Raw genomic sequence first — 64,339 nt, forward strand, 5'->3', positions numbered from 1 at the left:
AAGCAATTTTTGTGCAACACCAAAACAGAGTATAGGAAAGCTCTGTTATAACCTGGAATTATTCTATGTTTATTATCATTGAGATATTATTTGTTGGATATATCACAGTTTGTTGATACCAGTTAGCTGACCTTGATTCAATTAAAACTTGGATGTCATAAACGTGGTAGAACTTTCATGACTTTTTCTAAACGAAGAATTGATCATGTACATTGAATATTCAAGAACATGTTAGCATGAGATTCTGTTTTTTCCATTTTTAAAATTTTTTCCTACAATAGAATGCAGTGCTTATGAAAGCCTTTGTGATTTTGTCTTTTGCCTTTTGATCATAAACAATTTTTTTCAGTGGGACATAAAAATAGAAAGAACCTTGCTTAATAATGTAAAAATCCCTTCCCGTTCTACACAAAGGCTGGTTGATGCAGATCTATACTTTATATATGCCTGTAGTTCCATGTATAGGAATTGTGAATAGTCACAGAAGACATAGAAGGAAAAAATAGACTTCTGGCACCCATTGCCCAATTTTTTGAGCAGAAAAATCTTCATCTGTGCAAGGATTAAATAGTTTAGGGACCACTTTCTACTGCAGAAGTCAGCTGGCACAATCTGAACAGATCTATGACATTAAAACAAAGTATTGAAAAATAAAGTCTACACTACTTGATCACCTGTGCTCCAGACCCTTCCCCAGCTCCACTGTCCTTCCCTGGACTCGCTCCAGTCCCTCAACGTCTTTCTTGAATTGAGAGGCCAAGACCAGCCACAGTACTTGAGGTACTCCCTCAGCAGTTGAGTACAGATGGGCATGGTGAAGTGCTTGTCCTGAGTTCCTCTTTGTTTTCCTCTTTGCTCTTATTGAGATCATTGTTAAATTCTCACTGGCTTTGCCAGAGGGAGCACTGGATCTCCCACAGCTGGATCTACCACAGTTGCATCATCTACCATGTACAACACCTTCATTGCTTGAAGAATCTGTGAACCCTCTCTTATGTATAAGAGAAAACACTCATCCAAGTGACCATTCAAGTCTTTTTCTTCCTGATTAAGACCTGAATCACTGAAGTAGTTAACATATACAATAACCTCTGTATTGTAACCTTCTCTGCCCAAGGAACAATGACTGTGATTCATAAGCTCCATTATGTGCTACATTTGGCACTTTGTCAACAGTGTTACCTTTTCAAGAGCTAGGATAAAGGGTAATGGAATGGAAAATTTCCTTTTATCCCATCGCTGGGTCAGTCTGGGTGCATTCCATGCATTAACTTGAAGCCAAGAAGCAGATTGTGTGTCTTCAAATCACATGCTCGTTGGGAATTTCTGAAGGGAATACTACTAGACGCAAAGGAAAAGGAAACAAAGTAATATTCAGTGACTTGAAAGAATTCTTTTATTTTCTTTCCTTTTTCTTTTCAGTTGGCCTTTCCACGTTCTTACTTAAAGCATAATTCAGTAAGAGGCTGTCTTCCTCTGAAATGCTAAATAGGTGGGTTGAAAAGTACATATTGTCTGGAACTTGGGGTTAATGATGAAAACCATTCACCCTCCTTGGACAATGCAATCAATGCCTGGCAATAGAACTTGGGCTGATTTTAGAAGATTGTAAAAATTGTCTTGGAAAAATCCACCAGAACCAAAGAGATTTTTTTAATTCAGTCCTGAATTTTCATTCCATCCAAGCCAGTATTGTCATATTCCAATTATTATCTATTTTCATCTCAGACCTGGCAAACATCTTTCCCCCAAATTGCCTGTCCACCTTGTCACACAAGGCAGTCCAACATCTGTGCCAGCTACAGATTCACACCCGCAGGCTTGGGCTCCATGGTCTGTTGTTGTTTTCCAGGATTCAGCTTAAGACAGAAAACTCAAAACATCTGAGAATGTGAGGTACTGAAAATAAGTACTTTCAGCAATTTAACATCCTATAAAAACTGTATATTTGCCATTGCTGCATCATTAGAAACGGGGCTGAAGGCTGTATGGATATACTGGTTGTTGAACAGTCACACCAACAGGTTAATTTCAAGAATTTTGCACAAAATAAACAGTGATGGACACTGATGATTTATTAAATTCTGTGGCAGAACACAACTGGAAAAAAAAATACCCCAACATTTTGAAGAGTCTCCAACTGTCAATACTTCTATTTGAGGAACCAGATATTACACATCCCAAAAAAATGGCATCCAAGCCATTTTGGTTTTTTTCTAGCCCTTGGTTTTTTTCTTTTACTTTTGCTGCAATTGCTACAGGCAGAAGCAACTTTGCCTTCACTCCTTGAAAAATGCTGTTCCTATGTCTTTCCTTAAGTTTTGTAGTAAATTGTCTGCTTCTCTGTCTTTCTAAAATAATGTGCATGGCCTTAGGAATGTCTTTATCTCATTCCTACTGCATGATAGGCAATATTCCATCCAGCTGGTCTGATCCATATGCATTTTTATTTTCCAGATAATTACATTGTTCTATTTGTATCATTATTTTTATTGTTGCTGTCTCTAAGAGGCTTTTCTTATTTAACTTATTTCCAGGTTTTCTTTTTTGAATTTTTCTGAGATACTGAGTTAGAGGAGAAGGCAGTAAACCTCTTCTGTTCCTAATCATAATTCCCAGCCTCTGAAACCTTGAGGCTTTCTAATTACTGCTCCTAAGCAAAAACATTTAAATGCCATTATTTCCCTTCTTGGTGGTCTCTAGCAAAAAAATGGTTTTCTCAATATAAAAATTCCAGGTTTGAACTAAGGTTATCATGGAATGGGGAATCCTCGCCTTCCCCCCATAATTTGTTTCAACTCATAGTCAAGAGTTGTGCCTAAAGCAGATTATCCTAGTGTTTATTATTTATTAAAGTTATTATTTATGCTATTTGTATACTGCAAAATCAATCTCCTCTGAAACATCTGCCAGACTCCATAACTGGACACAGTATTGTTCTGGGCTGGAGGAAAAGTGCTCACACTCAGCTGCTCCTGGAAAAAATGTTGTTGCCACCCTGTCCTAAAGTTAGGAGCCAGCTGCCTGTTTATCTTGACAGTGGGGTGTTAGTGTCTCCCCGCGCCAGGGCAAAGAGGCAGCTGAGACTGGCTGAGGGTTGGTGTGCCCAGGACATGTGTCCATGGCCTCCTCTAGCTGCAGTGGATCCAGCCCTGGAAGAAGCTGATACACAGCCCCAAAAGCAGAGAAACTTCTCCTGGCTTTGTGGGTATCACAGCAAAACCTCCAATAGCATAGTTCATGGAGACCTTGAAAACATCTTCTGGGGCCTGGTGTCATTTCATTTGGATATTAGTACAAATTTCTAGCTAGCATCCTAAAGGGGCTACTGTCAGTAATCACATGCACATTAAATGTAGGTATTCCATCTCAGCTTTGATCCCACCTAGTTAGCAGTATTTTAATGTCAATGCTTGAATGAACACAGTGTTTCCTGTGGCATTCCTGGAAGTTTATTTATGCTTCCTTTGCTGCTGGCATACACATGGGCCCCATAAATGGGAGAGGAGCAAGGAAATTCAGCTGTGACTAGCAAAAGGGTTTTTCTCTGGACAATAACTTCCCATTCTTAAGCACTTCCATAGACTTGGGAGTCTAGATTTTTCCCTTACAGAAACACTGCTTTGCCAAGTATCTTTCTTTTAGTAACCCAGGTCTTTCAGAGGTGTCACACCATTCCTAACTTGAGCTGAACCTAACCTTGCAGGAAAACAAGGCTTATTTGGTATTTGGAAACAGAACAACACCCTGCCCTTCCCTACTTGCCCCACAACAGCCTTTTCATCCAGTTGCCACCCTTTAAGAAGTAAAGGAACTTAACATGAAGGTAAACAAATATAATAAACCATTCTCTTTGAATATGAGCTGGTTTTTTTCTTCATGTAAATCTTCAAGACTGAAATTCTAATAAACAGATCTTCATAAGATATCTCCTGTCACTTTTTATTTGTCTGAAATATTTTTTTTCCCCATTGGTATATCTTTCAGCATTTACCCAAGCCAGAAAAATGCTACTTACTGACATTAACAGGCTTGCAATATTTAAGTAAAGCATATAAGCTATTTACAAAAAAAAAAAAAAAAAAAGTTGACAGCACCATTTCAAAAATGAGACTATAATGTAATAAAACCATTATCTTGGCTTGTGTCTGATCAAGGAATAAGAAAATGAATGAAATATCACCACAAATGAGAACTGGGAGAATTTTCCAGAGAAGGGAAAAATTAAAGCGGAGCTAGAGAAAAACAAGGCAAAACCTTCTGAAAAGGCCATGTTTGACTACAAGAATTTATGGCTCCTCTTCTTATCTCAATGCACCCTCTGTGAAAGCACTCCCCATAACAAACCTGAATGATTTGTCAGTTGTCCACTAAACCCTTTTTCTTCAAAGGGCTTTACCACAGTTACATGTCCATTGTATTTCCACAGAATGGTGCACCCATGTTTCAAACAGTAGAGTTTAATACACCCCTGAAAGCGCCCCTGCCACTGATGTTAGCAGCAATAAATGTGGCAGGCTGAGGATATATTCCCAGCAGGGCTGGGACAGTGCTTAATATAGGTCCTTATATGCCCACCTGTGTGGAAACAAATCTGTTGCTTGATGATGTCTCTCATCAGCCATTCAGGTGCAAACCTTTCTCTTGCTGTCATTCCTTGGTGAGGTACAGTTTTTCTGCAAATAGCACCACAGGCTGATTTCTTCCTTCTGTTCCTTCAAACCCTGAAGCAAAATCCCTGTAAGCAACAGGCTCTGGCACCAAAAGTGAGTGAAGTTTCTGATACTCAACGTGACATTTATTATGCTGTGCCATGCAGCCCTTTCTGGCATCAGTCCCAGCAGCATCCCGGGAAAGTTGTTTATCTTAACCCAATCTCTTTATACACGTGGAAGAGAAATGAGACAGAGGAATATGCAGTCACCTAACAGCAGAGCCAATGGACTATTGCCCAATCTACCTATATAGACAAGTCAAACTAATACTGGGAGAAACCTTCAGAATAAAGGCAGTTCCCTGAAGCGATGGAGAAAATGGCAGCCAATAAAAAAATTGGAGTGTTGGAATACAGCCAGGATATTTGTGTGCTGTAGATTTTTTTGCTTGCCTGTCTTTGAGAGTCATTGTGACCTTGGAAGAGTTTGCAATGGCAGGAAGTTGTCCCACTCTTCTCTGCACAAGGCAAGAATTAAACAGATGTTAGGCCAGCTTGGTGTGCTCCTATTTTCGCTCAGCAGAGTTCAGCCAGAGCATATCCAGGTTTCTGTTTGTGCAGTGCCCCAGCAGTGGGGCGTCAGGGAAAAGAGTGTGCAGCTCCTGCACATGCACTGACAGACCATGAGGAAGAGCTTGGTTTGACCAGGAGGTAAGCAATTCCATTTTGCTATTTTAAGTCTCAAGTCTAGTACAACACACCGTGGAAGTGGGCATCATCATTTTCTCAGTCTCTTCTCCAATGAGACTTGGCTCACAGTCTGCTCAAAGATGACTGAGATTCATTAGAGCACTAATGCCTACCAATTTCTATGCAAAACTCCACATGACTGAAATCCAGTGCATATTTCACACCTCTGGAAGATTATGAATTAGATGAGAATGAATAGGAATAGAAAAGTTCAAAACTACAAAACTTCAAACTCTCTCATTTAAAGCTGGCAGTTTTATCTCTGTCATTCGTGATGCCTTTAGCCTTTATTCCACTTCCTTTCAATAACCATAAAGACTCTAATTTTTTTTTTCTTTTATCCCTAAATCTACCTCACCGTACATGTGGACAGAGAAGCAGACTACTTGTAAGTAGAGTATAATTTTTGTCGGGTTTTTTTTTTTCTCTTTGTTCTTCTTTCTTTTTCCTGCTCATTTTCTTCTTCTTGTAGCAGTAGTTAATATGGGTTCCTGAGACAGGCACAAAACTACATCCTGTGGCTATTGATTTTTGCAAAACCCTAAACACCTTTCCAGGCACTCCACTAAGGAATTTCAAAACCTACACAATTATTCCGGGAGAAATTTGAAATACTGCAAGATTCATCTCTATTTAAATGAATTAATCCCTTGCTAAAAGACTTTTCTTTCACCATGGTAAGGAAGAAGCGATCTAGGAAATAAGTCCAGCAAAAAATGATCTCATAGTTTAAGATACTGGTCACTAAGAGTGAATTAGGCAAAGACAGCATTCAGAGAAGTAGAAATTGAGCCTCACATCCATACGAAAAAAGTTTGCTTATGGTTTTGGGGTAGAGACTTCAAGTCTAGTTCCTTGGACAAGAGCCCTCCTTGCATAAGAATTTTTATTGGAAAAGTATGGATATGCAAATCAATTTCTCTTTCTCAGTCTCTTCGGGTGGTGAACTCACTTTGTCCAAACAGTTAAATAGCAACTTGGCCAGAGAAAAACAGAGAAACCAATGGTACAGGCATGTGACCAAGGGTTTTTGAAATACAGTAGATCCTGATTAAAATCCCTTTTCCCAATAGGAGTAAAAGGACACCTGGACCTCCATCAACCCCTTGCTCTGTGTGCACCCTACACTACTCAGAATTCTGGGTCCTGAGAAAAGCTTTCAAAGCTCATAATAGAAAATAGGGAAAGTATTGGGGTTTCCAATACCTCTGAGGATCTAGCCCTGTTCAGAGAAATGGCTTAAATCACATAGCGAGACAACTTCTCTGGACATGCTTTGTAAAATAAAAGGTTTAATAAACAAAGAAAATAATAAACATAAACAAACAAAGAAATGTAAGTTGGACACAGTGTAGAGAGCATCCTAACACTGGTAAGGCACTCCAAAAAAGCCCTTGAGTTCTTTTGTGCAGTCCCTTTAGTACTGGATGGTCTAGGTGGGCTGTTTGGCACAGAGCCCAATGAGATAGGCGATAGGCTTTGAGGTACACTCCCAAAGCCCAATAACAGCTCCTGTGCTGGCCCTGAGCCAATACTGACAAAAAGGACACAGAACTTTCTAGTTTGGTTTCCTTATGTTTAAAGTAAGCTGAAACCCTTTTCCTTATACAGAAATGCATGCACAGGGGTGGGGGGAATGCATTGCAACAGGAAATCATCATTGAATTTGGTGTTTAGGTGAGGTGCTTTGACTAAAGTCTGACATTTGACTCCCACTGGATTTGTGCAGCCTTGAAGTCCACCACAGCTTTCCTTCTGACTGTCATATTTTAAGAAGGAAAAAAACCCCTGAAAATATATTTATAACCAGTATATCTGGAATCAAAAGTTGTCCCTATCCATCAGCAGAAAATCAAAATTAGAGAAGTCAAAATATAAAATATACTTATCCAGCAGAACAAGATGAGTGAGTAAACAACCTCAAACTTTGTCCAATTGAGTCATTCCACTTCCTGATTTCATTTTTGGCTGTTAAAACTAAAGAGAAGGAATTGAGGGGGGAAAAAATCTAACACAAAACTTAATTGTTGTTGTCCTAAAAGAGAATTACCTTCCACAAGGTGAATATCCATCTGCTTTAAACATTAGGTCCCTGGGAGAAAATTTGCATTACCACACCACCATCCTTTCTACATGCTAAACACCTGGAAAAATAGCAGTAAAACTAAAGATGAGTTCACAAAAACTTACTTTCTTGTTACCCAATTTTATGAGCCTATTCTTGGCCCAGCCCACAAACCACAGCCCTGCACCATCAGGGGATGCAGCTATAGCCAAACTGGGCTTTTAAAATCTCAGGGTAACCCAAACCACTGACTCTGTGAGACTTAGGGCTGCTCCAGCACCACATCATAGAAATACTCATGGTTCACAGTATTTTGTACCTGAAAATCAGAACTGGATAAAGAACAAGTCTCAGTTTAATACAACAGTAATTCATATTGGTATTCAAAACCCTGTTCAATTTCCAACAGCGACCACTGGTTGTTTTAACATCCACATGTAGGTGTTGGATGCACCAGAACCACTTCTTTTTTTTTCATAATTCTCATTTAATTATTTTATTTTCAGCTTCAACTCCAGAAAAAGCTTACCATGAGCAGAAAGCTTCTTGTTAATCTCCAAATCTCCATGGAGAGTGCATCTGTTATGGTGCTCCCTCTGATCTTATAGTTTTCCTACTAACTAAAAATAAATATTCACTCATAATTTATTTTAAAAAGCCAGTTTCTATTTCAGGATATCAGAGTAATGTCTATGAAAGAGAGGGGGGAAAAATCTGTTCTTTTATTCTGTCTTTGAAGGAAGCTGATAAGAATAACACCTGATTCACTCAGAGAATTATTTTAAAGCCATTTATAAGCATGGCTTTCAAAGAAAGATGAAATGCCTTCTTCAGTGCCTGTCATTGGATCTAAACCTGCCTCGATGAAATCAAAGTGCCCTGTTTTGATGGAACCGTAGGATGTGGGCAGGACCATCCCTTCCTGGGGTCATTAAAACCACTCTGTTTGAGCATCCTTCAACACTTTTTCAGTAACACTCTTTATGTCACCTCTGTGTAACAAGACCCTGTCAGGAAGAACTCCCGTGGCTCCTGCAGAAAAGTCACTTTGTGCCTTTCCCTTTGTGTGATGCACAGTCAGCCAGCGGCCCAAATTCCACTGCTGGATGAATGCTCCCACACCACTTAATGATGTGCTGCCAGGACAAAGCATGTCCTTCCCTTTGCCTCGTGCTTGATGTTTTACACTGGGATGTTTTATTTGGTGCCTTCCAACTCCTGCTTCATGGAAAAAAAGTTGTAAATATGATCCTTTCATCTTCTGCCTGCTGCTTGTGGGCCCCACTATATCCCATCAGATTCCCCCTCTTCCAAGACAAGTCCTTTTAACCTGTCCTTGTACAGAAGCTGTTCCATGGTTTTTTACCTCTTTTTGGTGCCCTTAAGCAGTTCTCTCCCTCTTCTGCCATTTCCTGGGACAGTGTGTTGGGGCTGTGCATGACTGGTGCAGATGTGGTGTGCCAGGACTCCTGGCAGCAGCCTGGCACTCCTTCCCAGCTCAATCCCAGTTCCTCCTATCAAATTTTTTACTGTAGCTGAGCTCGCTGTGTGGGCAGAGTAAAATGGGGTTGAAACACTGCCAAGTCCAGTCAATACCACCCAGCACTCAGGTTTGCACTGATGAAATCTGCAGCTTCTGAGCCTTGGCTGGTCAGATTTACAGGCAGGTTACTGCTGAGGGGGACAGGATGAGTCTGGGAGAAAAAGCCTCCAGGTGCCTGTATCTCTGTACGTGCTGCCAGCACTGTCTGGCAAGGTTTTCCATTGTGCACCTGATGTCAGATGAACAGAGAAAAGAGGATGAATCCTTCATCCCAGTTTCCAACTCTCCTGAGATGTCTCAGAGACAAACAGGACAAAGCTTCTAGTAAAAAGGAGACCATCTCACTTTGATGTTCTCTCAGTTAAGAGCATGTTAACATCCTGTCCAGGTAGCACTACACTGGGTCAGGATGCCCAAACCATGGCAACTCCCAAATCTTGATTTGCAGGATCCCTTTGCCAGAGCTGCCACTGTCTCTTGGGGTTGGGGAGAAAATAGGTGGAGACAGTACTTTTTCCTTTATTTAGAGAATCATTTTAATAAGAGTATGTGGTGGTGCAAGAGTTGTTTTATTAAGTTATTAAGTAATTTTTGTAAGCTTTATAAGAAGTTTTTTGTAATGGTACATTCCACTGTACCCCCGTTTTCTGTAATGGTTCCCCCCCCCCAATGGGTTTGTTATATAACCAGTCATTTTATGTCAATCACCCCACTCCTCCACCTGTCCTTGTCAATCCTCTCTCTCTCCTCTTGGTCGCCCTGTCTGTCACTTCGGGACCCTTCCCTGGATTCTGGAAAGATCCAGGGGAGGCGTTGAGTGATAGGCTGTTGCCTGGGAAATCCCCTTCTCCCGTCTTGTGATTGGTCCGATGTGTAAAAGTTAACACCCCCTGTTACACCCCCGTATTCCCTAATTAGCTGACCTGTTGTCGCCACCCCTTGATCCTCCCCAGTTTATAAGTCGCTGCAAGGCTTTGTTCTAGGCTTTCTCTCTGGGCAGCAAGGGTCAGAGGTGGAGCTCCTTGCTGGACTCCCCTTCAATAAACCACCTTTAACCCTGCTCAAGGGAGAGTCGACCCTTTGTCTGCTGCCGCAGTCGTGACACCATCAGGTCCAGCCGCAGGTGTGAGGAACCAAGACCCACAGGGAGGAGGTTACTCGCCCTGCCTGCAACCCCGACCGATCCGCGTTAGCCGCAGTGCAGGACTGAGCTAGCCTATGGTCAACATCTGCTAGGCGTGAGGGACACTGCGACAAGAGTATCTGCAAATAACTTCTCAAGTGGTGGTTTTTCTTGTTTCTCATTAGGCTGAAATGTTCCTCACACACATTTTGCAGATACTCAAGACACAGAATCATAGAAGGGACCCTAAAGATCACTAACTCCCCTGCCCGGGGCAAGGACACCTTCCACTATCCAGGTTGCTCCAAGCCCCATCCAACCTGAACACTTCCTGTGTCAGGGCCTCACCACCCTCAGGAAGAATTTGTTCCTATTCTCTAAACTAAACCTACCCTCAGTCAGAGTAAAGAATTTTATCACAGACCAGTGCAGATTAAGATTTGCAGTTAAATGGCACCAAAAGCAGCCTTCATGTAAAAACATACAATTTTGTGATCAAAACCCAAAAACTAAACCCCAGGTAACAGCATTGATCCATTCTCTTGCTTTATTTGAAAACACATTCAGATAACAAAGTGCAGAAAATAAAACCTGCCCATGATGTCATCCATCTGGTTGTGTGTTTAGGGGAATAAAAAGGGCAGAGAAAAATTAAAATCACCGCTGTTGTTCCAACACAGTGATGGTAAAGTGTCCCCTGATGTTAAGTGCAGCCAGTAAGTGAAGTTCTTTACCGCTTCATGACACAGTGTTATATATTAATAACATATTAACTCAGCAATACCACTTGAGCACTTACACAGTTATTTACAGGCTCGGCCCATAAATTTTCTCTTACATTGGTGATTGCAGTTCCAGGACGTTGCACTGATACACAATGTGCTGGAAACATTGATGGACACAAACAATTGAATTTTATACCGTGAGTTACAAAATCATAGTAAATGAACTCTCCCACCGCTCTGACCTCTGAGGTTCATTAATCACCATACTCAGATCCTCCATTACACTTTGAGCACCAAAGTGCTGAAAAAATTCAGTAATAAAAATTCTACAAAGTTTTATATTAGTTTATTACAGCTTTGAATGTTGCTTACAACACCAGCATGCTATGACTGACACTTCAGCTGTGTGCTCCAGCAGATCATTGCGGAGGTCAAGTGCATCTTGTACAGATTATAATGAAGCAGAACATGAAGGAAGCCGAAATCACTCAAATCCAGGTGCAAAGTGGCCTTCAGCCTTCCTGACCTTTGTGCTACCAGCCAAGTTAATTTTTCAGTGCAGTCAGTATGTCTCCTTTGCAAAAAGGACCCTCTTAGCACAAGGTCTAGTTGTTTACATCAGAGTTGGAGAACCAGCTCCCAAACAGTGGTCAGTATATCTGGCATTTCTTGGGTCCCATAAAACTGAAAAGATCTTTTTCCTTTTAATTTCTGTCACAGTTTCAGAGCAGTACCCTGATTTTGGTGGGGTTGCTCCTGGTTTATCTCATCTTTAACTGAGAAAGGAGCCCACATTTTCCCGACTTTGCCTTTTCCCTATGGACCCGGACTCCCTGTTGCAGGTTTTGCTATCCAGATGCAACTCCAACAAGGCTGCTGAGGCTGCTGTGGTGGGAGACGAGCAAGGCAAAGGAAACACAAGATCCTTTTTTCACATTAGAAGCTGGAAAGAGATGATTTAGACCATGGACTTCCAAGCAGGTGTGCATATATTTTCAGCAGGGGGGAGTCTGATCCCCTAAACAGAACAGAACCCTATCTAATACATGTCTCTGATTTTTTGCTCTACAGTATTAAGCACAGACCAGTATCAGGACATTAAATGTGAATACAATCCTACTCCCAACAAACTGAAACAATAGATATAGCACATTTGCACAAAAAAATTACACTTGAAATTATTTCTTAATAAGACACACCTTCAGTAGTAGAAATATATTTCTATACAATTAATACATCTAAGCTTTGAGATAACCATCATATTGTAGTTGTTTTGGGTCAGTATCACTAAAAGTCTATTGGTATCTTTGTAAATTTAACTCTATTAGAAATATAATTCCTAAGAATGAAAATGCAATCACAAACCATTAATATATGTTTTTCTGAAGGTAATTTTCTCATGTAGTTTCCCTGTGGTTGTTTGGTGTACTTTAAATTTAATGACTCCAGGATTCCAGATTTATTATCATGTTCTCAAAATCTAAATAGCACAGCTGAATATATTTTATTCCAAAAAATTGTCCATGGCAGTCATTACAGCACATGATTTCAGCTTGAACTGCAAGTGTTGCAGAATGATACCTCTCTGAAAAGCACATTTAATAACTGTGAAAGCAAAGCTACTTCTTTCATAATGAAGTTTAACTCTGCATCACGACACTGCACTGCACCAACTTTGGATTTTGAAATCACTTCATTAGAAGTGAAGTTTCACTGTGTGAGGGGTCTTTTGAAGCCAGTTCCAGTGTAAACGATCCAGCCACCTGTACAGCAAGGTCAGCACTCATTGCTTCAGCAGCACAGACAGCTGCTAAGCTGAGCTCCTACAAGTGTTTAAATTAGGAAAATGTACAGAAATTCAGCTATCAGGACTAAAAATGGCTGTTTAGAAATATTGCCAATTGCTAACAATTTTTGTTAGTAGATTAAATAATCTATTCTTGAGTATCTAGTTAATCTTGTCCCAACTTCTCCCCTTGAGAACTCTATCAAAGCCTGAATGTTCCTGTAGTTCAGAAAGTCCTATTTCAGCTTTTCCTGCCTTAGCTTCCAGCTTTGATTTCTCATTCTATCACCTTCTGAGACTAACTCCCTTCCTTCATTTACATTATTATTTCCTCAAAGTTATTTATAGACTGATATAATTTTCTCTGACCTTTCCTCTTTTAGAATACTTCATTTAACCCTGTCACTCTCTCACCTCTGTTTCTGCTGCTTATACATCATCATTTTCTCCTCCCTTTCTCTAAAGCTTCCCTTAGCTTTGGGGACCAGAACTGCAGACAGGCAGATAGATTCTCCACCCACGGATCAGTCTGAGATAATGGTTTCTAATTCAGGAATGAGGATCTTCAGGTGCTCTAGAGAAACACTTTTTGGTGTTGCAGACTGCCTCCATGATTGCAAAACCCTAAGGTAAGATCCCTTCCTTGACATGTTTTGCAAGCAAGACTTTCATACGATTCATAAAATTTTAGGATCCTGAGGCTCTGTGTAGCCCCTTTTAGAAACCGAAAAGGCCATCTCTATTTTGTACCTATTTTCTACACATACCTATTTCCTAAGTGTTTCATATTTTCACTAATGTAAGATTATGCTTGATGCAATGCAAACATTATTTATAACTTATCCACATCTATACCTGAAATAGTTCTGTACAATGCCTGGCTTTGGTCAGTGCAATGTTTACTTGTTATTTCAAAAATGTATTGGCTATATTCCACAGAGATTAAGAGATCTACTCCCAAAACTTCCTTTAGGTGCTATGTGCAAAATACAGAACAATGACAATCTTACTGATCAGAGAACCTACCAAACCTTTATCAGCAACTCTCATCCATTTGTTGCAGTCACCTTTTTTGATACTGAATGTGTCTCTCAGAATAGGTCTCTAACAAACCAGATGGGCTTTCTTTTCTACACAACTGAGACAGAAACCTGTAGTTAGTATTGGAAAAGGCTCACTATGCATAGCTGATGAAGAACCCTTTAAGTTCTGAACCAACAAAAGCATGAAAATCTGTAACTAAGCCTTGTGTTTCAAAAGCTTTTGCTCTGGCTTACAGGTCCAAGATCCTCTCCCCCAGCTGCAAAGTGAACATTTAACTGGGGAAGTGAAGATCATTCCACAGAGTTACAAAAACAGCCCTCACCATGTGCACCGTGTTCCAACTGAAGGAGAATATGAACCACCCTGAAAAGCAAAGCATGTAGATAAGAAAAAGGTTTTGAGATGCACAAGAGCTCCAGAACATGTGTAAACATGGTACTGAGAATGGTGGTTCTCATCAGCAGCTCTCCAGAGAATCTAGTTTCAGGCTGCTAAATGTTCTTCCTTGAGCCCAGAGACCTGCAAAGGCCAGTGAAGTTTGGGAAAATAAAGATGTAGGGGGAACCAACCAAACCTTCCTTGAGAGGAAGGAAGAAGAGAAATTGGTGTTATGGTGAACATCATTTGTCAAGAGCTTCTTACCCAGGGCGAGACTCATGTGGGGACACCCTGAGCTGGGAAATGGGACTAAAAAGATGCCAAAAGCATCTTTCCTGACGGATGCAGAATGAGGTGTCTGAAAGTTCCCTGGTGGGAAGAAGAGGTAGAAACACAAACGTAAAATGAGTAATGTAGAATTACAAGAGAAATAAGTGCCTGGTCATTTAGCAGTTATTCAGGTTTATTTTCATGACCAAGAACACCCTGCACAGGGGGTGGGACAACCTCTAAAAGACATTGTCAGCCAAGAGAAAAGTTCCATCAAGGAATGCAATTCACTATCATTGTGCCTGTCATTCATTAATCACACTCTCTTTGTATGAAGACACATCAATTTAGTCTTTCACTATTGATGCCACAAAGCCAAAAATCTTCTGATATCAGCAGTCTTGTGCTGTAGGTGATAAATATTTTTAACAAATCACTTGTTGGGTTGGGTTATTTTCATTTTTATTACAGGTCTAGAAATAAAATTTGCTACAGCTGTATTCACCCATGGGCAAATGCTCTCTACCGTCTTCCAAAATTCCACAACCATAACTTACATTTTTACTACTTTTTCTTTTCAGCTTCTACCATAAAAGTTTGTTTAAATCTCCTTTTTCAAGAGCCTCTTCAGGCATTTTAAATCTTGATATTTCTTTACTGTCAACAGATTTCCAAGTCTGCAGAAGAAGGTTTATAGTCATTCTTCATCTGTGACTGAAAATGACAAATAAAAAATTTCCATATCCACATGCTTTGCATAATTTCACTATCACTTCAAAATACGATACTGCTCTCATTACCCTCTTACTCTCAATCTTGCTGTCCAGGTCAGCTCATTATCTAAGTGGAGTCTTTTAGCCTCTGTCAATTACCTCCTTCAAATCATGGACAGGGAATTCAAATAGAATTTTGCTTCTTGACAGCCCGCTCTGAATGTACACAAAGCTTACATATTAAAATATTCTCATTTATAACTATTATCCTTGATGGCACTATCTTCTTTGAAAAAAATTTTATTTTAATGTTTATACATAAAACCAGGAAATTTCTTAATGTAACAAGGAGGATGAAATATTGAAAATGCAATAAAGAAATCTTCCTTCAGAGTCGTATTCCTTACTCATTTATCACACTGATTAGGTTTTATATTGTTGGTGCTTTGACAAAGCCTAGATCACAAAATGGCATAAGTTTGAAATTCGTAAAACATTTAGAAGATTTCTAGGAGAAGAAAGTGAGAGATTCACTGGTTTTTGATGACCTCAGACCAAGCTTACCTATCTCAGTTTTATATAATAATCAATCAGCCTCAACACAGGGAGAGGAAGAAACTCTGTCCTGAGCATCAGTGGCAAAGTATTTTTAGAACCATCTGGCTGAAATCTTCAGATCAGTTCAACACTGACCTTGAAAATCTGAATCCATAAGAAGACCCCTCATTCCTCTACTACTGTGATCCCAAACAGAGCAGAAATTGTGTGAGCTGTTTTATATACAGGGGAACAAAGAGAGTGTTCCAGTTCTCTTTTGTCATTGACTCCAGTGAGATCCATTTGCTCTTAGGTTCAGATTCTGCATTTGAATGAGGCACTGCATGCTGAAATGTGCATGTCCTGCTTGAGTCAGGGGAACATCTTTCACTTAAAGACAAGTTTATGCTGAGCATGTGTTCAACTCCTGCACAAGCTGGAGTCCTTAAGTTTCTTCTAGAGCAAGGTACTGTTCAGTCATGGCAAAACTGAGTTTTCAGACAAGAATGGCTATGGCACTGAATAAAAAAATAAATAAATTTAAATAATAAGAAAATAAATATCTTTAAGTCATATGAAACATCTATATCATTATTCTGAAAGTTTGTATTTAGGGGTTTACTAAACCTCTGAACTCTTTAGATAGCACATGTATCTAGTATATTTGCTATAGTGGAATCCAAAAATATCCTACACTCTTCAATAATAAAAAAAATTCAGCCCTACCACAAGTGTGTATCCACTTCTGGAGTGACCCAGTAACAATTCTGAGGAAAGTACATAATTTTAACAAATTAAGAGAAAAGCTTCCCCAGTTTAAATTAGAGGAAGTATTCATGCACAAACTGTGACTGGATTTTCCCCTAAATCTGGCCAGAGTAGGGAGAACTTCCTACAGTTTTACCAATAGTGTTGCTCCAGCTAATTTCATTTATAGGGCCACAGTACATCTGATCTACATCACACTTTAGTTGTTATAAACACCTATAGATACAAACAAAAGCTTGCCTGGATGACAAAAATAATAAAAGCTGCAGGAAGATGCAAGCAAGATTGTTAATATCTTCATAACTAATCTGCAGATATTGTAAAAGATGCCTTCTGCTCTGGATCAATTTCTGGGCACAGTTTGCAACCACAGTTAAGAAAGAAGTTTGTCTTATGCTAAAAGGTCTGTGGAAATGAAAGAACTCAACTTCTGGGGAAAAATTAGCACAAAGCAACATATAGGTAATATGGCAACTCTACGTGCCTCTTCAAGTTCTCTTCATTTTTATTCAAACTTCTTTTGCTAAAGCATTGAAGAGGATGAAGCAATGCTTTAGGAAAACTCAACAAAATTCTACTTCTGCTACGTGGTTTGAATATCATTTGATAAAATAGCAACTGCAGAATGGGTGTGCTGGGACATACCAACAAACATCAGATTAAAACTTTATGATATTATTGTATAAAGCAATATTAACATCACCATGGATCAGCTCCAGAAGAAGTGCTGTTCAGTGTGGCAGAAAATGCATGTTAAACACAATTCTGAAATAACAGTAGGATAAATTAACATTAATAAGGAAATATTAAACAGGAAAGTAATTGAAACTCTTTCACAAATGTTTTTTGGCATTTGGCATGGGTTCGAATCCCGCTTCCTTCTTCCCTTTTCATCACAAATCAATTAATGCAAAACCAGCACAATTCCTTAAAGGAACAACTCAGAAGAAAACTTTGCCCTTGTAATTTTCTTTAACATGCAGCAGAAATCTGTGCGTGAGACACTTTGATTAACTTATTTTTAATAGAATCATATCTTTCTTGAAGAAATTACATAGAAACATCAAAATCATTATTTTAAGCATTAAAAATCTTTTTTTACTGAAATGCTAATTTTTGATCTGTAGTGATGTTTCCACCTTAAGATAAATCCAAAGGAGAAAAAGGAGATAATAGGAATAATTATGTCTCCTATCCGACAAAACTCTTTTGGCAGTCTTACTCTGCAGGTTGTTTCAAGACACATTGTTTTTCTGTTGATTGCATTAGGAACTTACAGAACTTCATTCTCTCAAATAATTACTCAGCCTCATCCTTCCAGGACTTAGTGCTTAAAAATTACTCTGCAGTTGCACTTTGGAAAGACTCTGTTACCAATGCTGTGACCCTTCTCACAAATACACCAGTTTTGAATCTGGCTTCATGGTTTGGATTGGGGACTGTTTTGCCATTTTATAGCTCATGAATTGATCTCATAAAGAATTGTGATGAGTAAAATATACAGTGAAAAATTAAGTTATCAAATCTTTCTGCTTCTTGCCATCAATACTTCATTGTAATTTTGGCCATAGAATGAAAAAAAGTCTGAAATATTGGTTTGCTCAGTCTGGCTTTGGCTGACTTCATTCCAGTTCTGCTTTTTAATTACAAAGTTATTCATAGATTGTAAGTGAATCTACAGGTTGAGCAAGAGACCTTTCCCCTCTCATTCACAATTGAGTAAGGATTTGTTATCCTGTATCTCGTAAAGTGATCCTGCGTATGAACGTGACACCTCTGACTTCGCTTTGACTAAAATCAAAATATTTCTGAATATTGAAGGACTGAAGTCAAAGTGGGTTTAACACAGCTTATAGCCTCATGATTAGGAGAGATGCTCACCAGGGAATTCCAGTCAGCTATTATTTCCCCACTGTGTAATTCAGAGCCCTGGGAAGTGAAGCTCCAACTCAGATTTGCCCTCTAAGGAATCCTTTCTCTCACGCTCCGGGTCTCCAGTGACTGCAGCAGGAATTTAAGGAGATTAGCTTTGGTAAACTAAAGCTGGCCTTTATGAATACTTTCCTTCCCCTGGGGGAAAATATTGCCCAAACTATCATTTCTGTTTGTGCTAAGAAGAACAAAAAAAAGGGCATTTTAAAGAATCTGAACTGAAGGAAAAATTTTAATATAAACAAATTTTCTTTCTTTTTTCTTCCTCTGGGTACTTATAATATTTGCCCAACTCTAACACACGATTTTAGTCAGGATGAAAAGAACTGTACATTGTGCAAAGGAGTAGGGAGTAAAATAAACCTGTCACCATGTTTAATTCATTTACAGAAAGAAAAACTTGTGCCAGTAGGGTTGTTTTTCACCAGGTTTTCATTTGCTGTATGTGTGATGAGCCCTCATGCTTCCAGCTGGGTTTCATTCACCGCTGTGGAGTCCCTGTGTGCAGATATCGTGTATGTCCTGTGGGGCAGAAAAGGTACAATGGTCATTTTGCTCACACCAAGCTGGAAATTAAGTCCCTAGATTCCTCCAGATCATTTTGTTCACTGCACAGGCCTAAAGAAGCCAGCTTGCATTCAGCTTGAGGGACTGGGTGAGACCTCCTTCAAACGTTAAACACAAATCCAGCTACCAAAAATCTACTGAAGGTTACTTCGAATTTGTGTCCCATTTGAGTAAACTGCAGAAGGGATTTTGGCAAACTATAAATTCAACACCTCAGACATTTACAACATATATAAATTCTGTATGTTTTGCAGATGAAATGAATCTCAGTGCAAGATTATGGAACGATCTGCTACGAGAAGCTGTGGAAGCTCAAGATTGACTCACTGAGCAACACACCAAAAATGCTGGAATTGGTAAGGAGATAATATGAATGATAAAATGGCATTTCATCCTTCATGCTTCTATCCAGGCACATATGTTTTAGGCCTTTGAAGCAAATTACTGGAATTCTATTGTTACACAGTCACTTATGTGTGGTATGGTGTCTGTGACAGTCTACACTGTCAGATTAACATCCACTGTTATCACATTGTTCAGCCACAAAAGTAAGGTACTTCTCTGACATAATACAGAAGTATGCTTTTCCTCCAAGGGCATAATTAGTGTTTCCAGGAATTCCACAGATGTGCAGCACAAATTTTGCCTGAAGGTTGTAAATAAAATAAATAAATAAATAAATAAATAAAAATAATTAAAAAATATATAAAAAAGACTTTCTTATGAGACAGTTACACTTTGATTTGTCTGGTTTGAGGTGGGTTTTCTTGGCTTGAGTGGTACCTGCTGGGTGGTTGAGGAACTATTGTCTCTCCCTGCTGAATCTGTGGCTGAAAGACATAGTATTAACAGGTTAATTATGGAAAGAATTTAAACATTTCTCTTCCATTTGCTTCGCCGGCAAGAGAAGTCATTAACACCTCCTGGAGGAAACTCATATGATGATGTGAAAGAAAAGGATTAGGAAGACAGGATTGATCCAAACCCCATTAAAACTAATGGGACTTTTTTCCAAACTCTATCAATGGAGCTGCAGCTGGATCTAAAAGAAAGAATATTCTTGCTTCTCCTTATACACCTACAGTCACTTTACAAATTCTCTTGGCAAGAAAAATCCCAAATCAAAATGGTCATGGGTCAAATCCAAGAAATAAGATTCAATGAGCTGTGATTATTGGCAGATATTAGTTTGGTAGTTTCTGGAACACTGTGTTCTTAAAGGTATCCTACACCCCAAGGAGGAAATTACCTTAATTTCTTTGAAGAGCTCTTGGCCTTCAGCCCTCCTGAGCGGCAGCAGGCAAACTTGCAATCAATGACCTGGTAAATGATGGGGTTGTACATGGCTGCTGACTTTGCGAGCAGCGTTGGTATCACCGAGAACTGGATGGGGACCGAATCGGGCCGTCCAAAGGCTGACCAGACCGAGACTACGGCGTAAGGGATCCAGGCAATGAGGAACCCTGCGCAGATCAACATTGCCACCTTGTGAGAGCAGAAAAGAGACAGCGGGGTTTATCCAGAAGAGCCTGACACTGGCACAGCAGCACAGAGCTAGGCAGAATGCAAGGGAATTGCATTCCACTGAACGGGAAAGAAAAATGATAACTTGCTTTTGTCATATAAATTTACACTATGAACGAAATGTGCCTCTTTATCTCGCGCATGCGTTTCTTTTGCCTGCTACAGAGCAGTTAATGAGTTTGCTATCAGACCTTTAAAAATGCAGGAAAGTCTGGCTAAATATGAGGAAATGAAATGAGATTTCAGAAAATAGTAATAGCTTGATATTGAATTCAAATTATTTAAGGACAGGATTGCTTTTGAAACAGAGAATCTCCTTTTTAGGATAATATACTAATAATAGCAGAGCTGCAAATGTTCTTGAAAAAAGATCTTTTGAAAACTGAGAATTTAACTGAGAGTGAGAATGCTAGTAAAATGTCTAGATTTATTTCTCCTAATCCATATCATGGACTTGCCCTCCATTAGAATACACGGATACTTTAAAAATTAAATTTATGCTAAATATTTTAGTTTTGATAAATGAGTTCCTGTTAAATTAGTAAGTGACCTCATTATAATGTGAGGAAATGTAACCATAAGAAAGTTTAGTATAAATACAAAAGAGAAACTGTTTGTAGCCAAAATCTGTGATTTGTATACTTTACCTGAACCAGCCTGTCTGCACTCGGTCACAGCCTGATACCACTTCAAATGATGCCATGCCATCATACATCCTGAAAAACATCTGCCTTTATACTGCTGCCATTGACAGATTATTGCTGCATCCACACTGGTAGCAGCACATGTGCACTCATTTGGAATAAGGCAATTAGCGGGATTAGATTCTAAAAAAAATTCACCAGAAAGCACAAGGGGTTTGGACATTGCATAACATTTCCTGTAGCCTGTTGTTTTTGTTTTCTGTCACTGAAAGAACAGTGCAGGTGAGCCAAAGATCTCAAACACAGCCTGTTTGTTATAAATTGTGCTGTAGAGTCAAATGAGTTATAAGGGAGACTAATTTTCCATATTTATATTTATCCCAACATTATGTTCTCCAACGTAGATCCAAGACAGGAGGGAAAATTTCTGGTGTTGCGACTCAGATCACATTGAAGTTTTACTTGATCCTTCCAATATGAAAAAAAAAAAAAAAAAAAAAAAAAAATCTGCGGCCTGAAATCAAGTTTCCATTGCTCTTCAAAGGAAATTTGCTGAATAACCAACAAAAAAAAAAAAAAAAAAAAAAAAAAAAAAAAAAAACACCACACCAACAATTTGAAACATCCTTTTGAAAGGCAAGTGAAGTTGTACCAGCTGTACTGGCAGCACTGGCTGTGCAGGTACATAGCTGAGATTTTCAGATATGTTTAGACATAATGTCCCTTATTGCTGTAAGTTATATAACTCTCAGTTCAACTCACAAAAATTGAAATAAAATTTGATCAGCCAAGCAAAACTTGCTGCTTGTCTCGCCCTTGGCATGCCTTACAGAGGCTGGTGAATCTTTTACAGCTAAGGAATCTGATTTTGTTCAATATAAGCCTTTCTTTTGAGAGATTTCCTGGCACAATAACCAGTATCAAGGATCATGGCTGTCACCACTGCCAAACAGAAAATAGATTCAATCAGAAAGGGAAAACAGGATATGGTCTAAGATGGAAAATTAATTTTTGCAATTCAGTGCATTTTTATCAGCCGTTCATGGCAGAGCCTAACAGATAAAATATTTGCATAAAAACAATTGGAGTGTCACAGGACCAATTTTGGTTTATATCTTCATTAACAGAGGAACGTAAACTGTCTGAAAGTTTTATTTTCCTTCTACCATAATCTGATCTCTGTTTTCTGTTATAATTCCTGTGCACGTCAAACACCTTAAATTTGCCTTTACAACTGTTTCTGAAAGCAAAGGGTGTTTTATGGTGGGGAGCAGGGCCACAGGGAGATGACATGACTTGTAAAGTCAAAGGGGAAAGTTGTGGCAGATCTACAGAGTGAATCATGATCCCACGGACCCAAGTGCCCTAATCACAGAATTATGATTCCGTTTCTGTTTCTTCCCCCATCTTGACAGTAATAGGGGAAAAAGCTACAAAAAATACCTTCAGAGCATCATGTTATTGTCTCCAAACCTGCTTCTATGACCCAACATAGCAAACTGAGGAAAACGTTCCTACCTACCTTGGTCAGCTTCATTTCAAGTATGTGGCTGTTCTGAATCCTGGTATCGTAGTGAGCGACTTCTTTGGTGGATGATTTGACTTTTAAAATTATTTTGACATAGGAAAACACAATCACTGCAGTTGGGAACAGGAGGCAGAAGAAAAGGATGCTCAGAACAAAAGCCTGTCCAGCCACTGAAGCCTGTGCCAGCCACCAGTCCAGAGTGCAGGAGGTCCCAAAGGGCTCGGGGGCATAGCTCCCCACCCCAGCAAAAGGCACTGTGGCCCAGAATGTAGCATAGGTCCAGATTATTGCCAGGCAGATAAATGCATGATGCCTCTTAAGCCAGGTACCTGGAAGAAAATGCAAGAGTTATAAGCTCATTTGCAGATGTGTTCGGCATGATGGAATATGTCGTGTCCCATGGAAGTGTTCAAGTCCAGGCTGGATGCGGCTGTGTGCAGCAGTGCTCCCCCACACCCTAGCAGGTGTTCCCATACTAGGAAAGGATTTGAGTTTCATTCTTTGTTTCACTTTGTCCTAGGGTGATTTTATGACGCTTGTATCCCCAATCGTCTGTTCTGTTCGTGCTGTATATTGTGTTCTGTACCTTTAAGACTGGTTTTGAGAGTGAAGCAGGGAATGAGGAAGAGCCAAATTTGTTTTGAGAAAAACTGCCTGGTTCCTCCACATTCTTCTCCTGACTGTGTGTTTGGCTGAGGCATGGACAGCAGCAGGACAGAAATCTTTTTTTTTCCTTTTAGCTAGTTTAGCTAGCTGAGGCAGAGAAGTTTCCTGGACTTTTTTCCTTTTTCTTGGGAGTGTTTAAACCTGCTCTGGACTGAAAAAAAACCCCAGAGGAACACCAGGAGCTCAGCACCTGGTGCCCACGGTGGCATGGAACTCTGGAGGGACTGATAAGAGCCTGAGCAAGCTGAGCTAACCCATGGCAAGGACTTTCTGAATTTGCCATCTCACTTCAGAGCAACAGAAGGTTTTATTGTTTCATATTATTCGTTCTTTGTGCTTGTGGGCACTTTCTTAAATAATTTTTTCCACTTTTCTCCAAGGAAGTTCTTTCCTGGACCAGTTGTGGGGAAGGGCCGTTTGGGTTTGCTCCCCATAGAGGCACTCTGTTTGGGGGTTTTCTCCCAAATTTGCCCTAAACCAGGGCACACTTACAAGGCAAAGAAGCAGAAACTTCAATGCTCTTGTCACCACAATTGGCCTTGTGCCAGGACGATGGCCCCTGTTGGATCCTTGAAATGTAACTCAAGACCTGTAGCTATTTCTATGGGGCAGCATGCCAAAAACCCCTCCTAGATTGTTACATAAAGACGAGCGCAGAGACTCTCAGTGCATTATCGGGGTGTGATAGCAAGTGTGAGGATCCTCCCTGCAGATCTTTGCTTTAATTTGTGATTAATTACAACCGAGAAGCGTCCAAACTAAAGAAATCCAAACAACCGGTTCAGCAATTGTTGTGGGAATCTTCTCCAGTAATTTCAGTTCTTTAATGTATCTTAGGTTTTTCCCTATTATTTCTCTCCTGTGTTACCTGACTAAAGCTCAAACTCAGTGACTGAAAAACAAGGCTTTACGGTGGAAATAAGGTAGCTAAGATTTCATTTATTTTTTCATTCTTTTCCAGTGGAGAAAATCACCCTATGTGTCCTGTCAGAAGTATCTGTAATACTTGTTTTAATATATCCTTGCCCTTTTTTAAGTTAAATGCAAATAGAATTCCGGAAGATCAGAACGTTGTCTCTCTGCTTATTTTTCATACGGCTCTAATTCATCTAGAAAAAGTTTTATTTTGCAGGGTTTTCATCATCATCTACATGTTCAACATGTAGGACTCAGGACTAACAAATTTAAAACTTTAATTTTTGCAGAAACTTGGAATATGGTGTTACATCTTCCATCTTGGAACTCCCAACTCCTTTGCAGCCTCTGACTCACAGGGGAATTTTCACTCACTTCAAACAAACGTTAAGGAAATTTCTTTAGGATTTCAGAGTGATTTAAAACAAAGCCTAAAAAAAAAAAAAAAAACCACCTGTAATTTGGATGTGTCCAGCATCCCTTCACAGCTGATTTTACATGTCCAGGTCACTGGAAGGAAAACAAACATTGCCTGACAAATGATGTATTCATGTGTGATGGCTTAGAGACAGAAAGGTGCTTTGTTGTGTTCAGGGGTGGAAAAACAAAACAGCAAGAGTATAACTATTAAAAGAGTAATATTTTTTTACCGCCTAGACTGAGCACAATAAACATGCTTGTTTATTGCTCTCCATCATTTTGTGTGGACCACCATAATCTGAATCTTTGAGAATAAAGGTTTTGAAATGTTTTCTCTCCTGTGAACTAAGATGTCATGTTAAACACCACAGCTGGTGGCATGAATACAGCCAGCCATGAAATATTCATTTCAGCTCACCAAGTCTGTGAAAAATTGTCTGTGATTTGGATTACCACTGAATTATTTTGAGAAGGCGTCTATGGAAAGAAATTAAATCCTGCTGAATAATATTGGCGTATCTAAAACTCAGATAAGGAGACCTCCCCTGTATTCCCATTTAGGGAAAAAGTATGGACACTCAGGGTCTGTGATAGCACATCTTAGCACAGTACCACAGCTTTTATCTGCTTGCACAGACTGGCTTACTTATACTTCCTAGCTGCAAACATTCCTACAACTTAACATGATCGATATTATGTCATTATAAAGAAATCTGTTGTGTCCCTCAAGTCACATGGGCAAGGGGTTTATTACTCGTAAAGTCACCTTGAGCATTCCTTGTATTTGGATGGGAATTTAGTCCCTTACAATGCAGGAACATCTTTTCTAAACTGTGACAATATCATTTAACTGGAAGGAATGAAGCATATAATACTTCATATTCCAGAGGTACAAGATATTGATGGATATGGTGGTAACACACTTCTAAATTCATTTCATCCTCTCAGGTTCCCTTTCCATATTTGAGACACTATTTCATATTATGACTTATTGCCCTTCCAAATCTCTTAGGTGTTTTAAATAGCTTGCCACACACTGCAGAGAAATTTAGGCATCTAATAAGAAATATTTTTATGTGTTGGTCCATATGACCCTGAAATATGTGCAGTACTTGCATCTGTTAATGCTAATAGGCCTTGATAGACATAAAGTGATTTATCTGTGAGGGGTTACAAAAACTCACAGCTTAAGCAGACAGCAGAGGGACAACAGTGAGGGTGTTATGTCCAGCAAAATGAATTTAACTGGGGTTCCTTGGATCATGCAAACATGTTTTACTCCTCTGTGAACTCCCCTCTATAGTTAAGAAAAGTATTCTTATGAGCTTAATTATTATTTCAGTGTAGTAAACTACAGCAATTAATACATCTTTTCTACAGTCATAGATAATACAGTTATCTATCTATAGATACATTTTTGTCTTACCATAAGACAAGTGGCAGATTTTCAGGTACCTGTCCAGGCTGACAGCTGTCATGGTGATGAGACTTCCACAGCCAAAGAAGAAACCAGCCCATCCATACCAGCGGCAGCCTATCCACCCAAACATCCAGCGGTGGGAAAAGAAGGAGATGATGCTGAAGGGTTTGCCTACAACTTCAAAAGGAGGAGACAGTGTTGGCCCATTGATAAAATCCATCCTTGAGAAAACCTCCTTTTATCAGAAAGGCAAACCCTCTCCCTTGCACAAAACTAATACCTGTAAAAGTGCTCTGCCATGTGGAGAAAGGATTTCAGTCACAGTGTATGATGACTTTAAGCTGAAGGGTAAATTTAGATGGGATATTGTCCTGGGTTACAATGTAAGATGTGCCCAAAGTATGTATTCTATCACCATCTACATGAAATGTTGAAACTAAGTTGTGCACTGTTTCCCGTGCCCCCTCCCTCCAGACTATCTTCCGTTAATGGCCCATCAATGCCCTGCTGCATGACTCATAGTAACTCCCTCCAGGAGCTATCTCTGTTTAATGGGCAATCAAGGACCCATTGCAAGACTGATACAATGATATCAGTCCATTGTGAGATGCTCCACCCAGGGGGAGGAGTCAAGCATTCCCACCTGGATATAATCTGGCATCTGGGACAGCACAGGCAGCCTTACCCACTGGATTCCCAGAGGACAAGAGCTACCAGACCTTTCTGCAGGAACACTGCTTCAACAAGACCGCTTCATCTGGACTGCTACCACCACGGTTTCAGGTTGTATTCTGACTCTGTCAGTGATCTTTTGTACCATTGCATGTGTTTTATTTTACTCTTTTTTTTATCTCCTATTAAATTGTTTTTTCTGATTTAGAGTCTCTCGCTGGTTTTGCCTTCAAGCCAGCACAGATATTAGGAAGAAAATCTTTACTGTGAGGGTGGTGAGTCACTGTCATGAAGCTGTGGATGTTCCATCTTTGGATGTGCTCAAGGCCTGGTTGGATGAGGCTTGGAGAAACCTGGTCACTGGAAAGTATCCCTGCCTATGGCAGGGGGTTAGAACAAGATGGTCTCTAAGGTCCCTTCTAACCCAAAACATTCTGTCATGCCATGGCTGGTGAGGGCTCCATGCACAGAACCAAACCGATGACAACTGTAGCTAGATGCCATGGCACCCATGGGTAGGATGGGCCAAGTCTGCAGAAGGGCTGGAAACAGGTGCTTTACTATAAACCACAGGAACCAGAGGTAAATCTACACTCTGGAATCAATCATGGCTTGCATCTTCTCATTATGAAACCTTCAGAGTTTGTGTTAAGTCCACAGGCAGTACCTAAACAGGATGGCTGATGGTGAGTCAGAGCTTGAAACAAGCACAGATCGACTTAGTCTACATCCCTATAGCCAATTGGGTATCTTCAAGCACAAGGTAAAGAAATTTGCCTTCAAAAAGAACTTTTTCAAACATGACAAGGCCTAGCAGTCAGATAGACAGTGAGATTAAGTGTTAAGTGGGAACTGCACAAGTGGTTTCAGCTCCTCTCTGTTCCCTTGGGCTAGGAAGTCTCTCAAGGGAAGAGAGAGGAGCTGAAACTACTTTTGAGCAAAAGTGCTTCAACCCCAAGTGCAGTCCCTGGGCTGCCTCAGTTTGCAGGGACTTTCCTTTAGGAAGTCCCTTTGAGAGTTTTCCTTGTGGCTCAAGGTGGGAAAAAATACTTCAACCCATGAGCCTTTGCAGTTTTATGTTAATGTTTCATACCCCATTGGTTATTCCCATTGTTTCTGGGTTTTAGGCCTCCTGATTGGTTCTTTTTGGATCCTTCCCCTGATTGGTGCCTTTCCAATTCCTTTCCCCATTGGCCAAGTTGTGAAACCCCTCCCCTGGCTACCCTATATAACCCATCTCCCCCTGTGAGCATGTGGCTCTTTTTCCTTTGGACCTTGTGGAATAAAGAAACTCTCCTGGAGATTGGAAAGACCCCGTCTCACTGCTTTTACTCCTGTGTCACCCGGGGTGGCAAACGCAGCTCTGCTGCTCAGGCAGCCTTGTTGTAATGCACTCCCCACTACCGAGTGGCCATTTCTGTATAAGGAAAAGGGTTTCAGCTTACCTTATAAGGAAACCAAACTAGAAAGTTCTGTCTCTTTCTCTTTGTAATTGACTCAATGCCAAGGGAGAAGCACCTGTTGGACCTTGTCACTGTCCTTCAAAGTCTGTACCTTTCCCTGTTGGCAATTTGCCAGTGGAACCCACCTAGACCATTACGTACTAAAGGGATTACACAAAAGAACCAAAGGGCTTTCGGGATGCCGTAACAGTTTCAGAATGGTCTCTGCACTGTGTTCGACCTGCATTTCTTTGTCTGTTTATGTTTATTATTTTCCTTGTTAATAAACCTTTCACTTTACAAAGCATGTCTGAGGAAGTTGTCTCGCTACGTGATTTAAGCCATTTACCCGAACAGGCTGGACCCTTCAGAGGTACTGGAAACTAACATGTAGCCTCACAAAGAGCGAATCACTCTGCACTTGACAGTACACCAAAGAGTGAATCACTTTGCACCTGAGAATGCACAACGAGCTGAATCGCTCTCTGCCTGAGAGTGCCTGTGCCTCTGTCGATCTAGGTGTCTTTTTAAAGACGCTTCTAGCGAGGAAGGTCACAGCACCTTCACCACCGGAGCAGACCGCGACGCCTCTCCGCCACACATTTCTTTGGTGCCCCCTAGCAAGTCACTGCACTTACCAAAACAGGTATCAAAACGTTCTGAGCTTCCCCAAAGAGATGGGAAATGCGTAATTATTTTTGAGGCTTTCTCTTAGTGGCACTTTAGCTTATTCCTCCACAGGTAAAAGTGAGTGCTGCATTATGGAAGAAGTGAAGTTTGGTCAAATGATATTCCATTCTCACCTTAAAGCAGGTTTACATTTTTCATATTCTTTGTAAGTGTTGTGACAAAGAGAAAGTTTGAAAATTGTAATTATCTAGTTGGAAATCTCTACTTTCTCCTAATCATTACCTTTTTCTTGGTCTTAATTTAGATAAAGAAAAAATCAACTTTAATGGAACAGAAAACTCAAAAATTTATAATCTAAGGACATCTGTTTTTCAAACACTTCAGTTTTACTTACCAACCTGATATTAAATTCTCCCAGGCCTGAACATTCTAGCTGCAACATTCAAACAACATTAGATATTGAACTCCACATTCCAGTGACGGTATTCCTTCCTGCACAGGAGTAGCCAGAGCACCTCAAGGATTTGAAAATGTCTCAGCCTCCCTGGGCTGGTTTCCCTGGCTGAACCACAGTGTCTGTAATGTCACAGAAGCTCAGTGAATTGGTTTATAAAGCGGTCAAAAGTGATCTTGTAAACTGTATTTCCCATAAGGTAACGTATACATAGAAACCAAGATAAAAATCCCCATTTTGTTGAAGAGAACTGTAGGAAAATATTTTTCCTAAAAACCTTCCATTTCACTGATGCAAAACCATGCATTCTCTTCTCATTCTTAACAGAAAATTAAAACATTTTTCCAAACCCAAATCTTGCAGAAAATTACCTTTGCTCCATCTTCTATGCCAAAAGCATCAGAATTGAAAATCCTTCAAAATCAGATTAATTTTTAGAAAAGGTATTTTTGGACTATTTTCCTTCAGCCTAATCCTGTAAGAAAAATTCTGCCTGGACCTGCAGGGTGTGCTCAGGTCAGTGCATGATGTTCTTTTCTCCAAGAAGGATAAATGCACTTTTAATTTTTCAGGCAAAAGCCAACCCTTGTGGTTAAGGTTTCAAGGAAAACATTTAAAAAGGCAAGGTCTAGGTTATGTGCTAACAATCAAGTCAGCAACTTTAGGCACATAAGTGACTGACAACTTTAAAGGCTGACACATTTCAATGCACAAAATCAAATTTCTCTTCAGCAGCAGGACTCAGAGCAGCCCAGAGCCTGGTGTCAGTGCAGAATGAGCCTGATGCAGCTTTGAACAAGGGGCTGGTGCCACCCTGTGGAAATTTGCCAGAAGCAGAACTCTTCTTCAAAAGCTTGTTAAGATAGGTGTGTGAAATATGAAAATTTTGTGGAAAAAATCCTATCTTCAGCAGACAGAACCAATCACATTTTTCAACTTGGCATCCTCTATTAATTAATTAAAAAAAATTAAAGAACAGAGAAAACTAAGCATGGTTCTGGCAATCACTATTTTTGATTCCAAAATTTAAACCCCAGATGAATTGAGATCTCCATGGGAGAAAGCAAAGTGACCAAGTAGTGTACTGGTGACAGACCTGAACAGAGACATTGGCAGCCCTCATACAAAGAGGGGTCCCAAACAAAATGTAGTTTGAATGGTTGAGACGTAGAGTTTTTATGGTTAGGAGATACCTGTTTAAATTCATCAAATCAGAGAATCACAGAATACTATGGATTGGAAGAGATCTTAAAGACCATTTCATTCCACCCCCTATCATGAACAGGGACAACTTCCATTATCCCAGGTTGCTCCAAGGCCTGTCCAACCTGGCCTTGAACACTTCCAGGGATGGGGCAGAGACAGCTACACTGGGCAACATTCAGAATATAAAGCTGGGGAAATTTTCCTGAAACACTCCTTATTCGAGCGACTAATATGAGCCTTATAATACAGATTCATAAAACACAAAGAAAACGGGAATATCACAGAGGAGGGAAAAGCCAGTCTGGGGCTTTTCCTTATCTTCTAGGTGTTGAGAGATGGAAGTAGTGTGTCTGTGACAGAAATGCCAAATAAATCACTGGGATTTCTCTGTGTGGTAGCATCTTTCTTCTACTGAATTAATATTTCCTTCAGAAATCTGTGTTTACTGACCAAAACCACTGGAATCTGCAGGGGTGAGCAGATCTTTGGTCTTGTGCCAAACAAGCGTCAGTCTGGGGAGGGTGGGAGCCATCATTTTATATTGTTCAGTGATATTTTTGGTGTTTAGATGAGGGCAAAAGCATCTGGAAGAGACAAGGGTAGGAAAAGGGTGCATTGAAGCTGAGAGCAGGGGTCCCACATAGGGGACAGATCACTCTGTAAGCATGGGAATATAATTCCATTTCCATGGCACTGGGGAGATCCATGGTCAGCTGGGTCCTGATACCCATTGGATTGTTTGCCATCCAAAATATTCTTTTCTAAAGGACATCCAGCCCTTTCCCTGTATTTACCCATGAGCAGCTGAATCAGTCTCCTGTCAAGAGCCAAAACATCCACCTCTGCAGCTCCGGATAAACCTCTCTAAAGCTCCCTCTTCAAATGCCAGGACATCCGGATTGTGGGGTTGAAATAAAAATCCTCCCAGTTGGCTCATACTCTACAGATTGACACAAGTGCTTTTATTTTATTTTTATTTTTGATCCAAAAGAGGATGGCCACTAGAGAGAAAACTATTAGCTTTGATGGGCTGATGACCATGGGCATTTTTCAATTATTTAGCTAAACATGTATTTTTGAGGCATTTGGATCCTTTCTATTTCACCCCATGGCAAGAAAACATAATTTTCTGCACCTGTAATACCAAGCTATTTTTTGGTTATTTTGCCAGGGGGCAGATGGAAGCTGCCTTTGGAGACCTGCCCAGTGCTGGGGTGAACAGCCTGTTTGATAAAATCAGCCCTAACTTTTCCTCTGTACTGTTCATTTCTTCCCATTAAGTTGTTAAGGAATGTTGTTTTCCATCCTTTCCTATTATTTACATACAAATAATAGAACAGAAATATTCACAGCAAAAAGCATTTGGTGCTTCCAGAGAAATATCTCTTGGTGCTGCCAGGCAGAATGGTGAGATAGTAAAAATGAGGGAAAATGAAAACATGAAATTACCTGAAATGCCCAGATCACACACTGCTAAATTAACAGTCATTATCTCAGCAGGTCTCAGCTTCTTTTTTCGTTTTGAGGACATAAAAATAACATACCCATTTCCCAGAGTTGAAAGGATCCCTGTAATAATGGAAAATAGAATAAGATTCAAATTAAAATCATCCTCAAAAACAGCAATACTCCATCTTCCTTGTGAAATTCCCTGATCTTTTCAGCCTGAACCTGTGGTGCCTGGGGGCTGGGCATTTTATTCTGAAATGCGATCCTCATTGTCATTGTGCAGCTCACCGAGACCTCGACTGCAGACATGTCCCTCCCACAGCAAATGCTGTTTTCCCCTCTGAAGTAGGGCATTGCTTCCACCACCTGAGCCTCCACAGCCATTGATGGAATACTCACAACAGAAACCCCAGAATCCCTCTGCTCCAACCAACCCAGTTCTCACTCAAACATTTATACATCCACGAGAATGAAATTCGACAATCTGTAATCACAGGAAACAGAATCTGACCAATTTCAACTTTATTAAATACTCTAAGCAGATGTTGAGGGATAAACTTCTAATTTAATTTAAATTAATATAAAATCTTAAATCTTACATTAAAATTTATTTCTATCATAAGAAAGAAAAATATAAAATAAATCTGATTAATCTGATTTTAACTTGCAGGTGGAATTCAGTGCATGGGATCCTTCTCATACTGGCTGACATATTTTTTCCCACATCATCAGTCAAGGATGCCACAGTACCAGCACTGCAAGTGGTTCATCTGCCATGGAATTAATCACACCTGTACAGAAAATTGTAGGGTTTCCAGTTCCCTTTAAGAAAACGTGCCTTCACTAACTCATGTTTGAAAGAGTTTAAGGTCAGAGTGAGAGCTTTGCTGTGGAAACACAGGACAACACACAACATCCCTCTCACGGAGGCAAAGGCAAAAAACCCCAAAGGGACCATGGTCCATTGAGCCTCACACCAGATCGGGGAAGATATGTAAGAAGAAGGGGAAATGCAGAAGAAAAGAGTGAAGAGCAAAGAGTGCCTGTGCTGTCATTTCCTCATGAAAGGGACCTACAACATCACTGAGAGACATGTTGGAGGGAAGTTCAGCCCAGAAAAGGGTGAGGAAGGATGTTTTCCATAAGTATTTTAGGTTTCACACCTTTGTTCCTCACTACCTAAACCAGTAATTAAATGTTAAGCTTTGGGGGTTGGAACCATGTGATAAGAGTTGGAACAAGATGACCTTTGAGGTCGATCTAACCCAAACCATTCTGTGATTCCATGATTCTGAATTTATTCCCCTCAAGGAACCTGTTTACCAACTGCAGTAACTGGGAGTGAATCTTCCTTTCTTCATCTCCACTGCTTTTTCATTACCTGTTTCCTTCCTGTCCCACTCTGAGGGCTGTCCTGAGTACTTGGCTGTTGCAGCAGCCCTCTTCTTAGAGGGCAGAAATGAGCCAAGACACAGACTTCTTGTTTATCACAGCATGAAAAGGGGCCCTGGTTCATTCTTCTTTACAGCTCAGACATCCTGAGTCCAACCATTTGCTGACTCTGTCTGCAGCAAGCTCCTACTGTAGGTTTCACTTGCAGCCTCTGACTGCTGATTATTTCCTGCTAAACTGTGACTGCAGGGATTAGTTTGCAAACTCTGACTGCAGGTTTTTCCCCAGCTAGACTGTGACTGCAGGTTCCAGCAACAGGCTCTAACTGCAGACCCAGACTGACCTCACAGCAGTGATTCTCTTCCCCCCAGGATCCTTCTTCCTTAAGGTTCCCATGGTCATGATCCACCATGATGATCTTCTCTAGCTAACCCGCTCCCTTTTATCGCACTTATCTTTATTGGATATAGCTGTGACTCATCAGGGGCAAGGCTGTATTGGGTAATTAACACAGCTCTTGCTTATCAGGGGTGAAGTCACCTGTATTCACTTTCCTCCACTTGGCTATCTGCTGAGGCCAACTCATCACACTACTCCAAAAAAAGTCATAAACAATCCAACTTTCCTCTGTTGGTAAGCCATCAGAGTCACCCTTTGTGCTGCCTTGTACACAGGGCTCTGCTTCCAGAAGGCTCCAGCACCCTCCCAGCAATGCTGCCCGCTCCAAATGTTGTACATTTGAATACCACGTAATTTTCATCAGAGTCTTCTGACAGGCTAGACCTCAAGAACTAAAGCTCAGTAATTAAATGGATATTTAATTACTAGTGATTAATTTGGTAATTCAGTAATAAATAATCCAATATTTAAATGGGTATTTTATTATTTACTCTAGTCCATCAATGGCATGATCCCCTTGCAAGGGTGCCCTGTCCCCACAAAATCAAGAAACCCAACCTGGGGACATCCATGAGACAGAGAGAAAAATGGTTCCCAGATGCTAAAACCAAATTATTTATCAAGAAATATGAGTGACTGAGGAACCAAAAGTTTACCAAACTCAGGAGAACAATACTTTGATTTTGAATTTTTCTGTATTAAGTGCAACACTTATTGGAAACTTTTTATTTTTATATTGACAGTATTGTTTTCTATATTATTTTACAAAATAAACAGAAGGACAGAAGATGGCGTATTATTGATCTTAGGGGTTTTTTCATCAAATTTGATTTACCCTTGGTGAATTAAATTTTAAGAACAACCTACTCTTACGGCTCTGCAAATTTGATCTGAATTATAAGCAGATAGAGGTATTCATATGAGTAATTTTCTTCCTTGCAGCTGAATGAATGAATCTCAAAGCTGTGAGCATTTTTCATATATTTTAATGCTTTTCTCTCTTAATGCCATTTTCCTCCCCAGTGACATTTAGGATAAGTAGAATGCCAGCATCCAGTTTGAAATATCTTTTGAAAGCATTTGACATTTTCCTGAATCTTTTTCAACTGACTGTCAGTCTAGAGAGACATCTCTATCAGCCAAGTAGCTCTGAAGTTGCCAAGTTGCTCTGAAACCACGGCTCATTATTAATATCAATGTTTCAAAAAGCCCCAGCCTACTGACCTTCTAATCCCATGGCTGGAAGGGGTCCACTGAATAATTTGTGCTGCCTTTGTCTATGCCTCCATCTGAAAATTGCTTATTTGAATCATTTTTGAACTCCTTGGTCATCAAAACTTTATAATCTCCTTAGATGAGGCATCTGATGCTTCATTTCTCCTACTATGAAATGGCTTTCCCAGCAGTCAGCTGATGCCCTTGCTGGAGCAGGCTCCCAGCTCTGGTAGGTTGGAAACAGGGGAAAAAGACTTTTCAGACACAAAAAAGAGGCCCTTTTCCAGGAGAATTGTTCATGGCACCATGGCACTATTACATATTTACAAAGAGCCAAGGATATGATATCTAAAAAAGTGACACCTGCAGAGACAGAGTCAGGCTGAGACACACAACCTGCAGCAAGAGGAGAAAGTGTTTACCAGCAGCCAACTGGAGAAATAAACTTCCACTTCTCCAAACTAGGAGCAGTGCTAAACCATCAGAGAAAAGAAAGAAAGAAAAAGAAAAAGAAAAAAGGAAAAAAGGAAAAGGAAAAAGAAAAAGTTCAGGGTTTTGTTTTCAATAAAGCTGTTTCATAACAGGCTGAAGGAGTGAGCACAAGAGTTTGTAAATCAATAGTGACTTGCCAAGGCGTTTCAAAGGATCTGACAGCCAGCGGGTCCCTGCTCTGTAGTTTGTCACCCTGCCCGGCTGTACAGTGAATCAATCAAGGCAGTGATGAAAAAGCTGGTGGGGGAAGTGACAAAACCAAAATAATTGGATTCTTATGACCATGTGCATGGTCTGATTTTTTTTCCCTAGACAATATAGAAAGCCACACATGAAAATGAACTATTCAGGACAGATCATGCGCTCACATAGAACTTATCAGAGTAGCTGAGACTCCTGATTTCCTTCAAAGACAAAAACCAATTATTTTTCTATTTCAAATGACAATTCTTCAGCTGTACAACCAGTCTGACCCTAAAGGTTCTTCAGAGTTTCCTGATAAGATCCAGCCTTGTTGACTCACTGTTCAGCTTCTTCCTCTTTGAAAAAAATTTAAATTTGCTTGCACCTTACACAACTCAAGTACAAAAAGATGCACAAAAGCAGTCTTAGCTCCCCATCTCCTGCTTCCCTGTCCCTGCTGTCAGGATGTCCCTACAGGGACCTCAAGGAGAGGCCACAATTTCTTGGAACGGATCTGCAAAGGAGTAGGGAATGCACGGGGAAACCACAAACATGGAATCATAGAATCATTTAGGTTGGAAAAGACCTCCAAGACGATCAAGTCCAACTTTTGACTGAACGCCACCATGCCCACCATGAAGTGCCACCTCCATTCATTTACTGAACACTTCCAGGGCTTAAGATTTCACTATTCCCTGGACAGCCCATTCCTGTGCTCACCCATTCTTCCAGTGAAGGAATTTTTTTTTTAATGAAAACACAGGACTTATAAAGATATGGGAGGACCATAACTGGCTCTAATGAAACCCACTGGTGAAAATTGTTATGCACACAACGGCAAAGTAATTAACCAAGTAAAATGCAAAACACACACTTTAAAAATTAAGTTAGTTTAGATCTAAATGTGGGTTATGATGTGTACAGAAACATACAGGAACAGCAGAGCTGTGGCTTGAACAATCCTGTCCCAGGCCACTGGATGCAATGAATTCACAAGTCCAATATCAAAATTATTATGAGACCTTTAATTTCAGTTTCCTCACATGACTTATGAAATTCTGTGCCTTTATGGCTGGCTTTTGGCTTTTCACCGGAAATTTTTGGTTCTTGTTCCTTGTCTTAATTTTATTATGTCTGTGTTTTTCAAGATGTTTCATATCTGGCAGGGGTAATTTTTGGAACAGGATAAATCAACACTGAATACAGTGAATACAACAAGGCAACACAGTGTATATTGGGAGGATTCATCTATCACACATATTTCCTGGGATTAAAGCTAAGTTTACTTAACCAAGTGTAAAAGAGTAGGGTTTGTTTTGTACAGTTCAGTGAAGACGTCTGTCTGCAGAGCAACAGAAAAAAAAACAAGTGTGAAAAGTGAGGATACCTACAAAACAGTGTATGAATACCAAGAGCAGTGCCACTTTGCCTGTCACTGCTGCTGCTCTGAATTCTTTTTTCAATAAAGTCATAGACAGAAGAGAAATGAAAAACAAACAAACATAAATAGAAGGGAAATAATACTAAAAACTCTGCTACCTCTACTTTGGAAAAGATTACATTACTGAGATCAGTCAGAGGAAGAGCAGTAAAACAGAATAGGAGGGAGGGATGTAAAGTAGTGAACAAGAAACACAAAGATAGGACTGACTGACAGATCTTGGTATTTTGTGCACAATTTGTTGAACAAGACAATGAATCAAAACTGAAATAAATGTCAAGGAATCACTGTACACCCTGTATTCAATATTGTCTTCAGAGATTTGACACCTGGAGCTCAGGTTTTTTGTAGAACAATTCTGTCCTCAGATCAGTTTTAGTGAAAAAACACAGCTGTTGAACTGTGAGAAACTGCAAGAACTAAGACCATAAAGGGTAAAGGAACTTAAAATATATAAAGAAGAATGGCATGGCATGGCATGGCATGGCATGGCATTGGCATGGCATGGCATGGAATGGAATGGAATGGAATGGAATGGAATAGAATAGAATAGAATAGAATAGAATAGAATAGAATAGAATAGAATAGAATAGAATATGGAATATCCTGAGTTGAAAAGGACCCACATGAACCATCAAAGTCCAGCTTCTGACCCTGCAGAGGACAATTCCAAGAATCCCACCATGTGCCTGAGAGCTTTGCCCAGACACTTGAGTTCTGTTAGGCTGGTGCTGTGACCACTGCCCTGGAGAGCTGTTGCAGCACCAACCACCCTCTGGGTAGAGAACCTTTTCCTGATACCCAACCTAAACCTGCCCTGACTCAACTTCATGCCATTTCCTCTAGTGTTGAGACAAATATGGACACAAAAAGACAACTCTGCCCTCCTCCATAAAGAAGGCAAATTATCAAGAGTAAGGCACAGTTTAACCCTAGAAGAAACAGAGACCATCATTTTCCTGCTGAAAGGTAACTCCTTGGCATGTGAATATTTTAAAGAGGAATCAGTCCCAGCTATCATACTAATTATAATTATTCTGCTTGCAAGGTTACTTTGAACATTGTAAAGGACTCCAACACAAAAAGAAGGGGAGGGTGCTAGGCAGAAAATATTCCTCAATATGATGTGTAACAGAGGACAGATGATGCCAGGAGCTGAGCAAGGGTCACATGAACACATCTGAGGGTGTTCACTGTTGTGCAGGCTCATGAGAGAGGCTGTGAAAACAGGCCATAAAACCCACACTGCATAGTGAGGGAAATCCTATTCTGCCCAGGGATGAATTAAACTGCAGAGCAGCAACCTATCAGTTATTAAATACAATGAGTATTTCTTCCTTTTTGCTGGAACATCTACTGCCAATCACTTTTGTCTACCTGCAGCAACATTATCTGTTGACATTAACTGTTGACATTGTATTTCTAACACATTATTTCTCCTCTCTCCTAGATTTTTATTTCTAGTATGAAAAAGCCCTGTAATTACACATTTAATGAACAGCAGTTTCTGCCTCATTTCTGAGGTGCAAGGATGCAGTAGCACAGTCATATTTCAAAGAACAATTATAAAATCATTACCAATTATTGTCAAGTAAAAGCCAGCTACAATGTCAGCTTCTCTAGAGAGCTTTGATGCAAAGGGGTCTTCCTTTTGGAGATAGTGTGGGATGTATTCTTCCTGGGAAGAATTGTTGTGATCTGATGCCATCCCACTCATGTCCAGTTAAGTGCCTGAAAAACAAAAGAACGGAGTTTGCAACAGATCACACCTGCTGTTAGAAAATGTGAAGATACTTTTGTTCATACACAGGATCCATCTTCTCATCTTCAGTTCTGCTCTGACACTCCCCAGGGCATTTCAGGTTACCATTCAAACTTGCATAAAACATCATGCCATGATTTAGGTCATGACTCACTTTACCCTAGAACATCATTATTTACATGGGATCACAACAGGAAAAAGGCACCAAGCTATTGGAGAATGTCCAGAGGAGGCCAGGAGGATGGTGAAGCGTCTGGAGGAGAAGCCTTTGAAGAACAGCTGAGGTGATGTGGTCTGTTCAGCCTGGAGAAGAGGAGACTGTGGGGGGGAGACCTCACTTTAACATCCTCATGAAGGAAGAGGAGGGGCAGGGGCTGATGTGTTCATTCTCATGCCCAGTGACAGGACTGGAGGAGAGCTGGAGCTGAGTCTGTGCTACTTGTCTGTGTCTGTAAACATGGTTCTCAAAATACAAGAAACTGGGAATTATCTGCAAGACAGTCCCAGCAATTTCTTTGTATCTTGAGGGGCACTATGCCTGCAGATGGCAGCTCTGCAAATTTTACTGATCAGGGGAAAATGACATCCATAATTTCTCCTTGTTCCTTAGTTGTTGTGTTCCAATGCAAATAACTTGTCATGGCCATAGCTATAAAAAATTGGCCATTGAAATTGTGAAACAGCTGGAGTATTAAATGGTAGAGTCATCAAGGAAGGCTTGTTGGGTTTTCTTTCCATTTTCTTTTGTGTGGAAATGGGTTATTGAGGTCAAATGTTAATATAAATAAAAGGTATCTTGGTACAGGAAAATGAGAATCTGCCAAACACCCATGAAAATCGTCCCTCCAGGACAGCTGAAGAAGTGAGGAACTCCTGCATAAGACAAAAACATTTCTGCCATGTTTGACACCGCGCAGCCAGGAGATATTTAGGGCATTCAGACACCCCAGTTCCTCTTGCTGGTGCTTGCTGGGGCAGGAATGGCACTCATGACCTTAGCACTTGACTCAGGGCTTCCATAGCTTTTGTTGTGGGACAAGCTGTGAAGCTCTAAATTTTTCCCCTCAAAAGTCTAACTTGGAGGGAGACTGAATGAGAAACAAAAATTATTTCTTTATTTTACCCATTTGCTCTCTCTTCTGCATCTTAATAGACAGATCAATAACAGACCTGTGTGGCCAGGTACACCTGAAGCACTCACAACCCTCTCTCTACTGTCCTTCCAGCTTTGGAAAAAAAGAAAAAAGAAACATTTTACTGAAGGGGATTGAACCGTGAAGGCACACTGCTACTCTAGACATGGGAGAGAACAAAAAGTCACCCAGGCATATGGCTCCAAGCAGCATTAACTACTTAATTTTTGGCAGCCTCATTGTCTTTCTTTTTTATTTGTTTTCTTTTTTTATTAAATAAATTTTTTAAAGGCTGATTAATTTTAAAAATAATTAACTATTTGAAAAAAAAAAATTCACTGTTCCAGACAGCAGAGTAACCATTTAGGTTTGGATCAGGTACTCTGGTACAACAGCCTGGACAGACTGAAAAACCATCTTGTACAAAAGGATGGACTAAAGCATGAATCTGGGAAATAATCAGGGTCATCCTGTCCATCCTATCAAAGCCACAGGTCTTGATCTGGGTTCCACCTGGCCTTTAAAAGGTTCCTGTTGCTTTTCTATGCCCCAGCTTGCACGGTCCCACAGCCCCTCTGTGGCTGCAGCACTGGAACCTTGTGGGTGGCTGAAGTGATGCAAATGGAAAGGCACATCTGGGACCTGTCAGCACAGTTTGGGTTTGATACAAATATCACAGGGTTTAAGGGCACATTCCTCTTTTGAACCACAGTAGAACCTCCCACTCAAGTCAGTATCAGGTGGCTCACCAGGAAAATATTTTGCTATGTCCAAGTGTAAAAAAAAGTAGCTTTAAATAGGAAATGTCAACTTCTGTGTATGCTAAACCCAGCCAGAAGTGCAGACACTGGGATTTTTAATCTGCCTTAAAGCAAAGGTGCAGGTTTGCCAGACAAATCACAGCCTTGGGACAGGAGATAACCCTCTCTTGTCCACCTAGACACAGAAAATTTTGCTGCTTCATTTAATATAAGTTCTTTACTTGCTTGCAAATATTAATGGTGTGACAGACTATCCTCTCCAGTTGCTGAAAAAGAAACACTTTATCTCAGCTTTAAACAGAGAAAGCACATTATTTCTTGAAAATTTTCAACAAAAATAAAAGGAAATTAAAGTCTAACTTCCAAATAGGTATGCAAACTTTATTGTTTTAAATCATGTCTGGTGAACTAAGAATAAGTTTCATATTTAAGAAGATATAAAACAACTCTACTTGATTTACACAAAAATTGTTAGTGACATATATGCAGGGATTAATACTCAAGAATGGCTTTAAAAGATGTTCATTATCCTGATTAGACAGGAACTAACTGTGCTCCCCAAAATAAAGCTTTATTCCAGAATCAATATCGCTTTTAGAGTACAGAAAAATGTGTAATTAACAGGGCAGAATAATTACTCCTCTCATAATTCCAAGTCAGGGAAAGCCATAATCCTAATCAGCATCTAGTGTCTAAATATTGGGTAAAAAATTTGGAGAAGAACATCTTTCATAACAGCAGACAAAGCCTAGCTAATGTAGGGGTTCACAAATGCATTATTTCAGGAACCAAGATTTGAACTGCCAACTCTGTTGGTTTTATTTATACAAGTGTTTTATAAGGAATCACAGCATTAAATGCCTGATAAAGGTCATAAATCTTCTGATACACAGCTCCTAAAAGTTAACGAGTCAGCAACAGGGACTATAAAATATTATTCTAATAGAAACACAAATGATCCTCATTGCTTGCAAGCTCCTGGGAACTTCTAAAATTTTGGGAAGTTACAAATGGTAGGTGTAGCAACGCAGGTTCAAATTATTGTGTCCTCTTATATGGGACTTAGACAAATATGGGTACATAGTGGCAAAATCTGAAGTCCTTAATCTAAGTCAGTAAGAGTCTAAATTAGTAAGAAATCTTAATTAGTAATTAATCTAGATTAGTAAGAAGACAATCACTGTGCTGACGTTAGCCAGGCAAAAGTGGATGTACCCAATTTATGTACAACAGCCAAACTGGTATGAAGTGAGGAACGCGTTTTTGTAAATTTGCAAGCAAATTAAGGAAATATTGATGCCTAACATTAAAAAAAACCCTGAGTAAACTAAAAGCATGTTGTAGGTCAATGACAAAAGGTACTTAATATGGGAAACAGCAGTGTGTAGTGAGTGCCATAGGAATCCCAGAAACTGAACTATTCTCAGAGGCTGTCAAAATCCTCTGTGGAAGTTACTGTGGCAGGAATGCTTTAATGTACTTGACAAGAGAGCACAAGAAGTCAAAATTATTTCCAAAGTCATGGCCCACTGACAAGTGATGCAAGTATTTGTAAAATCAGACTAATGGCAGGGGACAAATGGCAAAGCAAAACAAAATATGTCCACGGACCCAGAGTCACCTCATAGAAAGAGTCAGTAGGGCTCATTTGAAAGATTAATGCAGCTACAGTGATAACACTATCAATTGTGTTAATTAGGAAAATAATTTTCTGCTCTCTTATGATATATTAAAAACAATAAAACCTTGAATATTTTTATCTGAGTGAGTAAAAGACAAAAGCTAAAAGGATAAATTAGTGCCAGCAAATATCTTTTTAAGAGGAAAAAAAGTAATTATCTCCTAATTTGTCCTGTGACATCCATTTCTCAGTATCTCCACAGCAGTTAGGCTGCTCTCAGTGTCTGCTGGATCCCAAATCACAGTCAAGTGTCATGTTTACCCTAAACTTCCCCTGGGTAGTTTGTGGAGCTCCTTTCATAGACTGGGGCGGTGGAAGCACAGACAAAGGTCCCAGTGGGCATTGCCTCGTCCTGTCACACCATCCTGGCTGCTGCACTGCTGACACAGAGCCTGGTGACTGGCAGAACTCACGTCTGTGACACACATCCTTAGCCAAGTACTTCCCAATAGTCCAACCGGCCACTCTATCTAGGAACAAAAATAACGAGTCCAACCAGCCACTCTATCACTCTATCTAGGAACAAAAATAACGAGGATCGGAAAACTTATCTCAAAACACCTACAGAGCACCATCCTTTTTTTTTTTTTTTTTTTTTTTTTTTTAATCTCCTAGTGTAGTAAAAGAGATTATTTTAAGAAAAATGGGCCTTGTTTCATCTCACTTTAGGATTAAGTCCTGACGATTCAAGCTATGGACTGGAAATCTGTCTTTTGTCCTCAGTAGGCTTGTTCAACCACCAGGCTGCTGGCTATTTTACAGTGGATTCACTCCCACCTGTTGAAGAGGAAGCATCACTTTGAATGCACTAAATTAAAAGATTAACATTTTCTACGTTTCGGGTGTGCACTGTGCTCTATCACATCCCACTGCTGCATTTGTGTTAATAATGATGTAAAACAATAAATTTGGTATGTCTCGTTTCTCACACCAGAGAGATAAAGAGAGCTTTTGAAACAACAACTTTTGGTCTGTTGACACCAGGAAAACGCTTCATGCTCACCTATCAAAGAAGATCTGCACGAACAACCGAGTGCAACACCTCACAGGAGCACTGGAGGCGCAGGGAGGAGAGGAAAGCTGCAGTCAGATCACAGAATCAGAGAATGCTTTGTGTTGGAAGGGACCTTCAAAGGTTACTCCATTCCCACCCCCTGCCATGGGCAGGGACACCTTCCACTATCCCAGGTTGCTCCAAGCCCTGTCCAGCCTGGCCTTGAGCTCTTCCAAGGATGGGGCAGCCGCAGCTTCTCTGGGCAACCAGCTCCTCACTGCCCTCTGTGCATGTGGTCCCCATCTTAGGCTAAGCACCACTCAGGTATTTTAAATAAAGCCCTGGTTAGGTGCTTCTATTTCCTTTCAGTTTCAAGACTATGTAGTAAAATTTATTAGAGGGCTTTGAAAAACATGCAATATTTTAAAAAAATATTAATTTAGTGTCTGCTGCTACTTTCGCTTTCCTAGGCAGTGCAGACCCACAGCAGTGGATCTGCAGAGCAAAACAGCTGCTGTTGAGGACTTTCATTTTACCAAGGCTGTACAGTTTTCAGGCACCAAGAAGAAAATAGAAAAATATAAAGAAAAAAGTAAACAATAAACCTGTTTATGATTGATTCCTTGATTCTGGTTAATAACCATAGATTAAAACCCAGGATCCCTAAAGATATTTTGTGACAAAGGTGCCTCATGCAGTGTGGACAGACTTGGACAAGCACTGGGAGACAGTCCAGTTATCAAGGACTGGTTTGGTTTTGGTTTTTCTGCCTCAGAAGACCAAAAGGTTCTACATTGGTCTGTCTCCAGTGTCCAAAGCTGGGGACAGAGAGCACTGCACCACAGGCTGCCATCCAGCCCATCTACTGACTCTCTTTCCAGCACATTCTGTGCTGGAAGGCCCCCAGTGTCTGTGAAAACAGATTTAAAACCACAACAAAAGAAAGCAACTCACTATGATTATTAGAAATGGGTTCGTGCTTACATCATTGTTGCAGACACTCATCTTTAATTAATACACAAGCAATTCCACTTTTAAATAATATATTCTTTAAAATGGAACTGTTCCACTATAGCCAACCTCAAGAGATACAAACTCCTAACTCAGACACTATAAAATTTCAATATCAAACCTCGAAATTTCAGATATTAAGGAAAAAAAATGATTTGAGGTTTCTTGTTTGGCCTAATCAATGCAGCTTTGCCAGCCTCCATCAGTTTTGTTCTCCTCATCTCTCACTGGGAGTGTTTCAACATGTTCTTCATGGCTTGGCCAGGCTGTTCTTACCACCCTACTTGCACAGCATCCCCACCTCTTTCAAAACCAAAATGGACCATATACCAATGGTTACATTCCTGACCTCTTCCTCCTCTAGGGAGGGGACAGAAGGAGGGGGGAGAAGATCTTGGTTGTTGCTATGAAGTGCCTGATGTTTTTCCTAAGGTTCAGGCAAATCCAGGGAATTTTCACACAGAGTTGCCAAAAGCATGATGTTTTGCAGGAGATGAGTGACAGCAACCAAAAGGACCTGACTGTTACCTGTCATTTATCACAGAATCACAGAAGAGAGTGGTTTGGGTTGGAAGGGACCTTAAAGATCACCTTGTTCCAACCCTTACCATAGGGCAGGGACACCTTCCACTAGCCCACTGCTTCAGAGATCCATCCAGCCTGGACTGGAACACTTCCAGGGATGGGGCAGCCACAGCTTCTCTGGGCAGCCTGTGCCAGGGCCTCACCACCCTCACAGTAAATTCTTTCCTGATATCTAATCTAACCTTGCCCCAGTTGGTTTATTTTCATTATTTATCTGGCACTGACATTTGGTTTCAGTGTTTTGCAGACCCCTCAGTGGCTGGATCACAGCAGACACAGCACAGGATTTTCCATGTCCCAAAAAACTCCAGCCTGGGAGGCATTTAGGTCCCATATCCCTCTACAGCATCAGCTGGAGAAGATGGGAACTTCGAGGTAACTGCTGCCTCGGCAGCTCTAAACCACTGACACAACCTGTTCTGACTGGGGTTTTGTCCATTTGTATTTCATCGGACACCAAGACTTTGCCACTGCCCACATTTCCATCCTGGTGTACCTGTTTTCCCATCTTCTGAAGGAAATTCTCACAGTCCCCTAAACTTCTGAGGGAGCAGAAAGGTCTGGAGGACTGAGCACAGAGCAACCCCCTGGGTCCTGACAAATCTCATCCCTTCTTCTACCTGATGTGGAATTTGCAGCAAATTGCCAAACCTCATCCCCCTCCAAAGAACAGAGGGAATTTGCATCTACAGGGGAAGGTGGGCCAATGCACTGATGTGTTCTGGTGCTACGGCTCCCAAGTCGGTGATCCGAGCAAGAATAATGTGTTCTGCTGGTTTGGAAAATCATTATGAACCAAAAGGTGTCCTAAGGGATGGGGAGGTACAATGAAGTACAAATGAAGTTCTTAGCTCTAACAGACTAAGATTTTGCAGATATACTCTGAGATCTGAAGTTGTGTTATTTTTTTTTTTTCCCCAGGACAGCATCTTCAGAAGAAAACCGACTTATTTACAATAAAAAGATCAAAACTGAAATTTCAAATTAGTCTCAGCAGCTTGGTATGTTTTCAATGTTTGATGTGAAAAACCACAAACATTATTGTTTTCAAAATTTATACAGTTAGTTCTCAATATCCAGAGGACACCTAACAACATCCACAAGCCTGAAGTCATCCCAATTATCCAATTTATTTGTGGGTTTGTTTTCCCATAGCTCAATAAAACAACAAAAAATGCTCTCTTGCCTGCTAATATCCCTGAAAATGGCCATATGTATATATTTATCCAGGAACAGAATCTGAAGGTTCTGGGGCATGCAAATCACGGAAAACTTCTTTCAGCCCTTACCTGATTTCACAGCAGGCTAAATCCTGGTTTTGTTGTTACAGATGAGTGTCCAGACTCAGTTCCTAATAATGGAAATTTCACAGCCCCCCAAGGTAAATTTTTCCTGAAGTTAATCAAAATTTTCAAAGAAAGAAACTTGAGATCACATGCTTCTTAAACAATTTGCATCATCAGGTCAGAGAGACTATTTTTCCTCCCAAATCCTCAATATCTGATATAGGTAGATCTGTTTGGGGAAGAACAATATTAGGGATTCATTTCAGTATTTTAAGGGTATAATTAGTGCAGATCCAATAATCTGCTGAATTCAGCCTTGATAAAAACCTTGTTAAGGCAAAGTGAATTATGAACAGGGCTGTGTGCAACCAAGGGAAATTCAAGTGCCTTGAACAGGTAACACACATGGAGAAGGGTAGGAGAATATTGACTTGGCAAGAATGGGGCATCAAAACTGCTTTTAATGACTCCAAAAAAAAAAAAAATTCAATTCACCACGATAATACATCACAAAATATGCATGAATTGCATGATGTCCAAATACAGGAAGGTGAGAGCAAAGCAATCAGATAAATTCACAGGAACCTGAATGCAAAAACAAACACTATTTTTTCTGGTGAATAGAAGGCATTTAAGAAGCACTGAAAACAACTCAATTTGGGATATTAAAATGAAGAACCATGTAAAGGCAGGTGTTTGATAAACAACAATAGAGACTCCTGCTGCTTGGGCTGTAGGCCATGAACCCAATGTAACTGCAAAGCATCGTTGACAACAACCCCACAACAAGATCTGACCACTCTTTGCAAGTTCCTCAGTGATGACAGCCAGCCTATTAGGAGGAAAAGATCTGTGTTCCCCCTGTATTCCCTGGGAACCCTCTGACACATCTATGTTTAAGCTCACCTTGATCATGAATTTCATGGCACCCACCTCTGCTCTTATCTGTAATATTTTTCCTGGGAGTCATGGGAGTGACCAGATCAACACTGTGAACCTGCTACAGCAAAGCAGTGTGACAAATATCTGACTCTACCCCTCTCCTAATCTTGCAGAGGGAGCCTGGCTGTCTTTGTAGACCTGAGCCAAAGCAAAGCTTAAGAAAACAGAGGCAGACATTTCACAGGATCTGGAGAGGCTGTAAAGGTTTTATTGAATCTTTCTGTAGTAGCCACAGCACAGCATTTCACACTTCTGCTTCCCTAAGGCTGACCTGTGAAAAAAGCATGTGGCCATTCAAATGTGGGAGCTACATAATCAGCAGAGGCTGTCCAGAAGAAAATGGAAAGCAGTCACAGACAAGCATCAGTTAGAGAGGAACAAAAAATGATCTCAGTAACTCAGCAAGTGGCATTTTAACCAAGAAATCTGTACCCCAATTGTAGCACCGCTGGAGAACAAGGAACAAGGGAAAGCCATGAAAACAAGACCAGATGAAGAACAGAAAGGCAGTGCCAGATCACAAGGTACAGTGCCTGAAATTTTGCTTTAGGCTCCTGGAGCACTTTTCCATAGAATTTTCCTATTGCAGAGGAAATTCTGTCTCTCTGCTTCAACATCACTGCCCATTTGTCCACTAAACAAACATCCTGGAGGCACACAAACACCTGACTCTGTCCCAGGGATGAACAAGTGGTTTCCTGGCAGACCAGCACATGAAATCTCATCTGATCCTTCCTCATGTAAAACATAACACTTGGAGTAACTAAATGCACGATTATTTTCCAGTTCATAAACTTAATTAGAGCAGCTTAGTCATCTATGTGCAGTCATGTAACGAGTCAGGGGCTGGGAATGCAGCTATCTCTCTCTGCTGGATCTCTCTCCTCTTATTGCAGGCTGACCCTGATATTAAAATTGTCCTTTTGCTGCCTGTTTACTGTTGAGGAAGTTCAGCACTGCAAATTGGGGTGCAGGCAGGAACACAGAGCAGATGTCTGCATCCAGCTCAGCAAAGAAAGATCCTCCAAATGCATGCAAATACAAGGATTTGCTGATGCCTGATTCACAGGTGAGTACTTCAGGGCTATTTTATTTTTAAATGAAGCTTAGGGTTCTGCTAAATACAAAGAACTGCATTTTCTTTGGTGCAAAGTGCCATCACAACTCTGTGCTGACCTACAGTTGTACAACTCCAAGCAGTTCCCTTCTGTCTGTCAGCAAAGTTTCTGCAAATGCTTCCTCTCTTGTTGTAAGGGAATGTTTTGGAGTAGTAATTTTAATTTCTTACTTTGAAATTAACCAATGGTCAGCATAAAATCAATACCAATCAGATAATCAGTTTCAAATCAATCGATGTTTTAGGCTCCTGGTATTGCTCAAAGACACAAATCTCTTCCAAATTCATTCTGTAATAAAGACCATGCCAGATTGGGGCAGAATTTCAGAAAGACTAATGGAAACACCAGTCCAAAAAGATCAGTATTTATCAGAATTGCATTAGACCGGCCAGTCCCATTACATCATGAAATCATTCCTGGTTATATCACACATGCCGGGAGACTCCAATGCCTTTGGAAGGGATGGAGGAGAGAAAAGAATAAATGACACCATGCAATATCAAAACTTTCAGGATTTTTTTTTCTAATTTCTTAGGTACATTTCAGAAGGCTGCACCCTCACATCTTCATTCCTATGATGAAACATTTTATTGCACAGGCAGGAGAAGAAAAATAGAATGTCAATCAAAATGATTCTCTGAGAAACTAAGTATGAGTGAAGATAATACAAAAATAGACCTAGATTAAGAATAGAGTGAGAATAGGTAAGGTAAGCACCCTGGTGTTTATCTGTGTTTGCCATTTTGCACCTGCATATTCTTGTGCATGTAAAGACCCACACCTTCAGCACCTTACCAGAACAGGAGGAGAAAAAGGACTTACCTTATCAATGAACTCTGTATAGAGCATCCCCCCTAGAGCTCCACAGCTGCTTTGATTTCAAAGTCTGGACCACAGTGAGCTGTAAAAGCATAAATCCACAGTGCTCTTGGTGTTTCGAGTTTTAGAGTTCAAGAGGGAGAGGGGGAAATCATTCTGTTCCTCAGTACGAGCCAATCTCCCTCCTTCTCCCACTTCCCATCCCGGACTCCCAGACTCAGGATTCTGCGCTGTTCCTCCCTCTCTCACTCTCGCCGGCGGTGCTGCTGTCGATCATCAATCTCACCCCAGGAAATTCCCTCTCTGCGGCATCCTGCCCCTCTGCCGGTGCCAGGCAGCTTCCCAAAGTGCAGGGACTCCTCAGAGGGACCGCGGGAGTGCGCCAGGCAGGGGAGGGGGCTAAGGCAGGGCCAGGCAAAGCCTGTCACACCTCATGTCACTCGCTGCTGGGTCCCTCCTGCCAGCACAGCTGGACCCCTGAGCATCTCCCCCCACCCCCTCCCCGGAACCGAGGATGCTTTTAAACTTGAAGGTGTTTTTCCTCATCAAGTTATTCTTACTTTTCTGGTAAGAGAGGAGAAAGATCTGCAGTACTGAAAGTTGCTTTCACAGAGGCAATAAAATCTTCTTTCAGTATTGCATTTCATTTTCTTCACCAGCACCACCAGGCACTTATAAGACTGGGCTGGATGGTAGAAAGATGCGTGTGCAAATCATCATCACTACCATCAATGCAGAAAATTTTTACATTAACTGGAGCCCCTTCAATCCCCACTGCAATAAAATAAAATAAAATCTGAAGCCTGAAAAAGAAATTTGCAAAGATGAAAAATGGGGGTTGATCCTAGATTTTCTTCACTAAGGCAGATTTCTGAGTCTGTCCAGCTGAATCTCAGAGTAAATTCTCTTTGATCAGCTCTGGTCAAGAATCACTTTCCTCGGTAACACAGCAAACTGAATCCAGACCTGGATACAGAAAGACTATTGCAGCAAACATTTTTAGATGCTTTGTAACTCAACGCTTACCCTGTCGCCTTTCTGGCAGGGGCTAGGAATTAAGAGGCTGCAGAAGCTATTGAAAGATTTTAATAAATTACTTCACTTGACATTTTAGTATTAAATGATGACACTCTTTTGGTTTCATTAAAAAAAAAAATATTGTCATGATTTCATGAGTGTCTTTCTATGCTTGCCAAAGGTGGTAGGATTGTGTTCTAGCAGTAAAAGGCAAAAAAAGGATTCTCTCCTAAAATGGTAAAAGGAGATAAGAGGCAGCAAATGATTTCCAGAAATACTGAGATTCCTCTGAGCCAGGGCAGTCTCACACTAAGGCTGGATACCACTCTCTGATGATTACATAAAAACGAAAAGCAACTTGTATTCTCATTTCCTTATGAAATAACTGGGAGTAGAGCAGGTTTTGGGTACAGACTGGCTCCAGTCAGTTCACCCTTCCTTGGCACACTCAGGTCCTTCAGCTCAAAAGTACTCCATGCAAAGGGAGGCAGCATGAAACTCCAGCAAGGGACTTTCTAACTGACCCAAAATCCAGGCTGCATCATCAAAGACCCTATGGGGCAAGAGACTTGAGGCCAGTTCACTGCAGGATTAACAGGAACACAGAGCTTTATGCTCACTTGGTTTGAGGCTGCTCTGCAGAACAAGCTCATTGTTAATGAGCTGAATGTTTTATTCAGGGGGTGAAGAGCCCTGGCAGAGAAAGGTGAAAAGTACATGATTTTCCAAAGAGGAAATTCACTCTAGGTAAGAACTTCAGTCTTCAGTGTGCCAAAACAGCTGCAGACACCAGGAAAGCTCTCAAGATGTGGAGCTCTGAGCCCTCCAAAACCACCCCTGTGCTGCTGCCCTGCAAGCCTTGGGAAGGGAGCAAGGTGCCTGCTTGCTTTGTAGGTGTAAGGAGACACCTGGTGTCCTTTTCCCCTCCAGTTCTTCGCACCAGCATGGACCAGAGCAATAAACATCAGCATTTAGTGAGGGTTAAAGAGAGCAGCATTACTCAGGACGGCCAGGACTTGGAAAGGGCAAAGAAAGGTGGAAAAGAAGGAAAAGATGGGTGTAACTTAGAGCATCATCCAGAGGCCTTGGCACTGGGAGATAGCAAGAGCATGGTTTTTCTCAGAGCATTAGTTTCTTTAAAGAGGACTTTGATAGTTGCTACAGACTCAAAAAACAGTAGATGTGAAATATAAATCAAAGCCCTTCTGGGCCATGTCACTTATCTCCAGGGAAGAGGCTGCGGAAATCATGGCTTAACAACTCATGAAAGCTGGCAACGGGAGGAAATTGAGTTTATTCCCCAGTTTATTGCAGGTGGTGACATTGTCATTGTTAGTAACAGATCACTGATGCTGTCCTCATCTTAGCTCCCATCTTAATTGGTCTTACTAAGTGGTCTTGACTTGCTTTCCTTGCTCAAGCAGCAAAGTAGACACAGCACTAAAATCTCAACAGCAAAATAAGAAAAGAAGTGAGAGGGTTGTTTTTTGTTTTTTTAATCACAGTCCCTGTCCAGTAGCTTTAAGTCTTGGACTTGCTCATATTTGGTAATATTTCAGTCTTACTACATATGGCAAAATCCCAGTCAAAACACGTGAGTGAAGATCCTGGCACAGTAAGGGTTCCTAGATGGCTGGGAAAGAAGCTCACTAACAAAAATAGTACAAAAATAGCCCCAGGCAAACCGCAAAACCAAGGAATTTTAGAAGATTTTGATTGTGCCAGGACAGGCTGAGGATGTAGTTGAATGTTGTGAGCTGTCTCATGAACTAGTTCAGATTTCCTGAAGAGGTGAGACTCAAGGATCCAAGCTGTCAAACAATTTTTTCAGGCATCTCAGAGGAACAAACCCCACAGTTTGGAAAATGTTCCACTGACTGAAGAAAACCAAGAAACTGCTGGTATCTCCAAGCTTGATTTAACATAAGTGGTATGTACCACGAGAAACAGAGGAATAAAAACCAATATTGAACATGCTTGCAAGGAAAGAAAACTGAATGCTTTATTGATTTTTTTTAGAAAAAAAGAAGTACAGGAAAAAGGAAACGTACAGGAGAAAAATATCCTTCAGCCTACCAGTTCATTCATTCATTTTTTCTTTCTATTTTTAAAGCAACTTTTTTAAAAAAATATTGATTTAATGCAACAACAAATGAAGAATAAATCAGAATGGCAGCATTTCCATTACTGATACACCACAGCACTACAAGGAGTCTTTTCAACACCCAGCATGAAGCTCCATTCTCACTGCACAGCACTGTGGGATGATCCTGGTGCAGCACAAAGGACACCACTGCAGAGCAAATATGGTCATGTGCCAAGTGCAGGGTGTCTGAAATGTTCAGTGCATTTACTCTCATGGTTATTAAAAAAATAATAATTGTGGCTTGATGCTTAATGTCACACTGATCAACTGAGATAAAAATTAACTCCCTGCTCTGCTTACACGATTTCGTCCTTGACTACAAGAAATGGAATGAAAGGAGGGGATTTGAGTGCAAGGGCTTCATCCATCTGGATGTGTCCAACAAAACTGTTCCTGTTCCTATTATTGTTTGAGAAATAGATGCCAGGACTCATTAGAGGGCCAGGGTGTGCAAACCTCCCTGTCATACACTGCAGCATGTGACACAGTCAATTAACACCGTGCCAGTGCAAAGCTTGAGGCACAGAAGAGCGCAGTGAGGTGGGTGCCATCCTCTCCTCCAGGGACTCATCCTCTGTCTGCCACAACGTGTTAACTGAGCCATGGACTCTGCTGGATTGACTCATGCCTTTGTGAAGGCTATTTTAAATATCCCTGCTGTGATGGGATTTGCCAAGTGCAGGAATGGTGCCCATGCCGAGGTCTTCCCTGTTGGAATGACACTGGAGGAGCTCTACTGCCCTCACCCTTTAAACCTTCTCCACAGTGCCCCACCCTCTGGAAGGGAGATACCTTCAGCAAATGTGTAGAGTAATAAGAACGAAAATAAAATCTCAAACACTTTTCCCCCAGCCCTCCCTTTTTCCAAGGGCTCAGCTTCACCCTGGATTTTCTGGCCCTTGTTCCCTCAGCAGGGGGACAGGGAAGGGGGCTGTGGTCAGTTCATCACATTTCAGTTGCTCCTTCCTCCTCAGAGGGAGGACTTCTCACACTCTTCCGCTGCTCCAGTGTGGGCTTCCTCTCCCAGGAGACAGATCCAGATCCCAGGATAAACCGTTTCTGTGTGAGTCCTTCCCACGAGCTGGAGTTCTGCGTGAGCTGCTCCAGTGTGGATCTCTCCCATGGGCTGCAGTCCTCCAGGAATGAGCTGCTCCAGTGGGGCTCCCAAATCCTTCCAGAGATGCTGCTCCAGCGTGGGCTCCTCTCTCCATGGGGCTACATGTCCTGCCAGGACCCTGCTCCAGCACGGGCTTCCTGCAGGGTCACAGCCTCCTTTGGGCATCCCCTGCTCTGCTGTGGCTCCTCCGTGGCTGCAGGGGGATCTCTGATCCCCATGGAGCCCCACGGGCTGCAGGGGCACAGCTGCCTCTCCATGGTCCTCACCACGGCCGGCAGGGGAGCCTCAGCTCCTGCCCCTCCTTCTGAGCTGACCTTGGTGGCTGCAGAGCCCTTCCCCTCACACGTTCTCACTCCAACAGGGAGGCTTTTTTCTTTCCTGAAATATGTAATCACAGGGGCCTTTTCATCTCACTAACAATGAAGAGCTGAGAGTAGTCAAGTGGCTTGCCCTTTAAAAATGCCAAGTTCTCTAGAACTGGAGAACTAGGTCTAAAATTAGTCCTAACTCTAACTTTTCCTCCCACATCCCTCCAAAACACCTCGCACCAACCTCCACTGCAAACGTAGGCAATGTCTCCTTTAGCACGCCTGCATGGAGCAAAGTAATTCTCTTACTAAGGCATATAAAATCTGTGTGATCAATCAAGCCACTAATTCTGTCCTCTGGGTGTGCAGAACTTGCCAAAGACAACTTCAAACTAGGCCACCTGCTGACAGTTCTCTCAGGCCATCTGGGTACATCTCACCTCAAAAAAGGCTTCTCTCCAGCAGGGAGGTCACCCTGGGATGCTCTGCTTTCAGCCAGTGGTCCCCAGCCTCCTGAGAGGAGGGACAGGGATGGCACAGAGCAAAGAAACAGCCAATAAAGTGCAGGTGAGCAGAATTCCAGAGTTTATCCTATGCCATATGAAGATAATTTATGTGCAGGCTGAAATCCATCCCACCTAATGGGAGTTGGTGAAATGTGAAACATCAAAATTTTAATATCTGTCAGCTTTTTATCTTTAAGCATGAGGAAAAACAAAACAAAAACAAAACCATAAACCACTTTTATCATGGAATCATTCAAAAGAGCAGCAAATCCCTTCGATTGCAAATCCCTTCCCTGTACATTTTTGTCTGAAGAGATGTGCTTGGGTTTGTACCTGCCATTCTTTCAGCTGCGAACTTCCCTGCTATTTGTGTAAGTTCTGTTAAATTAATCCACCTTATGCCAGTTGGTTTAGCAACTGGTTGTGATAAGATACCATCCAAACCATTTCTCCCAGCTGGGAGAAAAAAGACTCACCACTGCTCCAACACAATCCAGAGATAGTAATTATTTTAACTTTGTAGTTCTCATTTCACCTCCTCTTTCTTCATTTTCTGGACACACTGGCAGCCTGGTCTGACTACACCCTTCTGAGTCAACAGCAGAGAGAATTGAGACTGTCTTGGTATCACATCCTAAAAAAATAATAAACCATTTCCAGAACCTGGTAGAAGGTGTGAAAGGAATCAAGTTTTGGGTTTTTCTGTTGGGCTGTGGCGTTTGGGGTTTTTTGTTTTTTGGGGTTTTTTTTTTGTGGGTTTTTTTTTTTGTTTGTTTGTTTGTTTTTTTTTTTTTTTTTTTTGGGTTGGTTGGGGGGGGATTTTGTTGTTTGTGTGGGTGGGGTTTTTTTGTGTTTTTTTTTTTTTTTAATTTTATTTTATTTTATTTTATTTATTTAATGAATGTGATCTGAAAAATTTCTTCACCAAAAGGGTTGTCAAGCACCAGAACAGGCTTCCCAGGCAAGCGATGGAATCACCACCCTGGAGGTGTTTAAGAGATGTGTAGATGTGGCATTGAGGCACCTGGTTTCATGGTAGGTTGCAGTTTTGAGTTAATGGTTGGACCTGATGACATTCACCGTCTTTTCCAACCTAAAGATTCTGTGATTCCATGGAAAGCTGAATTTTTTGATGGACTCCATATCCTAGAAGCCATGTTGTATCTTTTCTTGTGGCTCCAGGCTTTTTCAGCTCCATTCTCCTGGGAGAAAGAGCGTAAAGAAAGAGAGGGAATTTTTCTATCCACCTCTGTTGACTCATGCCCTATTATACATGTTCATTTAAAAGCAAAATTTGGTGCTACCTGATTCCCAGGAAGTCACATGAATCTCTCCTGGTTTATTCACCACCATGAGAAGGTTTGATTGTTGCCTGCATGAGCTCCAGCAAGGAGCAGTGACCAAGGAGCTGCAGCAGCCACATCAGGCAGTTTAACACAAGGATGACTCGGCTGAGGCCACCAGCTGAGGTGTCCGATGACAACTACATGTGTAAATTGTATTTTCAAGTCTTTCTTCACTCTGGGTACACCTTGGGCACAGCAAACAAGAGAAAACACAGTTCTATAAACACTATTCTATAAAAGGAGAGGAGAGGAGAGGAGAGGAGAGGAGAGGAGAGGAGAGGAGAGGAGAGGAGAGGAGAGGAGAGGAGAGGAGAGGAGAGGAGATGGAGAGGAGAGGAGAGGAGAGGCGAGGAGAGGAGAGGAGAGGAGAGAGAGGAGCGGAGAGGCGAGGAGAGGAGAGGAGAGGAGAGGAGAGGAGAGGAGAGGAGAGGAGAGGAGAGGAGAGGAGAGGAGAGGAGAGGAGAGGAGAGGAGATTGCAAAGGAGATGAGAAGGCAAATAAATAAAGAATATGCACCAATAGCAATAAAAAGTAGGGGGGAAAGCTTTTTCAAACTGGTACAATCAAGAGAGAAAAGTCTTGAAGTAAAATGGGATAGAAGATGAAAGAGGCTCGAAGGAATAAAAGAAAGAGGGAGTGTTTCTGAAAATACATCCTCATTCATTTAAACTGCATCTTCTATGATGCAATGATCCCCAAAATCCCCTTTAGAGTTTCAGGGTAGAGATATCTCCCCTTTTCATCTCCCTGTGCAATTCCACACCTCAGCCTTGTCTATCACTTGCCTTTTCCCCCCTCTCCTCTCTCGCTTCCCAGGCACTGTTGCTTCCCCGTGCACGTTACACATTTTAGTCCTTGGACCAGTCTCCTCACCTTCCTGGTCCCACAAGTGTGAGGCTGGAGTTCATTTACTGTGCTCTGTTTACTTGGAAGGAAAGCCAAGGAGCTGTGAGGTGTTTTGCAGACTTTTGTGCCTGTTCTGGGTTATGCCCACGGTCTGCTGCCAACACAGACTGTCCCAGCTGGGTAAGAGCAGGTGAGGGAGCAGGGAAGTCTCTGCAGGCAGCACAGTGGTAAGATGGCTCTACCATAAAATTAATAAGTTTACCACCAAAAAAACCCAGCCCCGAGCAGAATTATTTTCAATTCCACAAAGAAAAATTATGAGTTTCTCAAGTTGCCTAGAAGGCATTGGAGATGTGCTTGGAGATGTGAAATAGCAGCTTGTGGAGCTTTCATCATTGATCCATTTTGAGTGAATTAATGAAAAACTAAAGGTGCAGTTAGTAAAAATAAAATAAAATAAAATAAAATAAAATAAAATAAAATAAAATAAAATAAAATAAAATAAAATAAAATAAAAATAAAAATAAAAATAAAAATATATATACATAATCACAGCAGAATATTATTGCTTTCAAAATATAATTATTTTTTCTAGAAAATAGTATGAAGGAAATGTTCTTATTTCTCCACTGAATAGGTTTGTAATAGGTGTGACACACTACACCCAGGGTGAGGGTTTATATTTTATATATTTGTATATATATCCCATATCCCTTGGGTGAGGGATTCATTTTCTCTGTGTTTTTGAAAGATTTCTGTGATTAAACTTAGAAGACCGTCCAGATTTTTTACATCAGTGGAACGAGAGTAGTGTTGAGACCATGATGGGAAGAGTCTTTCGTGTCAAGATAAGCTGAGCCCAGGAAAAAACATAAGAGCAGTTCCTCACACTATTTCCTAAGTGCCTCCCTTGTCCTTGGGCATTATCTACCTCACCCCATTTCCACTTATTTCAGACTTCAGGGTGGCTCAGATTTCATTGACCACATCACTGCTGGGAAATCCTTCCCTGGCACTGAATCTGTCACCTGCACTGAAGCCGAATGTTTGGCCACACCTTCAGCCAGGACAAACCAGCACCCGACCAAGAAACCCCAGCTGTGGGCCAGGAACTGTTCCCAAAATTGAGCTTGGGTGTAGCTGCATTATTTTGGAGACCAGAGTTTCTTAATACAATGGAAATCCTGGCTGGCACCTGGGCCAAAGGGCTGCTGTGACCCTGATAATGCTCCTGCTGCCAGCTCACCCTGCTTGTGCTGCCTTGATCTGCACCTGATGGGCATCTGGGACAGGCACAGACCTGGGGATTCCTGGTGGCTTAAATCACTCAAAAGCAATATTTGCCTTTGGACTAAGGGGGATTTCTGTCTCTGTGACAGTTAGATGTGACTATATGGAACTACAAATGTAGAAGTACCCCAGTTTCTGAGAAAATACTGATATTTTAATTTCCCAGTCTATGGGGTTTATGATCACTTTGTCCTTTTAAATATCAGTAAGAGATTGGATGCTTTTTAAAATGTTCTTTTTAAAGAGAGCAATTAAAATAATGTCCTCCAGTAATCCTGAGTGGTATTTTTGTGTCACCCCACAGCAATATTACACAGGGTGTTAAAAGTAGGAAAGGAAATTCCTGCAAATAAAGTCTCATTTTTTGACTAGTCATTGTGCTGGTTTGATGGTTGACCTTGATAATCTTAAAGGTCTTTTCTTGTTTGGATTATTTTATGATTTTCTCAATGCATTTCTAATAAAAGAGCTACTTCCTCACTTCTTAGTAAGGGAAACAGGACCAAGAACCTTCGCAGTATTAATTAAAAAAAAAAAAAAAAAAAGTCAATCTAAGCGTTCTGAATAAGGACAAATTGGGGGCTTTTTGATCATTAATATGAGAGGAAATAAAAGTACCTCTGTTTCTATACAAAATATCTCCTGATAACAACAACAAAATTTGCCTGATTCTTGAAACACCCATTGTATTATTTGTACTTTTTCTCCACAAGCAAAAGAACCATCTCTTCATTGTTCACACTATACCCAGTGTTGCAAAGCTAATGCTGTTATTGTCTTCAAATTATGAGCTATCATTAAATCAAAAACAATTTTATATAAATCAAACTGTGGCTCAGGGTGGGGGTTTCATTATTTCAACATGCAAAGAGGCAGAGAACCTATTTTCTGATTATATATCTTAAGATATTAAGTATATGCTTAATGTAAGTAAATTTAGCATGCTTTTAAATCATTTACTATGAATGTTTATTTTTAACAAGATGGTTGATATTCTGAGACCAAAGTAGATTAATTGGGAGATGATAAAATGAACAGAGTATTAGAAGTTGAGCAAAACCAAATGAGGCAGTGAAATGAAAATTAAAATACTCAGAGCAGATTATATTAACTGAGAGACAGAGCCCAAAGGAGAGGTGGGCACTGAGTGACCAGAGCACAGAGAGGTGAGGATGGAAGCAGATGAGCCTGGCTCAGTCTTGGACACATCAATGAGAACAGACCCTTTTTTTTTTTTTCTAAACCCCTCTTTCATGATTTTCTTATTGCAGTACAGATCATCCCATCAGAGGGATGGAGAAAATGCTGTGTAAGTAAGAGCCCTCTACACCCTGTGGATTAATTTTAGAACCTTCACATTGCAAGAGCCTGAAGTCCCACATGGCAACTGAGTAAAGTTGCAGTCAAAAATGTGCAACCTGAAGTGTTACCCTCTAAAAACATTTTCTTCCTAAAGGAATATAAGATTTGAGAACATGCAAACCCATGGTGGTGGATAAGCCTTCACCTCAGCCATCCCAAATGTTAAGGAAGGATCTATTTGTTTATTTTAAATCCCTTGCTGTTTGCAGTCTCTCCCTCTAAAAGGTGACACACCAGTGCCAGGATCTCTGCTGGCATACTGGGACCTTATCACATGAGTTGGAACTTGAAAAAAAGTCTACCCAAGAAGCAGAAAATTATTTAATAAAGAACTTCATTAGAAGTCCAAACACAATATTTGAAAATAATGTCCCCTGGAAGGCAGAGAAGGATAAAAGATAATTACTAGAATAATAGCTGGAATTTTTAAAACTTTGAGAGCAATCCTTTGAGGACTGGTGAATGATCAACACCTTCCTGTTGAAGGAAAGATGTTCAAAAAAAGACTCATATCATGACAGGGAATCCCACACTAAGAGCATGGCTGAACATGCTTAGATTATTCAAGGGCATCCACATAAATTATATATAAGCTGCACATTTGCCCACAAATGTGCTGGTAGGAGCTGGTGCAGTGCATATTTCCAAGGTTCCTGAGCTTTTCTCTAGGAAAAAGCATTTGGTCATTAATTTCTGCAGAGAAAAAGAAAGAAGCATTATTAAATTCATTATTTCAACCTGACCAAAACCAGAAAGCAGAGATCAAACTGAAACATCACACTAGCAACTTCTTTTAGGAATAAGAACAGAAAAGTTTTCTACTTCTATCCAGCATTTTTTTTTCTTTTTTTTTCTGAGTAATTGTAACAAAAATAAAGTACAGAGCTACTTTGGAAACTAACTCTGAGAAAAAAAATGCAGGTGTGAGTGAAGCACTCAGTGCTTTTCCTTCACTCCCAAGAACTTCTTCCATTTTATAGGAGACAGGATTCATACAACAACGATTATCACAGGCACCTTGCTAAACTGTTCTGATCTTTGCTTTGATGAGGTCCCTGGTCCTTCTATGCCACAAAAAGGAAACAGATTTACTTTTGCTGTGTCACAAGCAAACACAGATCAGCCACTGCACCATTTCTACCAGGATAATGTGTTTAACTCTGCCTGGCGATCCCACACCAGCCCTGAGAGCTGCAGCCTCCAGTGCATCCCTGGAAACACACCCACCTGCCTTGCTGTGCACAGCTGGGAGGTGTCTAATAATTTTATTTTGATTCATTACTGAATTATGGTTCTCTAAAATCTCTATGATTTTCTCCCAGTAAAATCCAGGTCTGTTCAAGCTTGGAAAGTTTTTCTGGCTGAAATCTATGGTCTGCCAGCTACATGAGGTCGAGATTGTGCACTATTATTTTTTTTCCTGAACACTTTATGACACTATAATCCTAATTTCTTACTTCATATTGTAAACCTGTAATGACTGCTCTTAAGCAGAAATATACAGGTAAGGTTTGTTTTTTTCTGTGTTTTTGGTTTTTGGTTTTTTTTTGTGTGTGTGTGTTTTTGTTTGTTTGTTTGTTTGTTTGTTTTTCTTGCTCCCACAGAATTTGATGAAAAGGTCCCAGGTATTTCACAGCAGTGTTTTCTCCTTACACCCCAAATCAAATTTTAAATTATTTAACCAGGGATTTTCTGTATTTATTATGCCATCCATTCAATCTTCTTGAGGTTTTTGGAATCCTGAAATATAACTAAAATATTTCTAATATTACTGTTCACAAGTCATCATAGAGAACCCTAAAAGAAAGAGATATTTGTCTATACCTTTGTGCTTGGCTTTTAACAGTTTTGCAAGGCATAATTTAGGGGTTTTCTTAATTAACAATTTGCCAGCAAAATTAGTGCATGCCTAATCCATGCTAAAGTTCAAGATGATCAGCACATATGGGTGATTTTCTTTTTTTCTGAGAAAAGTTCACAGCCAGAAATTGCCTCAAGAATGTTAATTTAATCAGGTCACACTGACATTTTCCCCTAAAGAGAAATCAGATATGAAAAGTCACATCACCTCAAATTTCTAATGAAAACAAATACCAACAGCATAAAATGTTTGGCTGATGCAGCCATTGTACATGTGCAAAGATGAAATTGTGCATTAACTTGCCAAGACAAAAAGATATTTCCATTGTTCTGCCTAAAGAATTCTTTCAACCTTTTTCTAGCTAAGATGTGATTACATCTTAGAATGCAACAGGCAGTCCAATGACAGGGTACTTTAAAAAACCCCAAATAGCACAGAAAAATCTAGAAAACTGATTAAGAAAAAAGGGGTTTCTGAGAATATACTGAGAGTTCCAGAGGCAAATCAGCAGAACTGTATTTTAATACTAAGAAAAAGAGACAAATGTGTCAAGCATGGACAAAGGGGGAGAGTTGTGAATTAATTCTAACGTGTTTCTTGGGCATTTTTTTTTTTTAGATTAGACACATGTTGGCTAGATTTCAGTTACAGCTCCAGTCAGACAGGTACCAAACTGGTATCAGTTACTCCATGTGGAAAGAGCCTGGAGCAAATACAGGGATTGGGGAAGAAAATGGAGTGGAGATGGACTGACCTTCTAAAACCTCTGCTCATGCTTGCCCATAACACAGGAAGCAGAACTGGAGATGGCATTTGTCATTTGTAGGTCTCTAATTCATCTTTAAAGCTGTTAATATCTGAAAAAAAATAGTTAAGATTATGCCACAGTCTCAGGGGTGAAAAGCGTGTTATTTGGTTTAGGATTTGGTCAATAAAGAGAACAATTTTGTGTGTTTGTGGGTATTATTCCTTTGAATATGTAATTTTGTGGTTTAAAACCACTGTCTTTTGGATTTGCTTTGTGCAGCTGGCTGTGGTTAACAAATGAGGTTCTTCACAGGATGGAGGGCTCAGAGCTCACACTGCAAATTCCCCAGGGACCTGCGCTCACACCGATGAGAGGGTGAAAATCTATGACATTAAAACGACAGATTCCATTAGATTTGCACCTTCAGAGTCTGTCTTGTCAGGAGAAAGAAAGTGTGAATGTGCTGAGCAAGATGACTTTGACTTTTTTATAAAAGGCTTTTATCCAGGTCACGCAAGGAGTGCAGAGTTTTACCTGGGTGCTGCTCCCCGACCACGGGGATGCTCAGCCTGTCCCGGGCTCCTCCTTGGCTTCAACGGGAGTGCACAAGGTTGAAGAACACACAACGTTTTCCGTGTGACAGAGAGTCAGGCCACCTATTTCCAGAGGTGTTCAGCTCACACTGAGCAAAATGAAATGTGTTTCAGAGAGGGTTTTCAGCTCTGCACTGAGTACATTGAGTAAACAAGCTGAGAACTGAGAAGAACCTAAAACCACAGCCCATCTGAAACTCTACCACAAAGTTCCTGACAGAAAGCAGCAAACAGAAGGGGAAGAACAGCCACTGTTGGGTCCTCACTACAGCCAGGAAATACTGAACAAGGACTAAAAAACAGATTTTCATCTCAAATTCAACACTGTCAAAAGAGACAAAAAAATTGTTTTCACTGACTCCTCATCATATGAGTGCTTCCAGTTCTTTTGGTGGACTATTTTGAAGGGGGCAAAGGATCCCTCTGCTCCTCCCAGAAAATTCCTTTTTTGCTGATAATAAAAGAGCAAATCTCTAAAGCATTTAGATTTTTTAAACAAAATTTATGACTTCTTTGTAAGCAAAACGACTTTAATTTACTCTATTCCATGTTATTTTCATATTTCCATATTTTCCACATTATTTCCATCTTTAAAATCCTTCAGTCTGTCTTTAGGGAAAAAGGTTTTGCCTTCCTTTACCTCAGCCTCTCTGAGAAGCTACTGCCTGTATTTCTGAAGTAAAAAAAAAAAGTTTTTCCTCCTCTTCCTTAGATGCGTGCAGGCAGCAAACAATTGCATTGCTCTGGGGCCCCAGCCACACAAGCTCCAACAGATACCACAGGCTGTGCTGCTGGCCACAAATTGGGAAATTTTAATCCTATTAAAGGCATTTTGCTTAATTGGTAGAGTGATTTATTTAAAATGGCTCTACATATGCAAAGTCGTATAAAGACATTAACAAAAATAAATTATTCCAGGCACAGTCTCCATTGATACTGCATGAAGAGCAGTATTTTTTACTGCACAAAGGCTGTGCAGTGCATTTTTGATATATGTGCATACCTACATACACTTTTAAGTCTGGTGATAAAGCCAAAGAATAAATCTATCAGTTTCTATCTTTACCACTCCTTACTAAACAAACAAACAAACAAACGAATAAATATTAAGTTAATACACTGAGAAACATGTTGTTAGGGAAAAAAAAAATCATAAGCTTAATCCAAAAGCTGCTACAGAGATGTGCAACCTGAGGCAGACTGACCCTCCCCAAGATATTTCAGAGGCAAAACTCATAGAATTGGTGTCTTTCAGTCACCTTTCACCAGAAGCAACACAACCAGAATGACACAAAATTATTAACTAACAGGACCTCTGCAAGAAGAGAAGGTTGTGTGGGGCCCTCTTTTTCAGGAACTGCAGTGGTAGGACAAGGAGTAAAGGGTACAGACTGAAAGAGGAAAAATTTAGATTGGATATTAGGAAGAAATTATTTATTGTGAGGGTACTGAGACAAAGGTAAAGATTGCCCAGAGAAGCTGTGGCTGTCCCATCCCTGGAAGTTTTCTAGGCCAGGTTGGATGGGGCTTGGGGCACCCTAGGATAGAGGAAGGTGTCCCTGCCCATGGCAGGGGGTTGGAATTAAGTGATCTTTAAGGTCCCTTCCAATCCAAACCATTCCATGGTTCTAATTTTAGATTTTAACCAGCAATACAGGAAGCATTCCTTTAGAAAAAAGGAAACACATATTCATAAGGAGCACCACATTTTGCATGTTTATTCCTCATAAACACCCCACAGTGAAGCATCCTCCATGGGGGCTGCCTTCTGCTACTGCCAAACAGCTGCAGCACTCCAGATCACCTGGAGAGCTCCTTTTTCCTTGCAGGCTTTCACAGACATTCATTACAGGAAGAAGACCCAAATTCCTATTACTTTAACACAGCTTGTAAACTGATGGGTGCATTTGTGTACAAAATTAATTGTTCTGTCTACTACCAAAAATGGAAATCAATACAAATTCAATACAGCAACTCCTCTTCTGAAAGGGAAAAGACAGGTCAATCTATCAAAAGAAGCTTGAAAGGTGGTTTGATCACAGAAGAGCAGCCTCTGGTTTATCTCAGCAGTTACTTCTGGCTTAGAATATAAAAGCTTTAAAAAAGTATCAGTGAGCCTTTTCCCCAAAGCAGACATTTCCGAGACACTTAGGGCTTGGC

General features: G+C 40.6%; 1 protein-coding gene across 1 annotated transcript; it reads right to left on the bottom strand.

The window, feature by feature from the left end:
- Positions 1–18,710: 18,710 nt before the first annotated feature.
- On the bottom strand, positions 18,711–49,155 carry OPN5 (opsin 5). The gene is made up of 7 exons (XM_040059385.1): positions 49,043–49,155; positions 38,526–38,678; positions 31,826–31,945; positions 25,979–26,149; positions 22,546–22,880; positions 20,105–20,340; positions 18,711–18,810 (listed from the first exon to the last, which is right to left on the bottom strand). Exons 2-7 carry the CDS (start codon positions 38,662–38,664, stop codon positions 18,747–18,749), a joined length of 1,065 nt encoding a protein of 354 aa, XP_039915319.1. The 5' UTR covers positions 38,665–38,678; positions 49,043–49,155; the 3' UTR covers positions 18,711–18,746.
- Positions 49,156–64,339: the final 15,184 nt, after the last annotated feature.

Source organism: Hirundo rustica, chromosome 3, assembly GCF_015227805.2.
Source record: "Hirundo rustica isolate bHirRus1 chromosome 3, bHirRus1.pri.v3, whole genome shotgun sequence".
Lineage (NCBI taxonomy): Eukaryota > Metazoa > Chordata > Aves > Passeriformes > Hirundinidae > Hirundo > Hirundo rustica.

Excerpts from the sequence above, each read along its gene's own strand:
- OPN5 (XM_040059385.1), bottom strand. The coding sequence starts at position 38,664 with ATGAGTGGGATGGCATCAGATCACAACAATTCTTCCCAGGAAGAATAC. Across the intron at positions 20,341-22,545 it reads TTGAAATGAAGCTGACCAAG|GTGGCAATGTTGATCTGCGC; the intron begins GTAGGTAGGAAC and ends TGCTCTCACAAG. Across the intron at positions 18,811-20,104 it reads AGCTCTTCAAAGAAATTAAG|GACATACACGATATCTGCAC; the intron begins GTAATTTCCTCC and ends TCTGCCCCACAG.